The 72089-nt window shown below is 41.5% G+C and overlaps 2 long non-coding RNA genes across 2 annotated transcripts; one reads left to right on the forward strand and one right to left on the reverse strand.

The window, feature by feature from the left end:
- Positions 1-4128: 4128 nt before the first annotated feature.
- On the forward strand, positions 4129-14935 carry LOC116981609. Its single transcript, XR_004414250.1, has 3 exons — positions 4129-4139; positions 13626-13630; positions 14902-14935. It is a non-coding gene; the product is annotated as an uncharacterized LOC116981609 (long non-coding RNA).
- On the reverse strand, positions 12378-34319 carry LOC116981608. The gene is made up of 4 exons (XR_004414249.1): positions 34309-34319; positions 29375-29377; positions 21804-21809; positions 12378-12518 (listed from the first exon to the last, which is right to left on the reverse strand). It is a non-coding gene; the product is annotated as an uncharacterized LOC116981608 (long non-coding RNA).
- Positions 34320-72089: the final 37770 nt, after the last annotated feature.

Genomic DNA, 72089 nt, shown 5'->3' on the forward strand with positions numbered 1-72089 from the left:
CCCAAACAACCATTTGCAGGCAGTGCCTTTTTACTTCAACCCAAACCCCCCCAACAACCATTTGCAGGCAATGCCTTTTCACTTCAAACCAACCCTATTTTCATTTTCAAACAACATTAAGGGCACTCACAGTTGAGTAAACATGTGTTCAGTGTTATTCAGAACTCAGAGAGATGGCTTCCTCCATCTTTCAGAGACTGAATAAGGCACAGCACTTCTTGCTTTTATAGTCCCTCCCCCTCCTTCCAGCAGGGGCAGCAGAAAGAATGGCAAATTTTGTAAAAACATTAATATCTCTCTGATTTTTCATCGATGGGAAAAATCCTCTGGTCCCGGAAGGCGGAGGGGGGCTCTGAGCAAGGTGGCCAAAAATGACGGCCATAGGTGGCGGCGTTCTCTCGGAAATCGCAGCACAGTGGGCCAAAAGCGGTCAAGATCAGACTTTTAGTAATATAGATAGATAGGAAAGGCCCTTAGACCCTTTAAACCTGCCCCCATTGAATATGATCATGGTTGATCTATGCTGGCCTTAACTCCACTTCTGTATCATTTCTCAATCTCCTTCTATTCCTGGATCCATCAAGTATTTATCGCCGCCACTTTAAATACTTATAATGATTAAGTTACCTCCACCCACCAGGGGTAAAAAATTCTTGAGATTCACCACTCTCTGTGACAAGCAATTTTTACATTGAGTCATAGAGTCATAGCGTCTTATCGTACAGTGTGGAAACAGGCCCTTTGTCCTAACTTGCCCACACTGGCCAACATGATCAATCTACACTAGTCCCACCTGCCTATGTTTGGCTTAAATCCCTCTAAACCTCTCCTATCCATGTACCTGTCTAAATGTTTCTTAAATGTTGCGACAGTACCTGCCTCAGCTACCTCCTCTAGTAGCTCATCCCATACACCTACTACCCATTTGTGAAAAAGTTACTTCTCAGATTCCTATTAAATCTTTCCTCCTAACCTTAAACCTATGTCCTCTGGTTCTCGATTCCCCAAACTGGGCTAGAGACTCTGTGCATCTACCCGATCTCGTCCTCTCAAGATTTTATACACGTCTATAAGATTACCCCTCATCCTCCTGTGTTCCAAGGAATGGAGTCCTAGCCTGCTCAATCACAGCCTATAGTTCAGGCCCTCGAGTCCTGGTAACATCCTAATAAATTTTCTCGCTCAGTTTCAAATACCTCAGTTATCACATACCTCAGTTTTAAATGACAAGTCTCTTAACTTTGAGTTATATCCCCTCGTCCAAGATTCTCCCACTAGTTTTGCCTTGTCAAGCTCCCTCAGGCCCTTGTGTATTTGAATAAGGTCACCTTTAATCTTCTAAACTCCTGGCATTACAGGCCCTTACTGCTTAGTCTCTCTTGGGTAGTACAATACTCTCATCCCAGGAATTGATCTGGTGAATCTGCTTTGGGCAGCCTCCAATGTTACCATATCTTTTTCACATACACTACACAGTATTCCAGGTGAAGCCTCACCAACACCATGTACAATTGTAATCAAACCTCCCAATTTTTGAACTCCGACTTGGTTTCAATGAAGGCTAAAGTGCCATTTGCCTTCATAACTATTTTTTGGATCTCCCTACTGGCTTTTCATGATACTCTCCATGTAGAGAATAATGTCTTTTGATTTTTCTTACTGAAGTGCATAACCAAACCACTTTCCCACATTAAACTCCATTTGACAGTCTTTTGTTTGCTGACTCAATCTATTATATCCCGTTGCAGAATTACAGATTCTTGTCACAACATGAATCACAGCTTTCTTACTGCAACCTATCCTTCCACAATTTATGCTGCATCATTGGCAAATTTGGAAACTTTACACGCTGTTCCTTTCTATAGGTCATTAATGCAATTAGTGACCAATTGCGGGCTAACATATGATCCCTGCATTATTCCACAAATTATATTTTTCCAATCGGAAAAGGACAAATTTATACCAACTCTTTGTTTTCTGGTGGTTAGATAGTTTTTAGTCAATCCTAACACATTTCTGATACCAGGGGCTTTTAATTTATGCATCAGCCTCCATTGCGGTTCTGTCAAATGTCATTTGGAAATCTAAATACACCACATCTATGGGTTCCCTTCTATTGACTTTCACTGTTACATCCTCAAAGAATCCAAGCAAATTTGTCAAACATGAGTTACCTTTGTTGAAACCAAGTTGACTTGGTTTAATTATATTCAGCTTTTGTAAATAATTAGCAATTTCCTCTTTGATTGAATCACAGCCTGGAGACCAGGTTCAATCCTGACCTCAGGTACAGTCGGTGTAAATCTCCTATTATGGAGTCTTGATAAATCTCCTATTTCAAGTCCTGATAATAATAGTTGTGAACCGAACTGGCCTGAAGTTCCCTGTCTTCTGCCTTTTTTGAATAAGGGAGTTGCAATGTTAGTCCATAGAATCAAAAAACCTGTAGAACACAAAAACGGAACTTAAGTTGTCCATGACACCCATGATGCCAACCTATAGGATTACCTGTTGCCTGCATCGGGTCCACATCGGTCAATCTATTTTCTATCTTTGTGTATGTCCAAATGCCTTTCGCATGCTGCAATGCACCTGCCTCTATTGCCCTCTCTGGCAGCACAATCCACATAATCAAAAAACATACCCCTCAGATCTCCTTGAAATTTCTCCCTTCTCAAATTAAATAGTGCCCTCTTTTTCTGGACTCCCATGCCCTGGTAAAAAAATTACTGTGACTAACTATCCTATCTATGCCCCTCATAATTTTACAAATCTCCATAAGATCACCCTCACCTCAATTAGTACAGAAAGTGATAAGCTCTTACCATAAATCAAATGGGAAGTTATTAGAAGTTAACGGTTTGCATATATGCTTATGTAACTCCAGTGCTAGTAAAGATTAAGTTGTACTAAACCTTGGTTTAGTGTCTTTTGCTACACACATCAGTGGACACCCCATAAAGTAAAAGGGTCAAACAGGGGCAATATATGGACAGAGCAAATATTCATTAAAATGATGCAACAATAATTAACATTTAACTATTGGAAAGACATTCTGAGTGGCAGTTAGATGTTAATCTAGATGTTAAGCATTCTAGGAGACAAAATGAAATTTGAGAAAGTGCTATTCAGTGAAAGCGACTTGCAATGGTGTCTGTTTCTCACCGTGTTACCAGCATTTACTGTTTTCTTTCAGATTATTCATTATTTATTTCAGATTTTGAGCATTCACAATCATCTGTTTTGTTTTATTGATTACTTATTAAAAGATGGTTTATCTATTAAGCAACTAATTTGGTTTATAATATCAGAAAGATCGCACTCTACTTGCATTAATCAGATGATTAATCAGATGATGAAGCGTATAAATTAGCCAGAAAAAGCAGCCTACCAGAGGACTGGGAGAAATTCAGAGACCAGCAGAGGAGGACAAAGGGCTTAATTAGGAAAGGGAAAATAGATTATGAAAGAAAACTGGCAGGGAACATAAAAACTGACTGCAAAAGGTTTTATAGATATGTGAAGAGAAAAAGATTAGTTAAAACAAATGTAGGTCCCTTGCAGTCAGAAACGGGTGAATTGATCATGGGGAACAAGGACATGGCAGACCAATTGATAACTACTTTGGTTCTGTCTTCACTAAGGAAGACATAAATAATCTGCCGGAAATAGCAGGGGACCGGGGGTCAAATGAGATGGAGGAACTGAGTGAAATCCAGAAGGTACACAAAATTGCTGGGGAAACTCAGCGGGTGCAGCAGCATCTATGGAGCGAAGGAAATAGGCGACGTTTTGGGCCGAAACCCTTCTTCAGAGTGAAATCCAGGTTAGCCGGGAAGTGGTGTTAGGTAAATTGAATGGATTAAAGGCCGATAAATCCCCAGGGCCAGATAGGCTGCATCCTAGAGTACTTAAGGAAGTAGGCCCAGAAATCGTGGATGCATTAGTGATAATTTTTCAAAACTCTTTAGATTCTGGAGTAGTTCCTGAGGATTGGAGGGTAGCTAATGTAACACCACTTTTTAAAAAGGGAGGGAGAGAGAAAACGGGGAATTGCAGACCAGTTAGTCTAACGTCGGTAGTGGGGAAACTGCTAGAATCAGTTATTAAAGATGGGATAGCAGCACATTTGGAAAGTGGTGAAATCATTGGACAAAGTCAGCATGGATTTATGAAGGGTAAATCATGTCTGACGAATCTTATAGAATTTTTCGAGGATGTAACTAGTAGAGTGGATAAGGGAGAACCAGTGGATGCGTTATATCTGGACTTTCAGAAGGCTTTCGACAAGGTCCCACATAAGAGATTAGTATACAAACTTAAAGCATACGGTATTGGGGGTTCAGTATTGATGTGGATAGAGAACTGGCTGGCAGACAGGAAGCAAAGAGTAGGAGTAAACGGGTCCTTTTCACAATGGCAGGCAGTGACTAGTGGGGTACCACAAGGCTCAGTTCTGGGACCCCAGCTATTTACGATATATATTAATGATTTGGACGAGGGAATTGAATGCAACATCTCCAAGTTTGCGGATGACACAAAGCTGGGGGGCAGTGTTAGCTGTGAGGAGGATGCTAGGAGGCTGCAAGGTGACTTGGATAGGCTGGGTGAGTGGGCAAATGCATGGCAGATGCAGTATAATGTGGATAAATGTGAGGTTATCCACTTTGGTGGCAAAAACAGGAAAGTAGACTATTATCTAAATGGTGGCCGATTAGGAATGGGGGAGATGCAACGAGACCTGGGTGTCATGGTACACCAGTCATTAAAAGTAGGCATGCAGGTGCAGCAGGCAGTGAAGAAGGCGAATGGTATGTTAGCATTCATAGCAAAAGGATTTGAGTATAGGAGCAGGGAGGTTCTACTGCAGTTGTACAGGGTCTTGGTGAGACCACACCTGGAGTATTGCGTACAGTTTTGGTCTCCTAATCTGAGGAAAGACATTCTTGCCATAGAGGGAGTACAGAGAAGGTTCACCAGACTGATTCCTGGGATGTCAGGACTTTCATATGAAGAAAGACTGGATAGACTCGGTTTGTACTCGCTAGAATTTAGAAGATTGAGGGGGGATCTTATAGAAACGTACAAAATTCTTAAGGGGTTGGACAGGCTAGATGCAGGAAGATTGTTCCCGATGTTGGGGAAGTCCAGAACAAGGGGTCACAGTTTAAGGATAAAGGGGAAATCTTTTAGGACCGAGATGAGGAAAACCTTTTTTCACACAGAGAGTGGTGAATCTGTGGAATTCTCTCCCGCAGAAGGTAGTTGAGGCCAGTTCATTGGCTATATTTAAGAGGGAGTTAGATGTGGCCCTTGTGGGTAAAGGGATCAGGGGGTATGGAGAGAAGGCAGGTACAGGATACTGAGTTGGATGATCAGCCATGATCATATTGAATGGCGGTGCAGGCTCGAAGGGCCGAATGGCCTACTCCTGCACCTATTTTCTATGTTTCTATGATTGATTTCCTTGTTATTGATCGGACTCTGGCTTTGAACCAGTGTATCTTTGCATTCACTATCAAAAATGATTTAGCCAGTTGCACAAAATCTCCTCAGACCCCAGTCAAGGCGTAAGATCTATTTTAATGGTATGTCAACTAGCAAGGAATGGGCAGTTACTGGTGCCTGCTGAGATATATCCTGTAATAATAAAATCAATAAATTGCTCTTTCACCATGGAATAAATCCTGTTCTTTTATACCTTTGACACCTTGCACCATCTTTCCCAATAATGAGATTTGCAGCTGAAGCCTTTACCAGTGTAGGCTCAGGCTTTCTCCCTTCATGACCTTATTACTCTCGCTTCAATTTCCCTTCCAACAGTTAGCCAAAACAGAGTCATAATAATTTATCAAATAGCCACTGTACTAATAAAGAGAAGTGAATGGTAATATTACACAAGAAGAAAAAGCATAAAACCTACTGGTTACCAAAACAAAATGCACCAACATCAGGGGAATGACAGATAGCCCAGTAAATCAAATTGGTCTCTTATTTAATTTACAATACCCATCATAAAACTTACTTTGAATGGTTCCTAAAATAACCACAGCAGGAAGAAGGCTGTATCTTGATTCAAAAAACTTAATTTACAAAGTAGGAAAGCATGATTTCTCATTGTATTGCAATATCCAGTTTATCAAACAGTGAGGGTAAGTACCTCAATTAGAAACCGGTCAAAGATGATGAATGGCAGACCTTAAATTGATTAACCTCATTATTCTTATTTTCAAAACACTTAAAACTTCTTTTAAAGGACACATAGGCACAAACATGCACAGAGCCAGATGGATGAATTACCCTGCGATAACATTTTACTGTTGTAATTTTGCTATGAAGGCAGGAGATCTATGATGCATAGAGGAAAATACCTTGTCATTTGGATTTACCTACATGTTAGGTATGGAGTTTTGTAAAAGCCAAATTCTGCCAACAATTTCCATGTTGTTAATTCTAAAACAAATATACTAATTTGAAGTGGTTAATTTTTTTTCAGCAAATCTGCTTTTTGCAGCTCATAGAAAAGGTTCTGGTTTTAATTCCACCAGATCATCTTACAACATTGCACAGAAGGAAAGCTTCCAACGGGGGTCACTGCACAGCAGTAAGAAAACAAATGGCAGCAACTTTTGACCCTGTTTCGTGTCACCATTCAGTTGTGAAGTGTGCGTTTCCTACTTCTGTAATAAATTTTATTTCAGAACCCTCATGACAGGCCATTTCCTTTACTTGCATTCTTAGACAAGTTTTTTTTTAAATCAAATTCTCAGCAGAGAAAGAAAAGCTATCATATTGTAATGTTTCAAGCTCAGTCATTAGTCCTAGAAATGAAATTTTGTGTTATTTTGCATTCAGTATCAAATATTGGCAAGGTGAATGGCATTGCAGAATAACCAAAGTACATAATAAGGGTGACCTCCCAGTATGTCAGTAGAGTTGTATGGAGATCAGAACCTCTTCACTCTGATGACAGATCAGATTATAACTGAGAGATCAGGCTATATTTACACCACAAATGCAGTCAGAGAAAAAAAACCCAGCAAATACGCTAACTTTTTTATTAGAACTAGACGAAGTGAGACCCGTTGGGCCCCATGTTCACAATATTCCAATATTGGTGGTCAGTGGGAGAGCTTTCTGGAGTGCTGGTATGGGTGTTGTGGGCTGAAGGGACTGGTCTCCAGAGGACTAGTATGGAAATTGTGGGCCAAATGGATTCTTGGGGTGGCAGCTCAGTCCCTCAAGCCTGATGTGCTGGCAGCTCACTCATGGCTGGTGAGCTGGCAGTTGACTCATGGCTATTCCTTGAAATTCCGTTTCAAGCAGGGTGCAAGGCCACCAAATTCAAATCAAATTTCCTACCATTTCAAGCAGGGTGCAAGGCCACCAAATTCAAGCGCAGTTTCTTACCACTTCAAGCAGGGTGCAAGGCCACCAAATTCAAGTGTGGTTTCATACCACTTCAAGCAGGGTGCAAGGCCACCAAATTCAGGTGAAGTTTCCTACCACTTCAAGCAGGGTGCAAGGCCACCAAATTCAAGTGCAGTTTCATACCACTTCAAGCAGGATCCAAGTCCACCAAACTCAAGTGCAGTTTCATACCACTTCCAGCAGGGTGCAAGGCCACCACATTCAAATGCAGTTTCATACCATTTCAAGCAGGGTGAAACCACCATAAAACCACACAAAACACCACACACAGTTCAGTAGATATTCAGTGTGTTCAGTTGATTCACAGCTCAGACAGAATCGTGACCTCTCTCTCCATCATGCAGAGACTGAGCCACACCCACACTTCTGGGTTTTATAATCCCTCCCCCCTCCCACCAGAAAAGGTGTGGCCTTCATGGCGTGATTGACAGGCGAGAGATTCTCAACATATTTTAAACACTAATAACACTTTTATTTTTAATTGATGGGATGAATCCTCTGCATCTGATGAGCGGAGGGGGACTGAGTAAGATGGCCAAAAATCACAGCTGTAAGTGGTAGCGTTTTATCTAAAATCAATATACAGTGCAAACAGGAAGTTGTGAAGTTTAGACCATCAACCATTCGCACTGCTTTTACTTCAACCCAATCCCCCACCCAACCATTTGCAGTGCTTTTACTTCAACCCAACCCTCCACCCAACCATCTGCCATGTTTTTACTTCAACCCAAACCCCCAACCAACCATCTGGCAGCATATTTTCTAAAATCATGAAACAGAAAAATTGGAAGTGGTCAAGATCTTACTTTTGTAATATAGATAAGGTTGCATCCATTCATCCTTCATGCTTAATATCCCTTTATGACAGTCAATCTCCTTATTTAATTTTTGGTAAGGTCATGCATTTGCTTTCCTCAAATAAAGTCTCACCAATACTATTTTATATTGCCTCACAATTATAATAGGCGTTTAAATTGTTTTCTTACATTATAGAACCAGAAGTCAAAGGATTTTCGTACTATGGAAGGCAGTGGAGGCCAATTCACTGGATGAATTAAAAAGAGAGTTTGATAGTGCTCTTGGGGCTGGCGGAATCAAGGGGTATGTGGAGAAGGCAGGCACGGGTTACTTATTGTGGTTGATCACAATCAAAGGTGGTGCTGGCTCGAAGAGCCGAATGGCCTCCTCCTGCACCTATTGTCAATATATCTACATTTTAATATTATATGGATCTTGGTTGGAGTTGGCTCAATAACCTTCATGTGAATGGACAAGAGGGAACAGGCTGGATATATTTGGGTGTTTTCATTCCATTCTCCTGACATGTTAGAACGTCATTGGATGTTGCCTTATTGGTCAAGGCCACCATTTCATTCTGCTATTCATTTTTTTTAAATTGCTAATTCTTTATCTGACATCCTATTGTATTGCACATATCCACACAACATCTTTAGAAACATAGAAAAAAGATGCATCTAACTCTCTCTTGAATACATCCAGTGAATTGGCCTCCACTGCCTTCTGTGGCAGAGAATTCCATAGATTCACATCTCTCTGGCTGAAAACGTTTTTCCTCGTCTATCCTAAATGACCTATCCCTTATTTTTAAACTGTAATCTCTGGTTCTGGACTCCCCCAACATGGAGAACATTTTTCCTGCATCAAGCCTGTTCAATTCATCAAGAATTTTATATGTTTCTATAAGAATCCATCTCATCCTTCTAAATTTCAGTGAATACAAGCCCAGTCGATCCATTCAAGTTCAAGAGTTCAAGAGACATTTATTACCATATGCACCAATTGGTACAGTGAGATTTGAATTACCATACAGCAATATGAATAAAAAGAACACAACACACGATGGAATTTAACATGAACATCCCCACACAGCAGAATCAATGTTTCCCACTTGTGAGAGAAGGCAATAAAGTTCAGTCCTCTTCCTCTTTGTTCACCCATGGTCAGGGCCTTTGAGCCCTCCGCAGTTGTCACTACCGGCGGCCCGATGTTCAGGCCCTCTCGCCGGGATGATCGAAGCACCGGCGTCGGAACGGAGAACACTCTCAATGGCTTGGAGTTTTCAAATCGGCCAATTCCTACCGGAAACTGCGACTCCCAAAGTCCACAGGCCGAGCTGGGCGGAGATTCAATGCTGGTGACCCCCGGCAAGAGGTCCCATGAATTCACGATGTTAAAGTCAGCGCCGCCCGTAGCTGGAAGCTCCGCAAACCACAGCTCCACAGTGTTAAACAGCAGTCCCAATACTCCGGAGCTCCAGCCATCCCCGGTAAGGCATCGTCCCGCCCCGCGATGGAATCCAGTGCTGCGCCGCTGCCGAAACTCTGGCCGGTCTCTCGCAGGAAAGGCCGCACCAATCCAGATGGTAGGCTGCGAGGGGGGGCGAAGATGTGACTTGGAAAAAAGACGCATCCTCGACCAGGAAGTGACTGAGAAAACGGGTTCCCCCTCCCCCCCCCACCCCGACATAAAAAAGACTATAAGACCTCTAAAAACATACTTTTGACACAACTAAAAATAACAAAAAGGGTGTAATGACTGACAAACTGCTGGTGAGGTTGCCGCCCACGGCACCACCCGATGACTTTCATCATATGTCAGTCCCGCCATCCTGTGAATTAACCTGGTGAACCTACACTGCACTCCTTCAACAGCAAGAGTGTCCTTCCTCAAATTAGGAGACCAAAACTGCACACAATACTCCAGGTGTGGTCTCACCAGGGCCCTGTACAACTGCAGCGGGACCTCCTTGCTCCCATACTCAAATCCTCTCGCTATGAAGGCCAACATTCCATTAGCATTCTTCACAGTCTGCTGTACCTGTTTTAGTTTTGCAGAATTAAAAACGATTCTGCTTGTAAATTCATCAAATTGAATAACATAGAAGGTAGAAGAAAGTTATTACCAATCAAAACAAATATACACTGTATAAAATTCAAAGGTGCAATACTAAGCCATGGCTTTTAATAGTTTATGGCTCTTTAAACCCTCGACCTCGACCATTTTTATCAGGTGTGAGTGCCACAACGCTCTCATTCTTTTGAGTAAAGCAGCCAACGTAACAGATATTTTATATTTCTTTAAAACTACAAAACATATTGGGGTTCCTTTCTTTATATATCTTTTTGAAGTATGGATTGGTTAATCTGGTCCTATTTCAACTACAAATTTGATGGTCCAATTGATAGCTTGTTGTGGCCGAACAATGAGGCACGATAGTCCCCAAACCTGGGTTTCATCTGCACGTTTGGGCTTAATGTCCACCTCATCCCTTTGAGAAATTATCTTCTGTGCTAAAGCCATAGAGTGGTAACAATATCGAGAACCAGATGACAGAGAACTAGAGGACATAGGTTTAACGTGCGGGGTGAAAAAATTAATGGGAACTTGAGGAGAAACCTTTTTACATAAAGGATGGTTGGTCTATGGAACAACTGCCAGAGAAGGTAGTTGAGGCAGGTATCATCACAACATTTTAGAAACATTTAGACATTAACAAGGATACAGTAGGTATAGAGGGATATGGGTCAAATGCAGGCAGGTGGGACTAGTGTACATGGGAGATGTTGGTCGGTGTGGGCAAGTTGGCTGAGGAGCCTGTTTCCATGCTGTATGACTCCATGACTATGACTCTAAAAGACGACTTCAACCATTCAGGTGTAGATGGGAATAGCAACAATAAAGGGCAAAGAATAGCTGGAGGCTTCTAAACTGTTCAGTAGAGTTACTGTCTGTTTTAGTGGAAATAGTTCAGGGAAACGAGAGAGATCTCATTGCACTAGCATCAGTGGTGGAAGATCTAGGATATAATTCACTGGGTACAAGTTGCTATGTTGTTGGGTTAGTAAAATTGACACAGATGTCATTTTCAAAACCTTTATCTTTTTGACCTATAACATCATCGTTCCCCAATAGGGAGGACTGTGGTGCAAACATTGCTCAGTCTCTGTCCAGCAAATTCCATTGTCAATCAGAAAGATGTAACAAGGCACTGCATGAGGCACTGCATTAGAAAAAATTGTAAGAAAATAAATAGTTTTGAAATAATTAGCAGGCTGCAAAAAATCGTATTGGGCCTTCAAGCAGACAAATTCAGACACTGTGCATTTTTAACATGATCCAATGGTTACTACGTATATACTGCATCAGCCTATTTTTTGTAATTATAAAAGTTGGAATACAGAGCTGAGAAAGTGTATCAGACCATTCCTAAAATAATCCTGTATAAACTTTAATGCCAGTAACATATCTCTGGGTCCATGCCAAAAACAATTTTCTAAGTCTGGGACAAGAACAGATGGTAATGGTTAACTAGGAATATGTTTAAATAGCCCTTGCATTCAATAAAACATGTATATTTTATTATAGACTGAAATATTTGCATGCCTGGAGCTTGGGTGGTGCAGTGGTGGAGCTACTGTCTCACAGCGCCAGTGATCCGGGTTAGATCCTAACCGTGGGTGTGTTCTGTGCGAGGTTTGTACATTCTCCTTGTGAGCGCTTTTCTCTGGGTGCTCTGTTTACTCCCACATACCAAAGACATGCAGGTTAATTAGCTTCTACAAATTGCCCCTTAGTGTTTAGGATGTGAAAGTGGGATAACATAGAACTAGTTTATGGGTGATCAATGGTCAGTGCGTACTCAGTAGGCCAAAGGACCCGTTTCCACGCTGTATCTCCAAATAAAACTAAACTAAACCTACCGTATTGTTGAAAGCAACCATTAGGATTAGCCTGAGCACAATTTTTTTTTTTTTTAAACTTTTAATTTTTATTAGAAGCATATGCATATCATAATCCAAACCAATACAAACTTTGTTCAACAATTACATATTATTAGCTCAGATCCCAGGGTCCCAGCTACCAAAATAGCTGGGGTCCTCATTTGTCAATTACATATTAACATTGCCTCTAATTGTTTATTTAAATTTATAGAAAGAAAGAGAAAAGAGAAAAAAAAAGAAAATTTAAAAAATAGAATAAACTGTCAATAATACAACTTAGTAGATAGGTCCGTAGGTTAGAAAACGTAACTATTCATCTAATCCTGGATTCAAGTTTCAGCCAGGCTCCCGCGCTGAACCAATCTACCATTCAAATAATCTATAAATGGAGACCATATTCTAGTAAATAATTCTGGTTTGTCAATTAAGACAAATCTATTTTTTTCCAAATGCAAGGTCTCTGACATCTCCATAATCCACATTTTAATTGTGGGGGTTGCTGGGTTTTTCCAAAATTTTAATATTAATTTTTTCCCAATTATTATACTATAAAAATCAAGGAAATTTATTTGGTTGGTTGTAAATTTTAGGTATTGTTCTGATATTCCCAATATTATTAATTTAGGGTCGGGATCCAATTGGATATTAACAACTTCGGAAATTAGCCTGAGCACAATTAAAGGCTTGGTCCCTGCTACTGAAAAGCAATGAAAGTGGGAATAGAGACCATCAAGACCAAATTCCGTATTATTGACTTCCTTAGAATTAATATTTATACTCCAGAATAAATCAAATTAAAAATAGAAGTATAAAGAAGAAAGTGTGTTACTAAGATATAAGGTAAGAGTGGTCTTCTGTGTAGTGACCCAAATACTGTTTTTATTGCACTGTCAGATTGTCAGAGTGTTTATTAGTTTCTGCTCTCAATTAGAAAAGCCTGTGACAACTCTTGCAGATATTGTGACAAATTAGTTCAGGCAGTATAATTGCATACATTGTGCATTTTAAAGAAATTGTATATATAATGATTTTTCACTTCTGTGATTTTATTTTGGGAGGATATAATTTATATGGATTATGTATAATTTTATCTTGTGATAGATTTGCTTTCGACCGCACAGTGTCGTTAGCAGGTAATCCTGCCAATGTGCCAAGTCAGTAATACGTTTGGCCACGGCTGAATGATCAACCACACAGTGAATTATTTTACTTAGTTAGGCTGCTCTTACATCTAAAATATTTATTCACCCCCAAATTATCTCTGAGTTTACTTCTGACTGCAATTCACAATCAACCACATGAAGACAGGCATGTCAGAAACAGGACTTTCCCTGAGCTTGTACCTCAATATACTATTATTGGGAAATAGGAAGAAATGATTAGTAATTATTAGACACCACATGGGGAGGGGGGAAGGGGGTGATGTGGAGGGAGGGGGTTTGTGGAGAGGAGGGAGGGTTGTAGGGAGGGGGGTTGTGGGGGAGAGGGGGGTGGGGGGGGAGGGGGGGTTGTGGGGAGATGGATATCTGGGCGGGGGGGTTGTGGGGGGGGGGGTGTGTGTGGGCGGGAGGGTGTGGCATTGTGGGGGGGCGCGTTGTGGGGGGGTTGTGGGGGGGGTTGTGGGGGGGGGTTGTGGGGGGGTGTTGTGGGGGTGAGGGGGTGTGTGGGCAGGGAGTGGTTGTGGGGGGAGGGCTTGGGGTGGGGAGGGGTTGTGAGGTGTGTGTGGGAGAGAGGAGGGTGTGGGAGGAGGGGTATGTGTGAGTATAGAGGTTGTGGGGGGTGTATGTGTGGGCAGGGGGGTGTGTGGGAGAAGGGTGTGTGTGGGCATGGGGAGGGTTGTGAGGGGTGTGTGGAAGGGAGGGGTGTGTGGGAGGGAGTTGGGGTGTGAGGGTGTGGGGGCGGGGGTGGGATGGGGGGGGGGGTAGGGGGAGGGAGAGCTCGGAGAAAAGATGGGGAAGAGCCATGCGGGAGAGTGCGGTATTATGGGGGAGGGGGGCAGGAGCCAGTGAGGGGGACCAGAGGGGAAGGGGTTGGAGGTGCGATGGAGACTCACAACAGGTGCTGGCCGCTTCGCTAGTCGTTCTCCTCCGCCGGGAGTCTCCGCTTTCCATTTGGCGACATCGGAAGCCATCTCCAATTCTGCGCTGGCGGGGCTGGGTCGGGTCGGGTCGGGCCATCCAGAGCCTCCTGCAGCTGCAGTAAAGACACGGGGGGGGGAGAGCTCGGTGTGTGTAAATATTTTCTGCATCCTTGCCAGTAAAGTCATACCTTTCCTTTGATGTGGTGACCAGAACTGTACACAGTAGTCAAGATAAGGCCTAACAAGCATTACATATAGATTGAACATGAACACTCGGTACATTCATTGCTTCATGTAATAAAAGAGGGCTCCCTATGTACCTTTTTTTAACTACCTTTTCAACCTGCCCTGCTACCTTTAAAGAGCTATATATACACAGTCCACAATCTCTTTATTCCTCTCCACCTCTCAGTATCCTCCCAATTTACTGTGAATTTCTTTCATTTTATATTTCACCAGACATAAAAGTTTAATTAGCCCATCTAGTCCAAGTTGGATCTAACAGCATACCTTTACGAATATTTCCATGAGCATTCTTGCTCGCATGCCCATGAAATTCCCCTGGTCCTCCTAACCCCCATTTACATCAGAGGTAGCTAACAGTTGCCAATTAATCAATCAACCGTCATATCTGTGAGACGTAGAGAGAAACTAGAGCACCGGACAGAAACCCATGGAGTCATGGGAAAACGGGCTAACGCCGTACATGCACACTGGAGATCATGATCGAACATGGTTTGTTGGAGCTGAGCAGCAGCACCACTAACTACTGCACCACTCATTGCCACCCTTGCTGCATTTCCCCAAATGAATTACCTGCTCAGTTGCTTATTTACAATTGCAGTTTCCCTGTCTAAATGACCAGATCGCTAATGCCTTCCTGCTGCTCTCCTACTCACTGTCAACAACATGCCCATTAGACCATGCACAACCTTTTATAGAATCAAATGGCCCAATTTGTCCATGCCGACCATGATGCCCCAGCAATGGGCTTGGGAGTCCATATCCCTCAAATCATTTTCTATCCATACACCTGTCCAAATGTCTTGGAAATATTGTTACTCTAATTTCCTCAACCACCTTCCCTGGCAGCTCCTTCCATATACACATCACCCTCTGTGTGGAAAAAGAGGCCTCTAAAGGTTCCTGTTAAATCATTCACTTACCACCTTAAACCCATGCCATTTAGTTTTTGAATTCCCTTCCCTGGGAAACAAACTGTGCGCATTAGCATTCTACTTTCTGCACCTCGATAAGATCACCGTTCTGTTTCCTTTCCTTCAAGGACAAAATATTTAGTCTACCCAACATCTCCCTGTAACTCAGGCCCTCGGATCCTGGCAACAATCCCTTAAAGCTTCTTTACACTCCAATTTTAAGATATATTTCCTACTAGACTAAGTGGGACCCGTTGGGTCCCAGCATCACACAGGAGGGCTGGTCATCCAACGCAATATTCCACCTCTCCACCAATTCTAATATTGGTGGCCAGTTGGGGGGGGTGGCTTTCTGGAGCGCTAGTATGGGTGTTGTGGGCTGAAGGGACTGGTTTCCAGAGGGCTAGTATGCAAATTGTGCGCCAAATGGATTCATGGGCTGGCGTCTCAGTCAATCAAGCCTGTTGTGCTGGCAACTCACTCACTCACGGCTGGTGGGCTGGTAGTTGACTCACGGCTAATCCTTGAAATTCTATTTCAAGCAGGGTATAAGGCCACCAAATTCAAGTGCAGTTTCATACCATTTGAAGTAGGGTGCAAAGCCACTAAAGACAGCGAGTCGTGACCTCTCCCTCCTCCATCTTGCAGAGACTGAGCCACACCCATATTTCCGGGTTTTATAACCCCCCCCCCCCCCCCCCCCCCCACCGGAAAAGGTGTGGCTTTCATGGAGTGATTGACAGGAGAGAGATTCTCAACATTTAAAAAAAAACTAATAACACTTTTATTTTTCATTGATGGGAAGAATTCTCTGCATCTGCTCAGCGGAGGGGGACTGAGTAAGATGGCCAAAAAATCACAGCCGTACGTGGTAGCGTTTTATCTAAAATCAATATACAGTGCCAACAGGAAGTAAGTGTATTTACAGTAGTGCCTTTTAACTTCAAGCCAAAGCACCCAAGCCACCATTTGCAGTAAGTAGTGCATTTCAACTTCAAGCCAATGCACCCAAGCCACCATTTGCAGTAAGTAATGCCTTTTAACTTCAAGCCATTGCATCCAAGCCACCATTTGCAGTAAGTAGTGCCTTTCAACTTCAAACCACACCCAAGCCACCATTAGCAGTAAGAGGTGCCTTTCAACTTCAAGTCAAAGCTCACGCCACCATTTGCAGTAAGCAGTGCCTTTCAACTTCAATCCAAAGCAACCAAGCCACCATTTGCAGTAAGTAGTGCCTTTCAACTTCATGCCACCATTTGCAGTAAGTGGTGTCTTTCAACTTCAAGGCACACCCAAGCCATCATTTGCAGTAAGTGGTGTCTTTCAACTTCAAGCCACACCCAAGCCATGATTTGCAGTAAGTAGTGCCTTTCAACTTCATGCCACCATTTGCAGTAAGTAATGCCTTTCAACTTCAAGCCATTGCACCCAAGCCACCATTTGCAGTAAGTACTGCCTTTCAACTGCACGCCAAAGCACCCAAGCCACCATTTGCAGTAAGTAGTGCCTTTCAACTTCATGCCACCATTTGCAGTAAGTAGTGCCTTTCAACTTCAAGCCAATGCACCCACACCCCCCATTTGCAGTAAGTAGTGCCTTTCAACTTCAAGCCACACCCAAGCCATCATTTGCAGGAAGTAGTGCCTTTCAACTTCAAGTCAAAGCTCCCAAGCCACCATTTGCAGTAAGTAGTGCCTTTCAACTTCAATCCAAAGCAACCAAGCCACCATTTGCAGTAAGTAGTGCCTTTCAACTTCATGCCACCATTTGCAGTAAGTGGTGTCTTTCAACTTCAAGCCACACCCAAGCCATCATTTGCAGTAAGTGGTGTCTTTCAACTTCAAGCCACACCCAAGCTACCATTTGCAGTAAGTAGTGCCTTTCAACTTCAAGCCAAAGCAAACAAGCCACCATTAGCAGTAAGTAGTGCCTTTCAACTTCAAGCCAAAGCAACCAAGCCACCATTTGCAGTAATAGTGCCTTTCAACTTCAAGCCAAAGCTCCCAAGCCACCATTTGCAGTAAGTAGTGCCTTTCAACTTCAAGCCAAAGCAACCAATCCACCATTTGCAGTAAGTGGTGTCTTTCAACTTCAAGCCACACCCAAGCCACCATTTGCAGTAAGCAGTGCCTTTCAACTTCATGCCACCATTTGCAGTAAGTAGTGCCTTTCAATTTCAAGACACACCCAAGCAAACCGGGGGAGGGCTTTCTGGAGCGCTAGTATGAACCATTTTAGAACCAATAGACATTTTTTTTTGCAAGCTTTAGAACCAATAGACGTATTTATGCAAGCTTTAGAACCAATAGGCATTTTTTGCAAGCTTTAGAACCAATAGACTTTTTTTGCAAGCTTTAGAACCAATATTCATTTTTTTGCAAGCTTAGAACCAATAGAGACATTTTTTGCAAGCTTTAGAACCAATAGAGACATTTTGTGCAAGCTTTAGAACCAATAGAGACATTTTGTGCAAGCTTTAGAACCAATAGAGACATTTTGTGCAAGCTTTAGAACCAATAGAGACACTTTTTGCTAGCTTTAGAACCAATAGACATTTTTTGCAAGCTTTAGAATCAATAGACTTTTTTTTGCAAGCTTTGGAACCAATACACACATTTTGCAAGCTTTAGAAACAATAGACATTTTTTGCAAGCTTTAGAACCAATAGACATTTTTTTGCAAGCTTTAGAACCAATAGACATTTTTTTGCAAGCTTTAGAACCAATAGACATTTTTTTGCTAGCTTTAGAACCAATAGACTTTTTTTTGCAAGCTTTAGAACCAATAGACTTTTTTTTGCAAGCTTTAGAACCAATAGACTTTTTTTTGCAAGCTTTAGAACCAATAGACTTTTTTTTGCAAGCTTTAGAACCAATAGACTTTTTTTTGCAAGCATTGGAACCAATACACACATTTTGCAAGCTTTAGAAACAATAGACATTTTTTGCAAGCTTTAGAAACAATAGACATTTTTTTGCAAGCTTTAGAACCAATAGACACATTCTGCAAGCATTTTAGAACCACTAAGGGCACTTACATTTGAGTAGACATGTGTTCAGTGTTATTCACAGCTCAGAGAAACGTGACCCTCTGCCTTACTCCATCTTGAAGAGACTGTGTGGCACAGTCCCTGTATGTCCACTTTATAGTCCCCCCCCCCCCTGCCGCCAGCGGGGGCAGCAGAGAGAATGAGGAATATTGTAAAAACATTAATATCTCTGTCATTTTTAATCGACGGGAAAAATCCTCGGCACACATGCGGCGGAAGGGGGCTCTGAGCAAGATGGCCAAAAATGATGGCCGTAGGTGGCAGCGTTCTCTCGGAAATCGCAGCATAGATGGCCAAAACCGGTCAAGAACAGACTTTTAGTAATATAGATAACAGGGTGAGCAAAGTGACTACATAATATTCCAAGTGCAGCCCCATCAACACCTTGTACAACTGCAGCATAAAATTCAAACTCCTGAACTGAATACTCTGATTGATGAGAGTCAGCATTCCAGAATCTTTATCACCCTGACTACTTGCGATGCTACATATTTTCAGGGAAGTGAACAACGCATTTGCAGTCAGAGGTCCCTCGTCTTCAACATTTGCCAGGACCCTACTGATCACAGCAAAAGTCGTATCCAAGTATGGCTTCCCAAAATGCATAGCGATCTAACCTTCTGGACTAGTTTAACATGCAGACCCTTGTCAAATGCCTTGCTAAAATCCAAGCAGCCAATGTCCATCGCCCTGCCCTCGTTAAATTTTAATCTCAATCCCATATTTGCACCTATCCAATATCTTTCACACAGACCAAACTCCCCACCATTGACTCTATCAACACTTCACTCTGCCCTGGAAAAGTAAACCAGCATAATTAATGACCTGTCCCACCCCGTTCATTCCTTCTTCCTCCTGTTTCCATCCGGAAGAGGGTACAGAACCGTGAAAGCATGCAGCACCAGACTCAGGAACAGCTTCTTCCCCTTAGTTATCAGGCTTCTGAATAGCCCTTCCATAAACTAGGGTACTGTCCAATTCACCTCTTCTCCATTGTGGACATTGGACTTTGTCTATGGCACTGATGCGCTACAATGTTTATGTATGGTACATCTGATCTGTTTGGATTGCATGCAAATTAAAGCTTTTCACTGTCCTTGGATCACATCACAATAATAAGCCTACACCTTAACCACTGCATTTTGATTAGACTTTTGAATAGACAAAACTAAAGAAACATGACCAATAAATGTCTTCGGTGAGGCTGAACAAAATGTAGAATCATGAGGTGACCACTTAACCTAATGATCTAGATCTTAGGACAGCAACCCTCATTCTGCTGGAAACTCTGTAGGTGAGCAATGTATGGTTGAACATCTATCAGTTTTCGAAGAAATATCAGGTTTCATGATAAAATCTCCATGGTGAAAATGTATAATTATGACAATTTTAACTTTTTGCTGTATGATTGGGTAGAAAGGATTTGTATTCAATTGCCTGGTAGACCCGCAAGATTATTCAAGGGCAGTACCAGCAATAGGCGTGATACAATTAGAATAGAAAGCTTTAAAATATATATTATTATATTAAGTTGAATGCTTCCTGCGTCATATTGGTTCCCTATAATGTGTTCCTTGAGGAACTTCCTGGACTACATCCTTACTTTGAATTATTGCAAGTAATGTAATCAAGCAGCAATTTAGAGACAAAAATGAAACAGTCTAAGAACAACTTAATCTGATATAATCTGCAGCTAATAGAATAATCATTCATTGGTGTAAGACTTTCCCAGTGCTGAACGTGGCTCATGAAAATCCTTTTTGCTCAGAGCTACTAGGAGCCACTAACAAGGAAACCTTAACCCTACACACTTTGATTCCAATCCCACCACTTTTTACATACTTGATTTTATTCTCTGTCCAGAAGAGCAACTACATTTTATCTGTGATCAAATGTTCTTTTGGGGTCAAGGGCAAAGATTCCCGGAAATGTACAAGATTCCTCACCATAAATTCTCCTAAAAGTTCTAAATCCAAGAAACTAACTTATTTTGAATTGGGCAGATGTAATGGGGAATATCGAGATTCTTACCATCTTTCCATGATCTTTCTCACTCGTTCTTGCCTAGTAATGACCCATGTGCAGTTTCCACAGTCACTAGATAATAATGGTTGGCAGTGTTCCTATCCAGGGATCATGGAGATAACTGGTGCACTCTATGAAAATAACTAATATCATAACACAATGCCAGATCAGGTGATTTAAATGAGGTTTTCTTTTACGATGTTTATCATGTGGAGAAGTATGACAAGGAAAATGCCCACTTCTTAGTAGAACACAAGGAACTAACTTAACACCAGATTTTACAGGGCTTGACCACTTCAACTTCATGATGTGCATCAGAAGAGAACTGAACAAAAATCAGGTTGACCTGCGAGTGGCAAATGAGCTGATAGCGCAGTACCAGCTGGGATTGAGGTTGACAATGAGGGGAGTGCTGTCTCCATGATGTAACTTGGCTGCATGTAGCTTGGTGCAGATGGCATATCTCGGCAACTGGCACCTTGCAGGCCTGCAGGAAGTTAAGGCAGTTGTCCTTATTGGCAGGATGGAGTGTACATACTGTATGGTCCTATGCCTACTGATCTCCCTGGCATCAACTTTTTGTTTTGTACCACCTATGCATAAAAATGCTTCATTTAAAGCATTTTGCAAACAAGTTTGCTTTAAAACCAAAGTGCCTCTCAAAACCAATTATGGATAAAAATACATTATTAATAAACAATGATTTATGATGAACTTTGTAATGTTTAAACATGTTTGAAATGGGCTGAATGGTATCGTTCTGTGCTGTAAAACTCTATGATAGTGCTATAAGCAAAGAAAGCTGTACAAACCATTTGCCATTTTACGAACTTCTGTGCCCATATTTCCATTCTGAACTTGCAGGGCAAAATGATAGGAATTGTAAAAGGCAGGAAATGTATCCAATTTTACATATTGCCCCTGCACTAATTATGGTAGCAGCATGTACACATGCAAATATTTTCTCCACACTTATGCAGCCACAACTGGCTTTGTCAAGCATTATTTACTTATTTTCACCATTTTAAGTCATTCTGGTAAAGCTAATAATAATCTTTTGCTTGGCTTCACTTGATAATACGTAACTTGATAATACTCAACTGTATAACAATCATTGCCAGTTGAAAAAATCCTTCTGTGTAGGAAGGAACTGCAGATGCTGGTTTAAACCAAAGATAGACACAAAATGCTGGAGTAACTCAGCGGGACAGGTAGCATCTCTGGAGAGAAGGAATATATAACGTTTTAAGTCAAAACCCTTTTTCAAACTTCAAAAATCATTCTAGTGTGTTCTCATTATGTTTAAAATCCATTATAACTATCATCTTACATATAAAAATTCTGGGTACCCATTGAGATGAATCAATTAATTTACAATGTGTATTTCAGAACTTCCAACTAATTGAGAATGGGATGTCTCAAGAAGTATCAAGCATTTCTAATTAAATTTGCAGTCAATATGTGCAAATCACCAGCATGTAATATTGAGTTGAATCATGTAAGACCAAGTTATTTTATTATAGAAAATCATATCTTCAATATTTAGTAGCTTCTGTATCCCCACCGCCTCTTCACTACATTGCTCTACAAAACTGGAATACGATACGATAAACTTATTCATCCCCGGAGGGAAATTGGTCTACCGACAGTCACAATACACAAGGTACACAAAACCTGAAATTAAAAGTTAAAACACAAAGAAAAAGACAAGCGACTGTTGTCTGGCTGCTGTGTGCACAGAGACTTCACCGGAACAAATGAACAAACAAAGGCAGGTTTAACCCCTGGGCAAAGGATTCTAAACTTGTGTGGCCCCCCCCCCCCCCCACCAACACCGGGTCCCCCTTTGTTCTGCCACCATCCCTCACGGCGATCCCCCCACGTCGGGTCCCCATTGTCTTCCCCTCCCCCCATCATGCTCATAGACTGCGAGGCCCACGTTGCCGCCGAGTCTTCCACTGCCGCCGCCGAATCTCCTGCTGCTGACGCTAAGGCTCCCACTGCTGCCGCCGAGTCTCCCGCTGCCACCGCCGAGGCTCCTTCGGCCCAGACAGGCCTCGCCATCCAGCTTCACCGCAGTTCTCTGGGAGGCCTGTGGGGCGTTGGGCCTACCGGGGCACATTCTGGTCTTCAGTCATCGTTCTGGTCGGCGGCGGCGCGGTTGTACAGCAGGTGGATCGGGCCCGCGCGGCTCCCTGGGATATTCCAGCCACACACACTACTCCCTGGATCAAGAATTTCTGTACAAGATCCTATTCTATACATCTGCAGTTGTTGAGTAGCTCATAGCCTTTGTGTAGGAAAGAATTGCAGATGCTGGTTTAAATTGAAAGTAGACACAAAATGCTGGAGTAACTCAATGGGACAGGCAGCATCTCTGGAGAGAAGGAATGGGTGACGTTTTGGGGCGACAATAGACAATAGGTGCAGGAGTAGGCCATTTGGCCCTTCGAACCAGCACCGCCATTCAATGTGATCATGGCTGATCATCCCCAATCAGTACCCCGTTCCTGCCTTCTCCCCATATCTACAGACTACAGACTGATGATAGGTCTCGACCCACAAACGTCACCCATTCCTTTTCTCCAGAGATGCTGCCTGACTCGCTGAGTTACTCCAGTATTTTGACCAGCTCAGAGCCTTTAATCACTGTGGTATCTGAGGCACCGGTGATGTCCTCAGTTTGTCTTTTGTGCCTTCCATACAATCTTTAAGACACTTATATAGTCTTATACAAAATTCACTAGATTTCCTTGTTTTTATTGGTGAAATGCCAGTACAACTTAAGATCCCATCTGACCTCATGGCAGATATGCCATTGTTTACTGCTATCTACCTCACACAAGGAACTCATTTTGCAACAACAGGTAATTTGTTGATTGCATTAAAAAGGTTTCAGATTCAGATTCAGATTCAATATTAATTGTCATTGTCAGTGTACAGTACAGAGACAACGAAATGCATTTAGCATCTCCCTGGAAGAGCGACATAGCAAATGATTTGAATAAATAATAATAAGTGTCCGGGGGGGGGGGGGGGGGGGGGGTGATTGGCAGTCACCGAGGTACGTTGTTGAGTAGAGTGACAGCCGCCGGGAAGAAGCTGTTCCTGGACCTGCTGGTTCAGCAACAGAGAGACCTGTAGCGCCTCCCGGATGGTAGGAGGGTAAACAGTCCATGGTTGGGGTGAGAGCAGTCCTTGGCGATGCTGAGCGCCCTCCGCAGACAACGCTTGCTTTGGACAGACTCAATGGAGGGGAGCGAGGAACCGGTGATGCGTTGGGCAATTTTCACCACCCTCTGCAATGCCTTCCGGTCGGAGACAGAGCAGTTGCCATACCATACTGTGATGCAGTTGGTAAGGATGCTCTCGATGGTGCAGCGGTAGAAGTTCACCAGGATCTGAGGAGACAGATGGACCTTCTTCAGTCTCCTCAGGAAGAAGAGACGCTGGTGAGCCTTCTTGATCAGAGTTGAGGTATTGTGGGTCCAAGAGAGGTCATCGGAGATGTTAACTCCCAGGAACCTGAAGCTAGAAACACGTTCCACCCCCGTCCCGTTAATGTGGATGGGTGTGTGCGTGCCGCCCCTGGACTTCCTGAAGTCTACAATGAGCTCCTTGGTCTTCTTGGAGTTAAAGGCCAGGTTGTTGTCAGCGCACCATGCTGCTAAGTGCTGGACCTCCTCCCTGTAGGCCGACTCATCGTTGTTGCTGATGAGGCCAATCACCGTTGTATCATCTGCATACTTGATGATGGTGTTAGTACCATGTACAGGTGTGCAGTCATAGGTGAAGAGGGAGTAGAGGAGGGGGCTCAGCACACAGCCCTGTGGAACGCCGGTGTTCAGGGTGAGGGTTGAAGAGGTGTGCTTGTCTAACCTAACAGACTGGGGTCTGTTGGTTAGAAAGTCCAGTATCCAGTTGCAGAGGGAGGGGTCGATGCCCAGGTTACCGAGTTTGGTGATCAGTTTAGATGGTATAATGGTGTTGAATGCTGAGCTGTAATCGATGAACAGCATTCTTACGTAAGTGTCTCTGTTGTCGAGGTGGGAGAGGGCGGAGTGAAGTGCCGTTGAGATGGCATCCTCCGTACTCCTGTTCTTGCGGTAGGCAAACTAATAGGGATCCAGTGTGGGGGGTAGGCAGCTTTTGAGGTGTGCCAGGACCAGCCTCTCGAAGCACTTGGTGATGATGGGGGTAAGTGCAACTGGGCGGAAGTCATTGAGGCTTGCCGCAGTGGAGTGTTTTGGCACTGGCACGATGGAGGTGGTTTTAAGGCACGTGGGGACAACTGCTTGGGCAAGTGACAGGTTGAAGATGTCAGTCCAGACGTCTGTCAGCTGCGCAGCACAGGCCCTGAGCACGCGCCCGGGGAAGCCGTCAGGGCCAGCAGCTTTACGTGCATTAGTCCTACTCAGTGCCACGTATACGTCGTAGGGGGTGAGTGTGAGGGGTTGGTGATCGGCAGGTAGCATAGCCTTGATGGCTGTCTCTAGATTGTCCCTGTCGAAGCGGGCCATAGAAGTGATTAAGCTCCTCAAGTTTGCCACTGACATGGTTGATTATTTGAAAAAGTTACTATGCAGGAAAGTTATAATCCCATTTTCTGTTCAATTGTTTCCATTTATCAATGTTACTTCCATGCTTGGTCCTAACTTGTTCTTCTTGAATGTCTCCAATTGAACAATTGCTCATATCACTGTCAATTTAACAACCACAGAGTTTGGTGCGGCCAGATCTTGCAAAATAACAAATCAACAATTAACTGTACCTGTACTAATAATTATTGCTCAGAAAATTTACATGAATAAGGAGATCATCTCAATTCTGCAGCATTTTCTTGTAATTATAAAATCAAAAATTCATAATATAGCTGCACAAATAGTAACACATGTTTGATTTACATATTAGTTACACAATTATTTTATCTTTAATTTATTTCGACAGTCTTTCCATTGTACTTTGTGATTATAAATTTGCAATTATTCACAAATAAACAATCAAGTATGGTTTATGTGATACTATGGTCTACCAACATAGATATGTGTCACATCTAAGTTAAATTATTTGTATTTCGAACAAGATCCATTTACACTTCAAGAAACATAGAAACATAGAAAATAGTTGCTGGAGTAGGACATTCAGCCCTTCGAGCCATTCAATATGATCATGGCTGATCATACAAAATCAGTACCCCGGTTATGCTCTCTCCCCATAACCCTTGATTCCGTTAGCTCTAAGAGCTAAATCTAATTCTCTCTTGAAAACATCCAGTGAATCATCCAGTAGTATCACAAAGCACCTTAGGGATATTTTACTCCATTAACATGGAGTGTACATCAGCACAGCAACACAACAACATTGCACATTTTGCAGTTCAAATTGGCATTGGACACTGATGGTCATCACTTATACATATCTTTCAGATTAATCCTTCTACACAACAGGAAGGAATTAGCAGACTAATCAAGAGCAAGACCCTTATGGCTACTAACCAATGGGGGTTAATCCTGATCCACGGATGTTGACCTATTTGCCTCATCTGTTCCTTGTTCTTTCTGTCCTAATATGAGTTCCTTCCTGATCACAAAATTATGGCCATTACATTATATAAGATAATTAGTAGTTAATATTTCCCCTCCATCTTACCAAGTATGCTTGCACCAAATTATTCTAACACAACTTTTAATAATGATTTTGTTCCCAATATTGTAAATATTTCCAACTTGAAGCCAGATTATTTCTTATTGATTTCTTGCAATTAATCTTTACCATGCCCAGGTCACATGCTTGTTTCCCAGTTTCCCAATTCACTTCAAAAGATAGCATATGCAGACAAATAAAATAATTGCAAAGGTAAACAAATGATTTGTCACTTCTCCATTTTAAATACATACTGTAAATTATTTGAGCTAAGATAGACACAAAATTCTGGAGTAATATCCCAATTTGTATACTCAATACCCTGACTGATGAAGGCCAATATGCCAAATGTCTTCTTGACCACCCTATCTACCTGTAGTTGTTCAATTATTTTTAATTCCTGAAATGTTCCAGAAATATAGTAGTATATCGTATAGGAGTCCATATTTTTGACTTGAAAATAGTCTAAATATTTTTGCTGGCAGATTTTGAAGAACAAAACATTTTTGTTTTGCTTCCTAATTAAAAATGCATTCCTTTAAGCAAATTCCTTTAAATCTCCAGAATGTACTTTTTAAAATCAAGGTTTAATCATTTCTTTGCACTTAGCGATATTTTTCCCTTGCATTTTGTTTTGTAATAATATTGAATGTGTCAATCCCGAGTCTTTTCAAAAGCAAAGACATTTGTCTCCATGTGGCATCATTTGAAATTTGCCAATAAATACAGATTTTGAAAAATTAATCTTTTCTTTGTCTCTTGTTGTCTCAAAGCATCAATGCCATCTGTTTCATTGAAGCAGAGCCTCTCGTGACTGAGTGATTCAATTTAGAGCGCAGTGGAACTGCTTAAGTGTACAAGGGTTTAATGTGTCACTGTTGGAGAGTATTTTTTATTTTCTTCCTGATAAAAATATCATGACCATAACTTTTAATTGTATAATGTATGAGTAACTATTTCCCCTCAACATAGTTTGTGTCATCTAAACTTTTCCCAGAAATGAAATATAGTCAGATCTATGAAATCACCCAAAGATCTTTGGTTATCATCAACACAAACTCTGCCCCTCAGTCACTAACTCCATCACTGAAGGCATCAGAAACAATCTGAAATTGAAGAATGCTATTTGCAACCTGGTGTTATATCTGATCTGAAGACAAGCTATCTCCAATCGTTGACAATGCTTACAGTATGTCTTCTTAACATTATACGTCTTTACCTCTGCTTCAGCAACCCTGCTGCTGAAATTCTAATGATACAAGAGTTGTCACTAAACGTGACTTTCCAGAACAGGAGTGCAGCGTAGGTTCACGAGGTTGATTCCCTGGATTGCGGAACTGTCATATGTTGAGAGAATGGAGCGGCTGGGCTTATATACTCTGGAAGTTAGAAGGATGAGAGGTGATCTTATTGAAATATATAAGATTACTAGACTAAGTGGGACCCGTTGGGTCCCAGCATCACACAGGAGGGCTGGTCATCCAACGCAATATTCCACCTCTCCACCAATTCTAATATTGGTGGCCAGTTGGGGGGGTGGCTTTCTGGAGCGCTAGTATGGGTGTTGTAGGCTGAAGGGACTGGTTTCCAGAGGGCTAGTATGCAAATTGTGCGCCAAATGGATTCTTGGGCTGGCGTCTCAGTCAATCAAGCCTGTTGTGCTGGCAACTCACTCACTCACGGCTGGTGGGCTGGTAGTTGACTCACGGCTAATCCTTGAAATTCTATTTCAAGCAGGGTATAAGGCCACCAAATTCAAGTGCAGTTTCATACCATTTGAAGTAGGGTGCAAAGCCACTAAAGACAGCGAGTCATGACCTCTCCCTCCCTCTCCCTTGCAGAGACTGAGCCACACCCACATTTCCGGGTTTTATAACCCACACCACCCCCCCCCCACCGGAAAAGGTGTGGCTTTCATGGAGTGATTGACAGGAGAGAGATTCTCAACATTTAAAAAAAAACTAATAACACTTTTATTTTTCATTGATGGGAAGAATTCTCTGCATCTGCTCAGCGGAGGGGGACTGAGTAAGATGGCCAAAAATCACAGCCGTAAGTGGTAGCGTTTTATCTAAAATCAATATACAGTGCAAACAGGAAGTAAGTGCATTTACAGTAGTGCCTTTTAACTTCAAGCCAAAGCACCCAAGCCACCATTTGCAGTAAGTAGTGCATTTCAACTTCATGTCACCATTTGCAGTAAGTGGTGCCTTTCAACTTCAAGCCAATGCACCCAAGCCACCATTTGCAGTAAGTAATGCCTTTTAACTTCAAGCCATTGCATCCAAGCCACCATTTGCAGTAAGTAGTGCCTTTCAACTTCAAACCACGCCCGCCACCATTAGCAGTAAGAGATGCCTTTCAACTTCAAGTCAAAGCTCCCAAGCTCCCATTTGCAGTAAGTAGTGCCTTTCAACTTCAATCCAAAGCAACCAAGCCACCATTTGCAGTAAGTAGTGCCTTTCAACTTCATGCCACCATTTGCAGTAAGTGGTGTCTTTCAACTTCAAGCCACACCCAAGCCATCATTTGCAGTAAATGGTGTCTTTCAACTTCAAGCCACACCCAAGCCATCATTTGCAGTAAGTAGTGCCTTTCAACTTCAAACCACGCCCGCCACCATTAGCAGTAAGAGATGCCTTTCAACTTCAAGTCAAAGCTCCCAAGCTCCCATTTGCAGTAAGTAGTGCCTTTCAACTTCAATCCAAAGCCACCATTTGCAGTAAGTCGTGCCTTTCAACTTCATGTCACCATTTGCAGTAAGTGGTGCCTTTCAACTTCAAGCCAATGCATCCAAGCCACCATTTGCAGTAAGTAGTGCCTTTCAACTTCAAACCATTGCATCCAAGCCACCATTTGCAGTAAGTAGTGCCTTTCAACTTCAAACCACACCCAAGCCACACCCAAGCCACCATTAGCAGTAAGGGGTGCATTTCAACTTCAAGTCAAAGCTCCCAAGCCACCATTTGCAGTAAGTAGTGCCTTTCAACTTCTAGCCAAAGCAACAAATCCACCATTTGCAGTAAGTAGTGCCTTTCAACTTCATGCCACCATTTGCAGTAAGTGGTGTCTTTCAACTTCAAGCCACACCCAAGCCATCATTTGCAGTAAGTGGTGTCTTTCAACTTCAAGCCACACCCAAGCCATAATTTGCAGTAAGTAGTGCCTTTCAACTGCATGCCACCATTTGCAGTAAGTAATGCCTTTCAACTTCAAGCCATTGCACCCAAGCCACTATTTGCAGTACTGCCTTTCAACTGCAAGCCAAAGCACCCAATCCACCATTTGCAGTAAGTAGTGCCTTTCAACTTCATGCCACCATTTGCAGTAAGTAGTGCCTTTCAACTTCAAGCCAATGCACCCACACACCCCATTTGCAGTAAGTAGTGCCTTTCAACTTCAAGACACACCCAAGCCATCATTTGCAGGAAGTAGTGCCTTTTAACTTCAAGTCAAAGCTCCCAAGCCACCATTTGCAGTAAGTAGTGCCTTTCAACTTCAAGCCAAAGCAACCAAGCCACCATTTGCAGTAAGTAGTGCCTTTCAACTTCATGCCACCATTTGCAGTAAGTGGTGTCTTTCAACTTCAAGCAACACCCAAGCCACACCCAAGCCACCATTTGCAGTAAGTGGTGTCTTTCAACTTCAAGCCACCATTTGCAGTAAGTAGTGCCTTTCAACTTCAAGCCAAAGCAACCAAGCCACCATTTTCAGTAATAGTGCCTTTCAACTTCAAGCCAAAGCTCCCAAGCCACCATTTGCAGTAAGTAGTGCCTTTCAACTTCAAGCCAAAGCAACCAATCCACCATTTGCAGTAAATGGTGTCTTTCAACTTCAAGCCACACCCAAGCCACCATTTGCAGTAAGTAGTGCCTTTCAACTTCATGCCACCATTTGCAGTAAGTAGTGCCTTTCAATTTCAAGACACACCCAAGCCAACCGAGGGGGCTTTCTGGAGCGCTAGTATGAACCATTTTAGAACCAATAGACATTTTTTTTGCAAGCTTTAGAACCAATAGACGTATTTTTGCAAGCTTTAGAACCAATAGACATTTTTTGCAAGCTTTAGAACCAATAGACATTTTTTTGCAAGCTTTAGAACCAATAGTTATTTTTTTGCAAGCTTAGAACCAATAGAGACATTTTTTGCAAGCTTTAGAACCAAGAGACACTTTTTGCAAGCTTTAGAACCACTAAGGGCACTTACATTTGAGTAGACATATGTTCAGTGTTATTCACAGCTCAGAGAAACGTGACCCTCTGCCTTCCTCCATCTTGAAGAGACTGTGTGGCACAGTCCCTGTATGTCCACTTTATAGTCCCTCCCGCCTGCCGCCAGCGGGGGCAGCAGAGAGAATGGGGAATTTTGTAAAAACATTAATATCTCTGTCATTTTTAATCGACGGGAAAAATCCTCAGCACACATGCGGCGGAGGGGGGCTCTGAGCAAGATGGCCAAAAATGACGGCCGTAGGTGGCAGCGTTCTCTCGGAAATCGCAGCACAGATGGCCAAAACCGGTCAAGAACAGACTTTTAGTAATATAGATTAAAGGTTTGGACATGCTGGAGCCAGGAAACAGGTTCCCGATGTTGGGGGAGTCCAGAACTAGGGGGCACAGTTTAAGAATAAGGGGTAAGCCATTTAGAATGAAGATGAGGAAAAACATTTTCACACAGATAGTTGTGAATCTGTGGAATTCTCTGCCTCAGGTGGAGGCCAATTCTCTGGATGCTTTCAAGAGAGAGTTAGATAGAGATCTTATAGATAGCAGAGTCAGGGGATATGGGGAGAAGGCAGGAACGGGGAGAAGGCAGGATTGTGGATGATCAGCCATGATCACAGTGAATGGCGGTGCTGGCTCGAAGGGCCGAATGTCCTACTCCTGCACCTATTGTATATTGTCTATAACATTCTTGGTCAGTATCATTGCAATGTGTAGGTCATATGAAACTCTTCTGTTTGGGCCCCATCATTCAGTAAGTTCACTCACCCATTGCCCTTGTACATGATGACCTATACAAGTTCCCGGTAAAGCAGCATCCTAATTTTAAAATTGGCATCTTGGATTCAAGGTTTTCAAAGCCTTTCCCTCATTTTCTATGTAATTGTTTACTATCTTATAACCCTTCATCTCTGGCTGCCTGAATAACTCCAAATCCAATCACTTGGTCATTAGAGGCTGTCCTTTCAGCTGCCGAAATTAAACTCCAGAATTTCTTCTGCAATTTCTGTTACTATTCTCCTTTAAGATGCTCCTTAAAATCTGTCCCTATGTTCAAGCTTCATGATATTTGTCCTAAAGTTCCCTGAACTGTCTCAATGCCAAATTTTGGATGATATCCTGTGATGTGATGACATCCACACTGTTCCAAAACAAAAGACTGGTGTTGATTTGAGCTTTGAATATGTAATGAGCAGGATGAGCTAATTATTTTAGGTTCAGGGCTAATTAACCTGTTCACGTTTAGATTGCATTGGTTTTGACACAATAGAGCACCATTTACTTTATCCTTAACATTCAGGCACATTTCCAAATTGTAATCTCAACGATAGCTCACATTTGGCCTAGATCCACTTTACTTGCACTGAATGCAAGTCAGTAATCTGGAGTGACACTAACAGAATGCTCAGGCTACACTGATGTTTAGTTTAATAAAATACTTTTAACTGTACAATTAAGGCACTTTTGGTTCAGTAGCCAGTGGCTTGAGGGTATATGTAGTTGCCACCGGGTGGCGCCGCGATGGCAGCCCCACCAACAGTCTGTCTATCTTTTCGTCTTTTCTTTGTTATTTTTAGTGTGTTTTAAATGTGTTAATGTTCTCTGGTTTGTTTTATGTGGGGGTGGAGGAGGGGGTTGGGGAAAACTTTTTTTCACACTCTTACCTTGCCAAAGATGCAATTGTCTTCCGGATCATTTCTCCAGTCGCTCTGCGGCCTAACATCATGGAGCTGGCGGCCTTGCTCGGGACTGACTTTGAGCCCCACAGCAGGGACGTGGACTTATCATCAGAGCAGATCCCTTGCCTGGGATCGACGCTCCTGTGGATTTCACCATCGAGGAGCTCGCAGTCTCGGGTAGAGGCCGATGTCAGGAGCTCCAAACGTCGCAAAAGGTTTCGACCAGCCCCGACCTGGGATCAGATCGCCCCGCACGGGGGAGCTGAGATTCCCCTCCTGGTGCAGGAGCTTGATCGCCCAGACGCGTGGGCCCAAACGACACCGGCTACAGGAGCCAAGATCGTCCCGTCAACGGAAAGCTCGAGGCCCCCAACTGGGGGAGAACAAAGAAGGGAAGAGATTGAACTTTTTTTCGCCTTCACAGTGAGGAATGTGGAGGAGTCACTTGTGGTGGATGTTCATGTTAAAATGTACTTTGTGTGTTTTGTTGCTTTTTATTGGTATGACTGTGGCAAATCAAATTCCTCGTATGTTGCAAAACATACTTGGCTAATAAATGATGATTATGATTATTATGATTAGGATGTTTCCAAATGCTGCTTCATTCAAATTTTATATAACACATGCGTATACTAAATTAACTAAGTTTCACTGTTTTCCTAAAATGCATAAAAACTTAATAGGCATTGAATAATCCCAATAATAGCTTTAGATGTAATTAAAATTTAATGGAAGTGTGCTGTACAGTCATGCTTTCACATAAATTTGTAAATTTGTTTTTATGTTAAGAAATCAAAATGTATCTTCATTGTTGTCAGAAAGGATCTGCCCTTCAAATAACCCAGTCAATACTGATGCCAAATGCATTTCACATAGCTTCATAAATTCAAATGTCCCCAAGCGCAGGTAAAAATAATAAAATATTGTCAAATCAATGATGTGTAGTAGCGATGAAGTCTCTTAAAACATTTGATTTTTTTCCCAATGTATGCATTCAGCTTATATCAGTTCATATACATGACATTTGCATCCATCTAATCCCTGCTCTATAACTCTCATTTATCTATTTAGCTTCTCATTGTAATGCTCTTTCAGCCAGCCATGTAGAGTTATGTGACTGTAAACTTCTCCTGGGCATCTGTTCTTGCCAGTTTCAATTTTGCTGATGAGATGGGAACATGAAGTGTGGCAAGGCAACACATGCCAGTTTTTCTCTTTCCAAACAGATGAGCATCACATCCCATCGTGCTGATCCACTCATCAGGTCAGTCAATAACATATCTTGTCATCTTTAAGCCTATTGCAGACAGGATAAATCTCAAATCAATACCAATTTAGACATTGCAAATGCTAATTTCTGCAACGCACTGGCCCATAATAACAACTTAGGCAATGTTCAGCTTCCTGTTTTCAGGAGTTCACAAATACAGATTCTGCAGTCATTGTACTCGTTATTATTCTCAAAATGTCATTGAATAAATAGAATCTCCCAATGGCCCCGGGCTAAATTGCAACAACTGAAGTATTAATTAGGTCACAAATTCCAGACTGTCACAGTTTCGGTTCTTGATCCATGTTATGCTGATGGATCTTGGCCAAAGGTTCAATTGGTCTCGGTGTCCCTGCGCAGGAAAACATTAGGTAGGGTCCTTTGTCTCTGATGAATGGAGATCTTCTACTGGAATGTTTGTATAATTTGCAATGAGATTATTAATTACTTTAGCTACAAACTACTCCATGTACAATGGCCTGCCTATACATGGTATTAAAGAGCTAATTGCTTCATGGAATTATATCTTGAATTAGAGGAAGGGGAGGCTGGGATTTATTTTTGCCAAGTAAGGCAAAACTTCTGCAATATTGTTTTGAGAAATCTCCATTACTTCCCAGCCATTTACCTGTGGATCAGTAATTAAATAGTAAGTGGAATTAAATATTTTATCACGTCTATTCATTTCTAAGTGAAATTGATATAATGAAGTCCTTAACTATTGGCTGGGAAACATATAGTTAAGATAAATAGTGACAACCATATTGGAGAAAGATTGGCACTGGTGTATTCCGGGGGGGGGGGGGGGGGGGGGGTTATTGCTTGGTCTCGGTAATGTAGATTGTCTCTTCATGGGCAAACAGGAAAACGGCTAAATATCTCACGACATAACGGGCTAGTAAAAAGAACGAAGATATAAAGAACTGCAGACGTTGGAACATTGAGAGACACAAAGTGATGGAGTAACTCAGCAGGTCTGGCTGGAAAAGGGTACCGACAAAATGTCACCTGTCCATTCTCTCCACAGGGGCTGCCTGACCTGCTGAGTTACTCCAGCACTTTGTGTTTTGCCGTAATAAAAAGAGCAAGCAGGATGATAATCATGATAATAGAGTTGGGAAGAAAAATCAATGTGTTTATATATTTAGCGGAAATGCACTGAAGGTGTGAGTAAACAGAGGTGTTGTTTAAAAGTTCCATGTTAATGCTGGTAGATAAATATATAAAGAAACAATAATGTTCTTGGGTTTTTTTTAAACAATGGTAGGAAGTACAAGGATAAATATGTGGGCAATAAAATAAACAAGTATTACAATACTGCCTATGGCACTGAATTCCAGGTGGAGGAAGTAGATAACATTTAGCTCTCTCTGGAGTAAGTGGAAGAAATAGGCATGGGGAATGGGAATCAAGTACTGGGCTCTGAAAGATTAAAACTGAAAATGCTGGAGAGAGAAACAAAGTTAACATTTCAGGTTGCTGACCTCTCTCTCTCTGTCTGTCTGACTGTCTCTCTCCTTACTTGCTGCTTTGAGCTACTGAATATTTCTGGCATTTTCAATTTTATCTTTCAGATTTACATCTATTGTTCATTGATTTTTACTACTAGTCGACTAGTAGATTTAAGTGGGTCGAGTGATAGAGGAGGTCTGGCACAGATGAAAATTGGTCAAATGTTCTCCTTAATTCTATCATCTATTTAAAAATGAAAATGCAAGTTGCTAGAAATAGTTGTCTGTTGTGGCAGTTGCTGCTCTACAAGTATGCTTGTTTTGCAGCGTACCTGGCCTTTAGTGAATCACAACTACATGTATCCTTTGCGTGCTTTATAATAATGAAGAAAATTACGGAGATCAAAAGCAAGTTTGGATCCTGGGTGTTTGGAGGATGTGGGATGGTGGCTGAGAGTGGCCACTCAGAGGGACCTGGGGACGATGCAACCAAATGGAGGCCTGGGTGAGTATGGGTGTTGCAGGCATTGAAAACAATAATCGGGACTTGAAGTGTGAGTCTTGCAGTTGGGCTAGTTAAAAAACAAAGAATTTGGCAATTAGGGTTGTCAGTGAGTTCAAGGAGTTAAACTTTTAAGGATTGGATAATGGAATTAGCAAGTGTACAAATGATAAGGATTGGAATTTCCTTGTGGGGTCCTAATATGAAGTTTGTTGCTCTTGCTTAACCTTCAGACCGAGTGAAAGTTCAATAGTCAGTGTCACAATTGTTGTTCCTTGTGAGCGGAGCACCAAGGCAAATTCCTAGTATGTGTAAATACTTGGCCAATAAATGTACTAATTAATTAATTAATTCATTCATTCATGTGGAGAAGCTCGAGGAGCAGACGCAGAAGCTTTTAAAGAAGGGGCCTATTGTTGATTAAGAAAGTGACAGAGCTACTTCAGGTGCTACGGAACAAGAAAAAATGCACACCTAAACATCAAGGATGCCAAAACTACACACCTGTGCAACTGTGAGGGGAACCAGCAAGTCTGCAATAATCACAGAGGAATATCTATACTCTCAACTGCTGACCAGAGTCCCGTTAAACAAACTGATCATTCACCTTAACGGAGGCCTGCTTCCAAAACAGCCATTGTGAAGGGGGTGCAACAGTAGACATGGCTTCCAGCAAAATAAGTCTAAGAGAAGTGCCAAGAATGAAACTACACTTGTTCACCACCTTTATCACTCTCATTAAATCTTCTGACAATGTTCACCGTGAGTGCCTTTGGAAGATCCTGGCAAGAATGGCTGCCCAAAAAACATTGTTGACAATTCTCTGATAACTGCACAGTGGCGCAGTGGTAAAGTTGCTGTTTTACAGCAACAGATCCATGCTCAATCCTGACAATGGGTGCTGTCTGTATGGAGTATGCACATTCTCCCTGTGACCTCATGGGTTTTCTCTGGGTACTCCAGTTTCCTCCCACTTTCCAACGACGTGCAGGTTTGTAGGTTAATTGGCTTGTGTAAATTGTCCCTGGAGTGCACGATAGAACTAGTGTACAGGTGATCGATGGTTGGTGCGGACTCTGTGGGCCAAATGGCCTGTCTCCACGCTGTATCTCTTAAAATAAAATACACGACAGAATAATAGCTAGAATAATGGATAATGGAGAATCCTCAGACACATTTCTTGTCACCAATGGTGTGTAACAAAGCTATTTGCTTGCTCCTGCACTGGTCAGTAAAATATTCTCTATAATGCTGTTTGATGTCTACTGATTTTTTTTAAAAAGGTGGGATCAATATTTAGATACCAAAACCAAGGTATGAGAAACCAGCTTAAGGGATTTCCTCTTCTCTGAAGACTCTGTACTCAATGTAAGCTCAGAAGCTGATATGTAAGAAAGCTTGCAAAAAATGCCAGTGTCTGTGGCTATTTGGCCTTACAATTAGCACCAAAAACCCAGAAATTATAAACCAACCAAAAACCCCATGCACAGAACCAAACATCCATGAGAATAGTCAAAGGTTTTCACTTTCGGACAAGTTGGCACACCTTGGCATCATTCTCTCAAGACTGATGACAGAGCCCACAGCCAGCTCTAGCAAAACTAACAAGGAACGTGTGGGAATGAAGAGGAATAAGCCTAAAGAAGAAGCTGAAGTTATATTGTGCGATTGTCATACCCAACTTACTGTATGCTTGTGAGACATGGATGACAGACATGCCAGGCAGCTTCACCACTTCCACATGACCTGCCTGCACGGCAAATGGAAAGACAACATTCTGTTTCAAACAAACCTCTGCAGCATTTGCATAATGTAAAAAGAAGCAGACATCAGGTGGGCAGTACATAGCAGAAGAATATCTGAGGACAGGAAACTAAATATATTCTACCATCAGGATATATTTGGTATCCTGGGGCAATTCTAAATCAGACTCACAGATGGACACTCAACAGCTGTGACACGGCTTGCACGCTATCAGTTCCTCCAAGACAAAACCAGGTAGCGTGACCGGCAATAACGCAACACTTCTGGATGAATTCAATACCTTTTGTACATGCTTTGAAAGGGAGGAAAATAGCACCCCTTCACAGCCCCTGATGATCCACTGAGGCTGATACCAGAGCCACACAGCGTACCTGGACGGGTGTTAAAGATATGTGTGGACCAACTGGCTAGAGTATTCAAGGACATTTTACACCTCTCAATTCTGCAGTACAAGCTACCCATGTGTCTCAAAGGGGCATCTATCATACTGGTGCCCAACAAAAGCATGGTGAACTGGCTCAATGATCACTGACTTGGAGCACTTACATTCATTGTAACAAACTGATTTGTGATGTTGGTGATGGCATGAATCAATTTGTATCTCAGAAATCATCTGTGTCTTCTTCAATTTCCCTATCACTACAACAGGTCAACGCCAGATACTGGCTCTCTGCTTGGTTCTGGACCTGGATTGCATGATCACATAGATCAAGCTATTGAGCATTAACTATAGCTCAGCATTCAGCACAATCATCTGCACCAAATTTATCACCAAGGTGCAAGTCCTGGGCCTTCTACCTCCCTTTGCAACTTGATCCTTGACTTCCTCATTCAGCAGTTCTCAATTAGTGCAGATCAGTAACAACATCTCCTTCTCATTGACCAACACAGATCTACCTCAAGGCTGCATTTTCCCCTGGCTCTATTCTCTTTGAACTCATGACAGTGTGGCTAAGCGTAACTCCAATACCATTATAAATTCACTGATGACACCCATATTTTTGGTTGAATTACTGGTGATGATGTGTACGGAACACCTTGCTGAACAATGTCACACCAACAACCTCTTGCTCAATGTCAACAAAACCAAGGAATTAGTTGTTGGCTTCACAAATGAATAATGAGGAGACAACGTGCCAGATTTCAATGATGAGTCAGTGGTGGAGAGAGTTAGCAGTTCCAAATTTCTGGGCTTTAACATATGAGGCCTATCATAGAGGTGTAATCTTGTAGACGTGCACCAGTGCCCCAACTTTCTTAGAAGGTTAAATAGATTTGATATGTCACCAAATACTCTACACACACACACATTCACAGGTGGATTGTGGAAAGGATGAGCACATTCAGGGACAGATACTTGCCTCCACCCATCAGATTCCTGAAAAGGTCTGCACAATCCTAATCCCACTTTGGTAACGGACCACCAATGACCACCTCATGCACTATCATGGACATATCTTCTATTTGGTTTTTTTAAATTTCTAAATGTTCTGTTTTGCCACAGTCTTTTGCTTTTCATTGTCTTGTATAATTTATGTTTTGTGTATTGGCCGTGGTGAATCTGTGGAATTCATTGCCACAGGAGGCTGTGGAGTCCAAGACAATCGATATTTCGAAGGCAGAGATAGATAGATTCTTGATTAGTACGGGTGTCAGGGGTTATAGGGAGAAGGCAGGAGATTGGGGTTGAGGGGGAGATAGATCAGCCACGATTGAATGGTGGGCCGAATGGCCTAATTCCACTCCTATCACTTATGAACATAAATTCATGTGCCTGTGATGGTGCTGCAAGCAAGAATTCCATTGTACCTGTACCTCACCATTCTCATGCATATGACAATAGACTCAACACGACAAAGCAGCTACATTACAGAGACCTGGTTGAGGACAAGCAATCACATGATGAACTGAGGAAGAGATTCAAGGATTGTCTTAGTACAACCCTGAAGAGTTTCAGCATTGACACATACAACTCGGAACAGCAAGTATTGAATAATCCTGTTGACAACCCCGAGTGAAAAATGGTTATTGCACAAATGAGGAAGCTCAAATGGAGGGGGGAAAGAGGAAAAGGGAATCTCAAAAATGAAGAATCACTGATGTTACAGCATCCCTATTCCTCTGTCGCCCCATGTGAAACAAACTTTGAAGCCCAGAATAGTCTAATTAGCCACTTCCATTAACATCGCAATACTGTAAACATGATGTCATAGGCTTACTTGAGCACAAGTCATGAACAACAACACTCGGATGTAGTAGTAAAAAAGGTTAAATGGTCACTCCTTGAAACAACGTGAATTAATCTCCCTAGAAACACGTAAATAATACTTTGTTGTGCAGTTGATGTTGATGCAGCCAAGACGTGTGCTGTCAAATATCCAGAACAATGCAAAATGGCCCAGAAATGTTCATATCATACTTCACTCTGGGAAAAGTCCATTTTCAATAGCTTTGAAGTAAACAATGCTGCAAGACCACTGACAACAAATCTATTGAAATTCCTTGCTAACGTAATTTAAAGATTTCTGTTCTTTCTAATCATCTCACTAGCCTAGTATCTGCTGTCTAACAATATGATGAGGTTGAATTCTATCGTCTATGCACGTTAATGGATAAATTTAAAAGGAAACAATTACGAAGGCAATGAAATGTACAACTTTTCACGAGGAGCTGGACTACTAACATGTTTGATGATACAGTTATATAATGTTCCAATCAGAGTCGACTTCAGGCATTGCATCACAGGAAAGATCAACAGTCTTTGACAGGCTGCAACATTGTTCCAGAGAACGACATTAGGACTAAAAGGTGCCAGAATCTAAAAGTATCTGCACATGTGAGACTATGAGAGACATGGGCGAAAATACTGTCAGGAGTTTCAACAAAATTGTATTCTTCAGAAGTACATTTAGCAAAGATCTCTTAGTAGGACAATTGGCAGTGTTACATCAAAGCTGAGCTTAACCTGAGCTTCTTCCATAAATTTACATTGCAGCACAGGTCACTCAATAATGATCATGAACTGTAACTGTGGCCAGTTTTGTTTTCCATTCGGTAGCTCATTGAGGTAAATTGTGGAAGCTTGTTGTCACAGCCCAGGGATCGATTCCTGAACCTGATGAGATTGTTCACCAGCTAGAACATCAGGGTTGAAAAGCAGAGGAAGCAGAATGGAGCAAGGACCCCAACTCAGTTTATTAACATAAGTCTAGACTGGAAACAGTGTACCGAGGTGGCATGGAAGGCGACCAACTTATGGTAGTAGTAAAGGAAGTAAATATAAGAAACAGGAAGAACAGTGCAGCGTAGCGAGCAAAGACTGGCTCACACGAACAGAGGGAAAGACACTGGCTATTCAGAGGGTTCAGGTGAGCTCATCAATATAATTAGAATTTTTTTTTAATCGATTGCATGAACTGAGTGATAAATATTCTATTAAAAAAAACAACACAAAAGGAGGCTGTTTGGACCCATTGGGCTGATACTAATTGTTGATTAGTACAGGTGTCAGGGCTTATGGGGAGAAGACGGAGGAATGGGATTGAGAGGCAAAGATTGATTAGCCATGATTGAGTGACGAGCAGACTTGATGGGCCGAATGACCTAATTTTTCTCCTATAACTTATGAATTTATGATACTAATTGAAAAAAAATCCAGCTTAATTTCACCTTCCAACATCTAAGCGTTTAAAAAGATGAGGTTTCTGCCTTCACCTGCCTTCCAGCTGAGAGTTTCAGATCTCTACGACATTCTGTGTGAGAAAGCTTTTCATCATCTCCCCTCAAATTCTAAAGTGGATCTCCCCCAAAAGCTATGCATCCTCATATTCAACCCCTCTGTTACAGGGAAAGGACTTTTTCTTTTCTAGGCCCTTCATAATTTTATATGGCCCAATTAAGTCTCCCCTCAGCCTCCCCTTTGTCCCTCAGCAAACAATCTCACCCTATTCAATACAATAATAATAAATCTCCTCTGCATGCTCTTCAGTGTGTGACCTGAACTGTATGCAATGTGCAAGCTGTGGCCTGACTAGTGCCGTGTACTGTTTTACTGTTACTTTCCTATTTTTATATTCTATGCCGCACCTAATAAAGCATAGCATCCCATATGCCAATTTAGCCTTTTTATGGCTTTTTCCTGCTGCCTTTAACAATCTGTGCATACACAATCTGTGCAAACGTCTCTTTGTTCCTCAGCTGCATTCACTACCCTCCCATTTACAGTATATTCCCATGTCCAGTTGCATCTTGCTAAATGCAATAGTTCTGAATTAAATTCCATCTGCTCAATTTACCAGATAATCTATACCTTCTTGCACTATTATGCTTTCCTTCATTGTCAGCTACATGGATTGGCCTGCATGGACAATTCGGGCCAAAAGGCCTGTTACCTTGTGTACGAAGGAACTGCAGATGCTGGTTTAAACCGAATATAAACACAAAATGCTGGAGTAACTCAACAGGACAGGCAGCATCTCTGGAGAAAAGGAATGGGTGACGTTTCGGGTCGAGAAGAAGGGCCTCAACCCGAAACGTCACCCGTTCCTTCTCTCCAGAAATGCTGCCTGTACCGCTGGGTTCAACATTTTGTGTTTCTCTTAGGCCTGTTACCACGTTGCATTGCTCTATATATTTTATTTAAATCATTTGTAAATCCTTTCATCATGCCCCCAGCACTTTAGTGTAAATCATTAATATATATTACAATGGAAGGGACCAGATAGAGAGCTATAGCAGCTATGTAAGCATTTGTAAACTCTAAAATGTTGCCTCCTATCAATTTTGGTCCAATTTGCTTGCCTCCTTTGGATCCCACAGGCCTTTTTTTTTTAAACAGCTAAGTGGGACTTTGCCTTGCGTCCATGTCCATGTCCACTGCATTAAACTGCTTCCCTCATCTGCTCTCCTGATTATCTCTTCAACCATTCAATTGAATTAGTGAGAAACAACCATCCATAAATGAATCAATATTGCCCAATTAATCTGTGCTACTTTCCCTTCGAATGGATTCCACCAAAGTTTAACCTAACTAGTTTGCAATTACATAGTTTATTCCTACTTCTTTCGTTAAACATGGTTAGCTGGGATCAGTCCCACTAATTCCACTTTTATCGGTAAAGAGAATTGAAAACGTAAAATCAAACAAGCTACTACTTCCTCTTTTGTTTCTTTTGATAATGTGGGATATATTTCATCCAAACCCTGCACTTTACCCATTTTCAAAGATAATAAGGCCTTTAATAAAACATTTTTTACTGAGTTTATCCCATCCAATGTATCATTATCTTCTGCCTTTAACTATAGCCTTGATATCACCTTCCCCCCTTGTGAAGGCTGTCATAAACATTAAGAATATAGTCCACAACTTTCCCCTCCACATGTGGATTGGTTGTTTGATTATTAATAGCACCACTCACTCCTCTTGCTCCAAATGTATACTTTTAGAATTTCATTGATTTTACTTCCCAAGTACTTTTCGTGCCTTCAGTATGTTTTCCTAGTGTGCTTTTAACCCTAATTTCTCAACTACCTCTTTCAAGATTCCGTTTGAAGGCTGATAAAGGAGAATAGTAAAAGCTGCTTTAGGTATGTGAAGGGGAACAAATTAGTTAACACCAAAGTTGGACCCTTGAAGATTATGAGGCCCACTGTCAGGCCCCTAGCCCCAGATCCCTGGCTCTGTGGCTTCAGCACCCGTGGTCACATTCCAAGCCAATGAGTGAGCCAGATGCTGCACCTTCAGCATTTCTGAACAATTAGATGCCAGGACATCGGTGTCTTCAGCTAGAATCAGTGTACGCGGGGGTTACAGTACGTGCTTGAAAAGCAACGCGGAATTCAAATACGTGTAAATGTAGACACAGAAACATATACATTTTATTTTGTGTAGGAAGGAACTGCAGATGCTGGTTTAAACCAAAGGTAGACACAGAAAGCTGGAGGAACTCTGCGGGTCTGACAGCATCTCTGGAGAAAAGAAATAGGCATTTTGGGTCGAGACCCTTCTTTTTTCTTTGAGCATCTCAAACTATATCAGTACGCAACCAATAACAGTAGCACATATCCAAAATGTGAAATAAATCACTTTACCTAACTGGCACGTTGACATATCATGGAAGTACTCAAAGAGATTGTTAGGTGATAATAAGCAAAGCGGAATTTATTGTCAAAGTATGAGAAAGGAAAAGAGAAAGGAATGCAAACCATTTTTTGTGTAGAGGAGCCAAGTGGCAGATGGAAGGAAATGTACACAGTGTCAATTTGTAACTCTGCATGTGCTGACAAGCTCCACTTTACATCATGACAGTTGATGCAACTGACCCTTGCCTTTTGAACTCCAGGGCACTTAAAAGGCTTTAGAAAAATCCTTGCACACATACAGTCCAAGTAACAGACAGCTGCTTCAGAGATGTAATTGACATGCATATTTACAGACATTTCTTCAGGGAAGGTGCCTGCATTTCAAGAAAGGATGCATCTTCAGGTCAAGCCACTGTAATCTTATTCCACTGTTCGTGGCACAAAGGAATGGATCATAAAATGGATAATGCCAACACAAATACTTTACTAAATGCAAGTAAAACAAAAGAACGTGCTAAACCTGAGAAAGCAATTCATGAACATTACAAAATTCAGCAAGCAAGGAGGAACTAAAGCTAATTAGCAGAAGAGAACAAAGGGTATAATAATAAAGGGGGAGCATTTAATTGTAAGATAAATGAAAGAGATACAGGCATGCTGATGTATTGTTCTATATATGTTTATCAGCTTAATTAAATCATCTCAATGAATATATGACACAGCTCCATGGAATGGAAATGTTAATTCATCATTTGAAATAGTTAATATTTGGCATTTAATACTCAAATTAAATCAATTCTTCATATGTTTAATTAAAAACATTTTATTTGAAGTACATTATTGATGGACACACACAGTGAGCTTAAACAATTCATATGTATTCAAACAAAGCAGTCTCATTCACAGAAATGAGGGCACAAATAATTAATAAATGTTACGTTGAATATCTATCACAGTGCATCATTTGGGATGAATTTCCTCTGAAACCAACAGGTCAAAATCTTTCTCACATTGTCAATAGAAAGCAAGTCATCGGTAATAATACTCAAGCTCGTCCTTAAAACAGTGCCAGTGAAAATTTCATAGAATTGAACAACTAACTATATTATATAGGGTACACAAAAAAGCTGGAGAAACTCAGCGGGTGCAGTGCATCTATGGAGCGAAGGAAAAAGGCAACGTTTTGGGCCGAAACCCTTCTTCAGACTGATCGGGGTTGGGGGGGCGGGGAGAAGAAAGGAAAAAGGAGGAGGAGCCCGAAGGCTGGGGGATGGGAGGAGACAGCAGGGGGACTGAGGAAGGGGAGGAGACAGCAAGGACTAACAAAATTGGGAGAATTCAATGTTCATGCACCCAGGATGCAGACTGCCCAAGCGGAATATGAGGTGCTGTTCCTCCAATTTACGATGTTGTTCGCTCTGGCCATGGAGGAGACCCAGGACAGAGAGGTCGGATACGGAGTGTCCTATATTATATAGAGTATTTTCTGGATGGAGACCCTTTGAGTAAGTATGTCATTAAGACTACAAAACAAAATATTTTGAGACAGAATTAACTGGAAACTTAGCTACTGTAGAGAATTGTGAAGCCACCGTGATAGTAATATTCTGTATTGCTTGGGGTTTAGAGGAATCACAGATGATCTCACTGAACTCACACAATTCCAAATAGCAAGGTCCTCAGACTGGTGAATGTAGAACGAGTAGATTGGTAAGATAAAGGATATTTAGAACCGAGATGCAGAAAATAAATTTCCATTTCTGGACATATTCCATAAAGTAATTGGAAGCTTGGGAGGCATGCTACACATTCAGTGCCTTACTATGGATTTAGTTGGTCCAACAGCCACAGAGCTCATATTCATTGAGCACACTTCCTCATAGTGATGAGGCTTTCAAGTTTATGACAGATTAATTGTTTAAAAAAATATTTTTTCATGTGCATTGTATAACTTTCTTATAGAGCCTTCGTTGTATCAAGGGCAGCTGGAAATTTTCAACGCTGTGCAATTAAGTCCCAACCAAAATTGGAATTATCTTAATATTGAGGTAAATATTTTGCTTTGCCTTTGTTGAGGAAATATGAATACAAATTAACTATAACAGAAAACGGTCAACTGCTTTCTTTCCCAACTGTGTCACTCATTGGCAGTGCAGTGAATATTTGGACAAAGCAGTCAATGTGCTCTTCATTGAAAAATTAGATTAACCCAGAAGTGAACAAGTTTGGTTTGATTACATTTCTATATGTATTAGTGTTCCGCCAGGAAATTCAATTTCTGACATTTCAGCAGGATTTTATATTCTCCTGAGCAACATTTTCTCTCACAGTTTAATTTCCCCCAAATGATATGCGGAGAGAAGAATGTCAGTCTCATTGATCTGATAAACCACAGTTTCCATTTACCCACCAAACAGTTGAGTTTTGAGAACCCTGTATCCTCTGAAACCTTCTTACCCAACAGTCAATATTCAACTGCTTTCTTCATCCTCTCTGAGATTTGTGACCTTCACACAGCTGATGTTTTGGGTTTATCACTTTACCTAACTGGCCATGGTGGTCATGGCCTCAGTTACACTCAAATTCCTTTTCTCAGGGTTATTCTTGGTTGCTGCTGATCTCTGCCAAATGTCATAGCTTGCTGCTGGATATCCATAAAGGAAGTGAGCCAAACTTCAAGATCGAGGAGAGGAAACTTCTTCAATTTTACCTGCATACCACGGGAACCAGCATAGGGGTTTGCTTGCATTACTGCCATCTATAAAATGCATGCGTTCAACATTTACAGATATCTCATTGGCAACCTCCTGCCAGCAACATTAGCCTTTTGGGGGGTCTTTGTGACTTGCCTTACACAAAGAATATGCCATGTCTTGGCACTCTTAGCATAGATTAGCTTAGAAAAACAGCATGGAACCAGGCCCTTCGGCCCACCTAGTCCGCGCTGACCCACGATCCCCAGCCAATTAATCGACTGAAGACAATTAACCTACAAACATGTAGGTCTTTGGAGTGTGGGAGGAAGCAGGAGCACCCGGAGAAAACACACGCAGGTCTTTCAGCCCTTCTGTTTGTCATCTGACTACAGCCTGTGATTTTAGCCAACAAATTATGACAATACAAAATGTAGTTTGACGATAAGCTGGGCAGGTTGCCTGTCAGGTACACGATTACCATTGACCCTGAGGCAATTCCAGTTGTTCGTCCAGCTCATAAGATTCCCCATGCTATGCGGAACCACGTTCAAAGTGAACTTAACAGAATGGTGTCTCTAGGTGTAATTGCTCCCGTCGCTGACCCCTCGGATTGGGTCTCCACCATGGTCATGGCTACCAAGAAGAATAAGGATGAGATACGAATTTGCATCAACCCCAAGGACTTAAACACAGCAATTAAACGGCCCCACTATCCAATGCGCACTGTGGACGAAATCGCAGCGCAGATGACTGAGGCAACTGTATTCACAGTGCTAGATGCCAAGAGTTCATTCTGGCAGATTTTGCTGGAACACAACTCCTCCAAGTGTCCAACTAACCACTTACAGCACTCCTCTCGGGCGTTACAGATTTATTTGCATGCCGTTTGGAATAAGTTCTGCTAGTGAAGTATTTCAACAAGCTATGGAGCAGTTGTTTGCAGGCTACCCGTGCTACATCGTAATGGATGACATCCTCGTTGCGGGACGAACTGTCGAAGTACACGATGCTAATCTGATGAAGGTCTTGGATCGCGCCAAGGCCATCAACCTCCAGCTGAACCCTCAAAAATGCAAATTCAGGGTAAATAAGGTAAAATACATAGGCCATGTGTTTACTAAAGACGGCCTAAAACTGATCCGGCGAAAACCAGTGCTATCAACGAGCTTCCCGCACCCACAGATGTGTTAAGTTTGCAGAGATTCCTTGGTTAACTATTTGAGCAAATTAATTCTGAGTTTCAGCGAAATATCAGCCTCATTGCGCCAGCTTACACACAAAGACACTGCTTGGACCTGGCACGAGCAACAGTAGAAGGCGTTCAACATTCTTAAACAGCAGATGACTTGTGCTCCTACTCTTGCTTACTTTGATCCTAAAACGACCGGTCACACTGACGTGATGCCTCACAACATGGACTAGGCACAGCATGGCTTCAAAATGATGGTAACAGATATAAGCCTGTTGCCTATGCCACCGCACTATGACTGACACAGAATAACGTAATGCCCAAATTGAGAAAGAGCTGTTGGCGGTTGTTTTCGCCTGCAAGAAATTTAATGATTTTATCTTTGGACACATGGTCACGATTGAAACTGACCACCAACCTCTGATCAGCATTTTTAACAAACCGATCCATGCCTCTCCAGCGCGCCTGCAGCGGATGTTGCTGCAACTTCACAAATATGACATTGTTCTGATCCACAAACGCGGTAAGGATATGCACCTGGCTGACACTCTCTCGTGTGCACCCCGGAAGACCTGCGAGGATCCGCCCTCGCCGGATGATGACTTTATTGTAATGGCTGTGTCTTTTATCCCCTCATCTTATATGGAGGATTTGGTTGCTCACACTGCTGTTGTCAGTACTCTACGGTCGCTTGCCTCCGTCATTAAGTGCGGCTGGCCAGACAAACACTACAACGTTCCCCTGTCAGTCTGGACTTTCTTTGCCGTCCGTGATGCGCTAGTGCTGCAGGATGGCATTGTTTTAAAAGGACACAAGGCTGTGGTTCCTGCTTCGTTGCACAACAAGTATTTTAACACTGTCCATGCAGGGCACCCAGGCGCTGAAGCTACTGTCCTACGGGCAAGAAGCATGTTTTTCTGGCCTGGCATGGCCGACTACATCACAGAGAATGTGGCGTCCTATGCAGTGTGCAACAGCTTGGCACCTCACCAACAAAAGCAACCACTTCTTTCACATCCGGTTCCTGAACTCCCGTGGTCTACAGTGGCAACTGACATATTTGAGTGGCATGGAAAGCATTACCTGGTACTCGTCGATTCGTATTCAGGATGGTTTGACATTGATTTTCTTAGCAGCCCCACTTCTCGCGGGGTGGTTTCGAAGCTATCTCGCCATTTTTCAGTTCATGGATCTCCGAGTAGACTGTTATCTGACAACGGCAGTCAATTTACCAGCCAACACTTCAGGGAGTTTGCTACACGTTGGAATTTCCGCCACATTTACCAGCATCCCTGAATATCCAGAGTTGAATGGACTGGCTGAGCGGGCTGTCAAGAGTGTCAAACAGCTCATGGAACATTCGCACAGAGCTAATTCCGACATGTTCCTGGATCTACTCAACTTATGCTACATCTCCCGTGACCCCATTTTGGGTTCAGCTGCTCAACGTTTATTGTCGAGGTAGACCCGTGCTACGGTGCCTGTGGCAGATCAGATATTGATCCCTCAGGTGGTTCCACCCGAGGAGGTTCAGTCCAGGTTACAACAAAAACATAACATTCAAAAACAATGGTACGACAAAACAAGTAGGCCACTGCCACCATTAACCAAGGGGCAGGTGGTTCGTTCGCAGACTGACAAAGGCCATGACCGTATTGGTGTAATTTCTGGAACTGCTTCTGAGCCACGCTCGTATCTGGTCAGTGCCGTTGGTGGCACCTACAGGCGTAACAGACAACATATCCTGCCTGTGAACAAGCTAGTCCCACCTCCGTATTATTCAGACCGTACAAGTGTACTTCCGTCTGTGTCCAGCGGCACTCCTCCGCCTACACCAGCACAACAACCCACGTCTGCAACGGCTGCTTTGCCAGTGGCGACCACCTGTGCCACAGTCTCCTGTTTCATCTCCGGGAATGCTGGTTCAGTCTCCCTCACCTGTGAAGCCACCTGCTCTGTCCCCGGGGGGAAAGAACGGAGATGGTCTTTATCGTACACATGCTGGTCATGTTTGCAAGCCCACCGTGAAGTACCCGGGCTATGTTTGACTTTCCTCCAGTTTATTATAAATTACTATGCATGCCCTACTTAGTTAATGATTTTGTACTGATGTTTAATTCTTTAAGCGAGAGGATGTAGAACAGTGTCACTCATGTTATAAGTCATATTTTGTAGCTACGCCCACTAGCTTAACAGTAAACTTCCCTGCCTTGTTCCCACTCTTTTAGAGAAACGTGCTAGTATGAAGTAATGGAGTATGGAGATGCTGTAACATTGATAAAACCTTTGGACCTTTATCACAGTGTAAGTCTTCAGTTATTTAAACAGCAGAATCACAACAGGCACCTGTATTACTAATCGTATTTTAAAACTGGTGAAAAGCTCAGAGCTCAGTAATGCGGTTGAAAATGTCATCAAAAACTGCTCTACACAGCTTCTGAGAACACGACTAGATACACCATCATGTCCAGATGTTCTCCTAAGGATCTTAGGACTTCCCTGAAGGATCTTCTACCATTGGCCTCAGTGTCTGAGATTACATAGCATTGGGGGCTATGGGGACCTGAGAAGGCACATCAATGTTTTACCTAGCAAATCATGTGTAGAATGCATCAAACCTTTCTGAGAGTGAAACCTTGCTGTTGGCAGCACTGCAACTTGATATTATCAATGTCATAGAGTCTTGCAGTGGGGAAGCAAGCTCTTGAGCCCAACTCATCCATATCAACCAACATGTCCTATCTCAGCTAGTCCCATTTGCCCTTCTTTGGCTCATATCTCTCTAAACCTTTATTTATGTATCTGTCCAAGAGGTTTTTAAATGCTGTTATAGTCCCTGCCTCAACAACCTCACCTGGCTGCTTGTTCCCTTTGCCCACCCCACTGAGTGGAAAAAGTTGTCCCTGACGTTCCTATTAATTTTCTGTAGGAATTCTTCACATTTACCAACATGCTCATCATGAGTGGACTGACCATTCAATTGTAAGTTACATGATAAACAAGTTCAATTCTGGGCCTGCGTTCACCTGCTTGATTACATATTGCATACTGGATGAACCTGCTTGATTTGGCACACACATACAGACAGAGCTGGGAAACTGAATTGTCTGCATGTGATTGCATAGCCAGCAGCAGTGTGTTGAATGGTGCTCATGACTGAGGGTCAGTTCATTGACAAAGAATCACCAAAAATGAACAATACCTCCCTGGTCTGTAGAACGGAGTGCAGGTTTGGGTTTTAACCCCAGAACACTCGTTGAAATGGAGCACAAAACACTTGACAGACCAGTCACTTTTTAAATAATTTTTTTTATCATGAAGAAACATTAATCCAAATGAAAAAAAGCTTTAAAATGGTCAGGATTCCGGCATCACAAGCAATGGTCAAAGTCAGAACGTGAGATTTTAGCACATTAATGGAGAAATATTTGACCACATCTCTCCTTTGATTATTAAGTCACATATCGTTGATAAAGTAATGGTATCATCAATAGTCTCACTAGAGCTGCCCCTGAATAACTGAAGACAAGTGTGATGGCGTCATTGTCATTGATACGTATTGTTGCTCGAGTGCAAATGGGACTATCTTAGATGGGATATCTTGGTTGGCATGGATGAGATGGGCTCAAGGGCTAGAAATTATGGGAACTATCACTCAGCATTGAAGAGATTAACTAAAAGGAAAGCATATAAATGGCTCATTGGAAATTTGATGAGGTTCCATGAGCACACAACAATTTTAACAGTCACAAAACATTGCATTCAGAAAAGGAGAGCCAGAGGCTTCAGTACAGAAGTGCTGTATTTGAAAAGATGTAACTTCAGGGTGAGGTTACAACAGACTTACGGAAGGATAAAATTTAAATGTTTAACAAGTGGTACATGTTAATCTTGTGCAAGTTCTCACAAATACATGATCATTAAATACAATCTGAAAGTAGTTCCCCCCCATCATTTTATCGCAATGTAAATTACACTGATGTTGCAGCAATAAACAGATTGCCAGATGTAAACACAAATTTCTAGTCAGCCAAGCTGTGATTTATGTGATCTATGAGTGTTTGTAGTCAACAGTTAACTATGGTTAAATCAATGGTAGACAGAAATGCTGGAGAAACTCAGTGGGTGAGGCAGCATCTATGGAGCAAAGGAAATAGGCAACGTTTTGGGCCAAAACCCTTCTTCAGACTGCCTCACCCGCTGGGTTTCTCCAGCATTTTTGTCTACCTTCGATTTTCCACCATCTGCAGTTCCTTCTTAAGGCAATAATTGATTTAACCATTGTTTATCAACTCCCAATGTTTTCATTTTCCCCTTCCAGCACTTGAGCATTCCAAGAATTGGGTTGGGATACACCATCAGTAATAGTGTCTATTCACACAAATGATCCTAATTTCATAGCACTTAAACTTGAAAGCAACCGTGAAGATGAACAAATTGTGAAAGACAGCCCTTTCAGAAGGTCAGACAGGCCTACACAACACAATGGCATTAGCATTCTAACCTGATAATCCATGGAATGTTTCTGAATGAAAACCATCTGTAACAAGCATCATCAGCTAGGTAAAGCCGTCAGATTTTAGGGCAGGAACCATCTGAGCTGCTTACTACAGCCTGTGTCTGACATGACACAGACTGACAGTTGCAGTCCTGTGTGGTGTACATCACTTTGAGCAAATAGTTCCCCAGGGCACAAATGAAAGCTTAATTTACCTCAAATCCCCTGAATCTCTGAAGCCATAACATCTGTTCAAATTCTTTATGTAAAACAAAAGATGCTGTTTACAAACTTTTGTTTAATCAGAAATCCTGAGAGAAATCAAACACCTTGCTTCATTACCTTTTTAAAAAATAATTATCCTTTATAATTAACACATTTTCTTCCCCACCTCCTTTCTACTCTATTAACGACTACTCAGCTCAATTTCTTCTCCTCCGGTTAACAGGGTAGCCAAATAGGTTAAGGGCTTCTGTATAGTCAAAAACATTCACTTCATTCACTGTATGATAATCACTTGTGTGTTTGTGCAGCCATGTGTGTGTGTGTGTGTGTGTGTGTGTGTGTGTGTGTGTGTGTGCGCGCGCGCGCGCGCATGTGTGCATGCATGTGTGTGCGTGTGCCTGTGTGAAAGTGGCACAGCTGATCCACTATTGTCACTTGAAATATCCCTGCACATAGAAACATAGAAAATAAGTGCAGGAGGAGGCCATTCGGCCCTTTGAGCCATTCATTGTGATCATGGCTGATCGTCCCCAAATCAATAACCCATGCCTGCCTTCTCCCTATATCCCTCCTTTTCCACTAGCCCCTAGAGCTCTAACTCTCTCTTAATTCCATCCAGTGATTTGGCCTCCACTGCCCTCTGTGGCAGGGAATTCCACAAATTCACAACTCTCTGGGTGAAAAGGTTTTTTCTCACATCAGTCATAAATGGCCTCCCTTTTATGCTAAGACTGTGACATGAAGCAAGAGGTAAGAATATTACCTTACAATAACGTGGTCATCACTTCCAAAGTTTACATGAGAAACTAGAAAATAAGTGATCTGCTAATATCATACATTTGTACATATAATGTACAATTGGCACATCACATCAAATGGGTGTTTATTATCCCTTAGATAATATTTTGTTGCAGCCAGAAAGATGGAATGCTCTGAATGCAATCTTCCTGAATTTCAACAAAACAATCAATTTTCCCACAACGAGTGCATGTATATATCAGAACAATCTGAAATTAATTCTGCTGCCCATTCTGCTCGTCTGATTCCTTATTTTTCAACGTTCAATCATTTGTGAACTTTATTGTTAAATTCAGTGATTCTGTGTCATCCACTGCCAGTGGCAAAGCAATCAATAGTCCAACAGTTCTTTCTAATAAGTTATTTTTCTCATCTCTCTTATTATCCATTTCATATTAATAAATCTACAAAAACTAATTCTCAACCACAGAATAATTCTGAATATATTTTTCAAATTATTAAATATTAAATTATTTTCCTTACCACTTCACCGGAAAAGCAATTCCAGTAGAAACATGGACCTGCAAAACACATGGGCCTTGCTCACACAAAAAGCCACAAAGTACTGTAGTAACTAAGTGGGTCAGGTGGCATCTCTGGAGATCATGGATACGTAATGCTTCAGGCCAAGATCCTTATTCAGACAATTCTAGTATTTGAAATGCCCCATCACAATTACAGATTCTATATTACATTCTGTTTTAAAAGATTTTATGTTTAGTTTAGTTTTAGTTTGGAGATATAGGCCCTTCGGCCCATCAAGTCCGCACCAACCAGCGATCCCTGGACATTAACACTATCCTACAAGGGACAAGGTCCCACAAGGGACAATTTACACTTATACCAAGCCAATTAACCAAACCTGTACGTCTTGAGTGTGGGAGGAAAACGAAGATCTCGGAGAAAACCCACGCGGTCACGTGGAGAACGTACAAACTCTGGTGCTGCAAGCGCTGTAAGGCAGCAACTCTACCAGTGCACCACCATGCCGCCCAAGTTCAGAGGTGAATTTGAGAACTGTATTTGTGAACTAGCATTGCAGAGAATAATTTTCATTGCCAGTCCGAGTGTGCCAGAGTGCAATCACATGAATGTGGAAGTAGCAACTTCATAAGTTGACATTTGAGTCAGTAGAACATAACCTTTTCCATGTAAGCAACTACAGATCCATTGTAATCTCGTGATAAAAAGGGACAGATTTGCTTGTGGACACTGGATTACTTTGAATTAGTGACCTGATCTCGTGACACCTTTTACAAATCTAGATATGACAAGTAGTAGAAACATGGAACTGCAGAGGCTGTTTCACAAAAAAAGACACAAAATGCTGGAGTAGCTCAGCAAGTCAGGCTGCATTCCTGGAGAACCTGGATATTTGACATTTTGGGTCGGGTCCCTTCTTCAGACTGATAAGTCTGGTCAAAAGGCTCTGAAGAATCAAGGAGGATCCCGGCCCGATACATCACCTATCCGTATTCACCAGGGATGCTGCCTGACCTGCTGAGTTACTCCAACACAGTATTATTCTATCAGAGTTCCTGTTTGATGGGATATAAAATGTTGATGCTCCTACGAATCAAAACAATCTTCATTCAGATGGGATCATACATAGTTTATCTTCAAACTGAAATTGTCTTCTTTCATTTACTTTTATGCAACTTTGGGATAATATGCTTTGTAATTGCCATAATTAAATCAGTAATTTCATCAATGAACATTAGTAAAAGTACAGAATGAAATTCTCGGCTTAATGCTCATTTTAAAAAATTCCACTAACATTGGAAGACATTTCATATCATGGGCATCTTTGTTCATTGGCTTGAAATACTTTAATGTCTAGCCTCTAGTCCATTGCATACCCATGATCCATAAACTGTGCTTCATCATACAACTAATGTCTCTTTCTTTAATTACACAAAATTAAAGATTTGTCAAATGTCATCATCTCAGGTAGTTTGTGGACAAGTCCAAAATCTAAAACAAGCACTAGGCATCTGTGACTCAAGATGTTGCATAAAATCACATAGTTATAGAAACTTGTGGTACAGAAGGAGACCATTTGGACCATTCTGTCTACCACAGTTAAAAGAAAAACTATTTCAGTCACCCCTCATCCTTCCTGGTTCTCTGCCCGAGGCTCTTCTGTGAGGCAAGATACAAGATGGAAGAGAAGAAGATATGGATTTCATTTCTTCTGGAAAGGGAAGGCAGCTGTAGACTGAAAAGCCTGTGGCTGGACTCAAGCTCATCAACCAATTGACTTTGTGGCATTCTTTTGCCAGAACCTTTGCCTCAAAACTATCTGACAATCAGCAGGCTGCAGTCATCAGCCAAACACCACATTACTCAATGCCGACGAGGATCTCAGGAACCATCATTCCACAAACTGTATCCCTAAAGTGGTATAGATCATTCTTCTTGGTGAAATCAACACCATATGCGAGTGCGTGTTAGATCGTTGTAAGCGCAGTATAAGGAAGAAAGGGATAAGAAAGTGCATCTCCATTGGGCTTTTGCTTTCACTTTGAGTCATTTTCATTCGGACTCCATTCTTCTCTAGCTTGTCTAGTTCTTTTCACTTGATATTTTTGAGAAAATAGCAATAGGTGAAGTTTACACTATATTAGAGTGGCATCAGACAATATGTGCCTTGTAGCCGGTGTAAGTATACCTGTAACCCAATGGGCATGAACATTGAATTATCCAGTTTTAGATAACTAACCAACAAACACCCCATCCCCCTTTACCCACCCCACCTTCCCCCTGCCCCTCTCTTCCCTGTGTACCACCTGGAGACGAACACATTTCTCCCATAATTCCACCGCCTTTCCCCTTCCTCTATTTTCCCCTTTCCCCTTTATCTATCATCTAATCGCACACATTTTCTCTCCTTACCTCACAGCCCCCTGGCTTTTCATCTCTGGCCTTTGTCCAACCATCTGCCAATTAAGGCCCCTCACCTGTAGCAGCCTATCATTTGCCTGAGTTTGTTCTTCTTTCACCTCTCTTCCAACTTTCTCCTCCCCCACCCCACCCACTACAATCAGCCTGATCCAAAACATTATCCATTCATGTCCTCCAGAGATGCTGGCTAACCCACGGAGTTACTGCAGCACTTTGTGTCTTTTTGTATATCCGCAGTCCTTTTAAAACCTTTCCCCATATTTGTGAACGAGAATTTCCAAGGGAGATTATGCACAAACTGTGTAGATAATATACATATTCTTCTAACTGATTCTTATTTTTCGCAACCAATAGTTGCCTCGTAATGTGTGTATGTTTAGATGTGATGATTGGCCTTTCTTGCTATTGGCCATTAATACACAAGGCATTGTATTTGACCCATGGTTTCAGTACTTCACTGAAGTGGCTATTGAAACTAATTTAATATTTTCTTACACGGAGATGGTCAAATTTCCTGCTATAGTTTCATCCAACCATGACCAAGCCATTGCTGTAGAAATACAGCCGATTATTTATTTGTATTAAGATCTCATTTGCCCAAGAGAGGTGGATGACACCACCTTAGTGGGCCACATATCTAATAGTGATGAGACAGATTGAGAGACTCATGACCTGGTGTCAAGACAACAACATTTCTCTCAATGTCAACAAGACAAAGGAGATAGTGATCGACTTCAGGAAGCGAAGTGGTACCTGATATACATTGTTGGCACCAAAGTAGAGATGGTTGAAAGCTTCAAGTTTCTTGGAGTAAATATCACCAGCAACTTGTCCTGGACTACCATATTGAAGCAATGGCTGAGAAAGCACACCACAACCTCTACTTCTTTAGTAGGCTGAGGAAATTCGGCATCTCCCCAACTAATCTCACCAACTTCTACAGATCTGCTTAGAGACCATTTTATCGGGATGCATCACAGCATGGTTTGGGAACAGCTCCATCCAAGACTGCAAGATATTGCAGAGAATTGTGGATACAGCCCAGACAATCATGCAAATCAACCTGCTTTCCATTGACTCCATCTCCACTTCACGTTGCCTCAGCAAGGCCACCAAGGACATCAAGGACGAGTCTCACCCCGGTCAATCTCTCTTCTCCCCTCTCCCATCAGGCAAGAGGTACCAGGAGAATGAAAATGCATACCTCCAGATTCAGGGACAGTTTCCTTCGAGCTGTTGTCAGGCAACTAAACAATCCTATAACCAACTAGAGAGTTGTCCAGAGCTACCATCTACCTCTGGACACCCTCGGACTATCGCAAATCAGACTTTACTGAACAGATCATGCTGGCACTGCCCTGGTTAGCTGTTTTCTTTTTCACTTTAAATATTATTGTACCGAAGATAGACACAAAATGCTTGAGTAACTCAGCGGGACAGGCAGCATCTCTAGATAGAAGGAATAGGTGACAATTCGGGCTGAGACCCTTCTTCAGACTCTACTTCAGAGGTTATTGTTCCTCCTTGACCCATACCACCTTAATCATGCTCTCATTTTGCTCCTGCCATTGGGAAGGGTGTAGGAGTCTGAAAACTGTGACCTCCAGGATCAAGTACAGCTTCTTCCCAATAACTATCTGGCTCTTCAACACTACATATGCCAACTAAACTATGAACTACAAACTATCTTGGATGCACTAAGGATTTTGGGCACTTTTGCATTGATTTTTTTAAATTTGTCGAACCTTCTCTTTTTGTTTCTTAAGTTGCAGGTCTTACTTAGCTGTCGCAAGTAAGAATTTCATTGTTCTATTAACAGTACATGATAATTAAACAATTGTGACTGGACCTCTCATCTGACATGCTTTACACCTTAGATAGACACAAAATGCTGGAGTACCTCAGCAGGACAGGCAGCATCTTTGGAGAGAAGGAATGGATGACGTTTTAGGTTGACCCTTCTTCAGACTTAGTCCTGCTCCTGTCCTGCTGAGGTACTCCAGCATTTTGCGTCTATCTTCAGTTTAAACCAACCGTTAATTCCTACACATGCATTACACCTTGTTGGCTTGAAGAAAAATGGCAATGTTTGATGCAATTGCATCTTCAATAAACTAACACTTTGTGTACTCATCCAATGTGGGATTTGTTTCAGGAATCAAGTTCTTCATATTGACCTTGGACTGTAACTGACATTCACATTTGTGTTGGATAAAGTTCCATGATATTTTCTCTGCTATTTCCATGGAGGTTGCAATTTTGCAAGCCTAATCAAATTTAAGATTCACAATTTGAACCAATTCCAATGACCTTTTCATCCACCTGCAAGTCTATCCTGCAGCACACAGCCACAAAACGGTCAAAGTTGCAATCTCTGGATAAATCCTTCAAATCAATGTAATATCCATTGACTGTTTTCCTACTTTTTGATTTGATGTGCCCTGTAAGCACCTTTCCACAATGCCCAGTTTTTGCACTGCTTTAGTGAATCAAACATTTTGTCTTTCTCTAGGGCTACTGGAAGAGCAAGCCCTCAAAATCAATCATATTGTTTATTTTTCTCTTTTGATGATATTCTGTGCCTGTATGATATCAGTGATCCTCTCCTTACAAAATATTATTTTCAGTGAAGAAATCGCACATAATTATGTCCTCCTAGGTTGCCTTTCGATTCTATCTGCACTTGCACTGCCATCTTGTCTTGTTTCCTTTCTAGGCAGCGTTTGGTTCTCCTGTATTTTATTTCCCCATGTCTTCCCCAGAATTAGTATCTCTCTAACTCTCACAGAACCATTGACAATCACTGTTTATTTATTAGCTGCTGCCTGACTCACTCTGCGCCAATGGTCTTAAAAAATGTTGATTTCCAACCATTTGTACTGCAGAGTTTATAGTTTCTGTGCCCAGTACATTACAGTCCAATCATTGACTCCCTGCATATTCCTCCCAGTTTCAGCACAGGATGAATTTTATTCCTACATCATAATGTCTTGACATTATTTACTATTCTTCCCACCAAATGTATTGAATTTGTGCACAACTTTTGTTGAGCTGATGATTAATGTATTAGATAAACTCTCGGAGACACTAACAATTTCGGAACATGTGCTAACACTTCCTGAAGATGAAAACTAGTATCTGTCCTCAGATCACACATACGATTACATCATCATAGGTACATATAATTCATTTACATATTCCACACAGACCTAATGCACCCTGATGCCACTATCTTTCAATCTCAATATGGCTTCATGCCTCTAAAGAGAAATGAAGCCATTCACATTCAATTTCTTAGAGAATAAGAGTCAACTATAATACTTTTAAATCTGTCTGTTGAAGCCATAAAACAATCTTTAGCCAACCTCTCTCCCACTAAAGAAAAAGTCTTAGCCTTACAGCAGTTCAAGAGCAAAGATGGGCAACCAATGTCATCCTGTTGTAAGGCTGGAGGTCATGTATTGATTTAAAAAAAATCTCCACAAGCTTATTCAAATAGGGAACAATGATGAAATTCCAAAGAATTTGAGGAATACTTCAAGAATGTGTGAAAATTATTGAGGCATTTCTCTCTACATCGCAGCAGAGAAAACCCTTGGCCATATTAATTTACTTCTTATCAAAGAAGCCCTGCTGCAATCTCACTTTAGATTTGGATATTCTTGTGGGCAACTGGCTTGATCTTGATTGCCAAGCAGATCTCAGAAGTGAGTGAGAACAACAAAAAGTGTACATTATTAAATAGACAAAGAGGACTACAAAAACATTTTGAAATAACTACAATGGTTGAAAGACTAACCCATTCATCAAGCAAGGATGTGTCATTGTTCCATCTGGCTCTAATAGTCATAGACTCAGACAGCATGAAAACAGGCCCTTCAGCCCAACTTTCCCATGCCAACCATCGTGGCCCATCTATACTAGTCCAGCCAGCCTGTGTTTTGCCCATATCCCTCTAAACCTAACCTATCCAATGCATTTTAAATGTAGCGATAGCACTTGCCTCAACTACCTCCCTCGGCAGCTTGTTCCATGTGCCCACAACCCTTTGTGTAAAATGTTACCCCTCGGGTTCCTATTAAATCTTTCCACTCACACCTTACACCTACCGTATGTCCTCTGGTTCTCGATTCCTCTACTCTGATCAAAAGACTGTGCGTTTACCTGAGCTATTCTTCTCATGATTTTGTACACCTCCAGAAGATCATCCTCCTGTGCTCCATGGAATAAAGTCTGAGCCTCTCCCTATAGCTCAGGCCCTCGAGTCCTGGCAACAGCCTCATAAGTCTTCTCTCTACTCATCGGTCTGAAGAAAGGCCTCGACCCGAAACAACACCCATTCCTTCTCTCCAGAGATGCTGCCTGACCCGCTGAGTTACTCCAGCATTTTGTGCCTACCTTCGATTTAAACCAGCATCTGCAGTTCTTTCCTACACATTCTCTCTACCCTTTCCAGCTTGACAACATCTTTTCTCTAACATGGTGAACAAAACTGAACATAATACTCTAAATGTGGTTACCATCGTCTTCTATAACTGCAACATGTCCTCCCAACATCTGTACTCAATACTCTGACAGATGAAAGCCAATGTGCCAAAAGCCTTTTTGATCATCCTATCTACCTTTGATGCCATTTCTTAGCGGTCACAAAAGAGTGCCTTCCTGATGGAATCAACATCAATTGGCAGGGGTGGCCCTCAGTTTTCAAACTCTCACTTTCAATTTTTGACCTATGAAATTTATAATTGTAACAAGTATATGTACGTGCAATTAACAGAACAAGATTTATTTCATATCATCGTAAATATCATTGGCAGCAGCATTAAAAATCTAGTTCTAGCTGGCTGAAAATTTTGCAGTAAAACCTGATGGATCAAGAAACTCTTCGCAATAGTGATGTTATTTCTGTTGTGTACAAAAATAAATATTTGAATGAGAAGATTCTGCTGGATGGGAAATGTAGCCTAACATTTTATTGGAGCAGTGAAATCACAATAACACAATGACATGGATTTGACCTTGTATTTCAAGTTCTCAGCTTCAGCTGGATTACTAGCAGGAAACTCAAAGCCGAGGGTTAAGGGTGGAAGAAGATCATAAGGGTACTATTCCACATGAATCTTGTATGGCAATATTTAGTGAGTTTGGAGATGCATTAGTGGAAAACTAGAAAGCAGATTAACACAACTTCCCAGCCATCGTTGTTGTTCAGAAGACAAATTTGTGATTGGTTTAATCGTGAAATAAAACATTCCTCCTTATTACGCCAGCATACAGCAACAAGGCAATCAAATATGCTTGAAGTAAGTAATGAGCAATGGATTAAGTATGGAGAACCATACAGCTGTAAGCATTCTTGAATTGAATACCTTTATATCAATATCGGCAACCAGGTAAATCCTTTCTGCATTTCCTGTCAATTATTCCAAATCCAGGCCCCTTCTTACAATGTTTTTCTTGCAACTGACAAGCTTAATGGCTTCAAATCTGCTTTATGAACACTGAAATTCTTTCCTGGTGTTTCCACTATGGCAAACATAAGAAAATAATTGAATTGCCTGTCATCAAAAGTCTGCTTCTATTCCGATTGCAGTGACAGTTTCAATCAGATTGTTTGTCATTTAATTTACTATTGTGTATTACAATAAAGTCCGAGTCTCTGAATTGATGCTGGGACAATGTTCTCGGAGCTTCCAAATCACAAATGAGCTACCATCAGCCTATCTTGTTTCAGGATCATTAAGGTGAAATCTTGAATGAAATCCTGTACCAATATTATCATGCTAATTTATTCCTTGAGAATAAGACCTTAAAAACAGCCTCTAAGAGTATGATCTCGCAGCAGACGACAAGTTACTCAACTTCCTTTACATTGTTAGCGGATGAATAGTCAAGTTCACCATTAATAACTGAGAAACTGACAGCAATTTGAGAATGTTCAATTATGTGTAGGTCAATGCAGAAATCTCAAAAATGTGTTTTTTGTATTTCTGCAAACTTCTGCAGCCTGTGTGAACTGCTTTCATAACAAGTGCTTTTTCCCCTAAGGTCAGAGGCAAGTCACCGTGCTCTGCTGCTGACTGCAAGTGCTGGAATAGTCCCTAATACAAGTATCTGTGAACCATTTTCTCCACAAATGGTTTATTATTTTTTAAAAATCCAACCTGCATATTGCCATTGTTTTGCTTAACATAAAATTGTCGCTCCCTCCGCATATACTTCAGGTTATTGTGTGTACAATTCAGAAAAAGAGAAGATGTTTTAAATGTAATTATTTTACACTTTCAACAAGTGGGAGAAAGCAAACGAGCTATTAGTGTCAGCAGACTTTACAGGTTCTGGTTAGATATTTGACAGTGAACAGGATTAGAGGGAGAAAAACTGAGCTAGATTCATGGCATTTACAATTATTTAGAAACTTTGAGAGCACTCAGATTGGCCAAAATCATATTCAAATTCCTCCTACCAACTAATGGCACAGTAGCTTTTATACTGCTTGATGCAACAATGTTAATCCAGAGCTTCTCTAATCTATTCAAAGTCTTGGATATTTGAAACACCTTTCAGCTAAGTATTGCCAACAGTTTCAATTAATTTGGATAGAAGGAATGGGTGACGTTTCAGGTCGAGACCCTTGTCTGAAAAATGTTCCCAATGTTGGGTGAGTCCAGAATCAGGGGCCACAGTCTTAGAATAAAGGGGAGGCCATTTAAGACTGAGGTGAGAAAAAACCTTTTCACCCAGAGAGTTGTGAATTTGTGGAATTCCCTGCCACAGAGGGCAGTGGAGGCTAAATCACTGGATGGATTTAAGAGAGAGTTAGATAGAGCACTAGGGGCTAGTGGAATCAAGGGATATGGGGAGAAGGCAGGCACGGGTTATTGATTGGGGACGATCAGCTATGATCACAATGAATGGCGGTGCTAGCTCAAAGGGCCAAATGGCCACCTCCTGCACCTATTTTCTATGTTTCTATGTTTCAATGTAAATCAGCATCTGCAGTTCCTTTATACACACTTTCAGTTAATTGTTCTGCAGATCCTTTGCTCTTAGTTTGCTGAGGGGGATCATGACAGAATCCTCCTCGTGGCGTTCCCTGGAAACGACGACATGATGCACTATGTGACATTGTGACATGTCGGGCGACCAATTCTGTCAACATGTTAGACGACGACAGAAACCAACAGTGAGCAAACGTCATCTGACACATGAGCAAAGTTTAACAAGTGCTTGCGTTGTTCAATCTTGCAATCTCTGAGTTCATATAATAGAAGATATATTATATGTACATTACTCTGTTTTGAAAGCAACACACAGTGCAGTTTCTCCTACTCGTATCCAGCATAGATTGTTATAATGTCAGATGTGCAGGAGCAGTGAGTCATAATTTGTGAGTGGTTCCGAGTAAGTAGTTTTTATTGTGAATTCACTTCCAATAATCTTCCAAGTTCAATGCACATTAGATTATGTCTTTTTTTTTTAACAAATGCTCTTAATTCCATGCCTGCCTTCTGATTATGGATTCATTGACTATGTTTAATAAACAATTGCACTTTTGAACTTATAAATGTTAATTCACTCAGAGAAAAATATATTTTCTGGACTGTGATTTTTCCTCCTTATATTATCAACTTGATTAGAGAGAAATAATGAATGTTGGACACATATTTAGACCTTTGATATTTACCGAAGACATCAGTTAGAAAACGAACGTACAAATCACTTTGAATTTCAGATTGTTATTTTCCTTAAATATTCCTAATTAATGCATTTTGCATTCAAACAAGCTAGAATGCTGACATTTAAGGTCAAAATAAGTCTGTGATTTATGCATAAGTGTGATTATTAAATCCAACATGGAATATTTCCTTCTGCGAATGTTTAATTTTAATGCTATTGATTTTCTGCAATTTTCTCATCAAAAAGCTTGTCACTACAAATGATTGTTCAGTATTTCAGTGACTATTATGGTCTAATCATAATAGTTTGGCTAATTTTATGAATATTAATGAGACCTAAGGGATTTAAATAACAGCAATTTAGCATATGCAATAGTCATGCAATTGAGCCAGCAGCTCTCCAACCCCCAATCAATTGTGATTCCAGACGTATATGAAAAATAACAATAAACGTTGTAATAAAGACCCACAGTTCACTGTTACAAAGGTTTATGTAATTGAAAGATGTATTTAAAAATACTGCAAAAATCCCACTATTTGTCATTGAAAGCTTAAGAAGATAATTTTATTCCCATTTCAGTTGCCAGAATTTTTCAGGTACCCATTTCTCGTTCTTTAGCATTCATATCCCTTGGTGTTTTTTTATTTAAATGAATTTGATAGACATAATGGAGGATGCAGAAATATTTCTTACTTCCAAATTGTGGTCAGGAATGAGAATTGAGCAGTAAATCTTGGCCGAGAGTGAGTTCACAACGTTTTGGATAATGCCTCGTCCAGATGATGAGCCAAGAGCTGATTCACTGTGATTGAAAGACGGCTGACACCTGCTCAGATCTCCATAATCTGTTTCCATGGTGAGCAAGAGAATGAGCACTTGTCCACTTACTTCAGGAACCTCATTAAATTCGGCAGCAGGAGAGCAGCTGTGTTCTCAATGTGTTCCACTCTCAGCATTCAACTCATTTTACAATGCTCAGGTGATCTTCAGCCCTGCCTGCACCAAACTATTCAAAATGTTGAGAGAGGGACAGATGGTGCAATAAATGGAGGAATTGCTGTCATGTCCAAAATAAACACACGCTTCAAAAATGAGAGAAATCCCTTTTCTGGTCAGATTTAGATTGCAAAAACATGTTATCCTTTTTAAAATTGCACAAGTCGTGACCACAACTAGTCTCTGAAAAGCAATCGGAATGAAAACATTATTACTTTAATAACGTCAGATTTGTTTCTAAATGCTAAATAGGTTGTGATCACTTTACAAATCCTGCAGTTCTGCTTGGAGAACAGGAACAGGCAATTATTACCCAACTGATTTATATCCATTCTTAATTTTATTAAGCACAATGACCTTGCAAGACTTATTTAATGTGTACGAAGCCAGTGATATCTGCTATAACTACTAATGTTAGTCAATAAATTGAATATTAACCTTTGGATTTCTTGTATCTTTCCCACCTAAAATATCAAAATTGAAATGCAGTAGATAATATAAGGTTGATAATGCAATTATCTTACTCTATTCCCTGGTTAGAATTACTGAATTAAGCTAATAAATAGCAAATGTTGAAATCTTAATACCAGCATGTTGGATGGATTTCACCAGTAATCTGGTGCAGCCTGTGAGTTGCTATAAAAGAGGCAACTGAAGAACTAAGCATCTCTCCCTACTCACCAATACAATATAAAGATGTTTAATTTCTACAAGAAACTTCTTATTTTGGTTCTATAAGTTTCTCTCTACCATTCTCTATGAGTTTCCCCTGTTACAAGGATGAAAGAGTAATGTGTTATCAGGCTTTAGCAATTCTGCTCAGTTAGGCAGAAAGAGATTCACCAAAGTTATAGAGACAATATATCCCTCGCACCCAAAGGAAACCAAAACCCTCCGCCGCTCTCTGCAATAACTGCTGACTGTTGCAAAAGCTTCATTTCAGTTTACAACCAGCCCACTATTGTGCAGATACTGAACACTGCATGTCTATTTGAAATGATTTAAATGACACTAGATTTTATAATCAAATTTTATGCATTTAGCAGCCGTTTGCTCCAAGTATGAAAACTAAATTTAATACATTGCAGTAAATAATAACCTTGTTATACCCTTCCATTTCCTCACATGACCATTTCATCTGCATCAATTTTTGTTTCCATCAGGTCATAAAATTGCTATTTTCCTTCACAGTTTGATGCACTCCATCTCTACTAGCCTGTGTGATTCAATAAATGTTCAGGGGATGGGAATCAGATGCAAATGATTGTGATGATGTTTCACACTACCCATTCGTGAAATAAATCAGGAAACACTGAAACAGAAAAGGAGACGTTGCAAAGGATGTTTTAAGGACGAAGGTGATCCCAACACATTAGTATTATTCTGTAAAAATTGAGAAAAGGAAATGTGGGATAGATTACCTGCCTCATGTTGACCCAGCCTGCAAGACTTGAGGAGTGATTTGCATCATCAGACCCCAATAGTTTAGTCGATGAATCTTCACTAATTTAATTCTAATTTTGAAAAGGAGATCTTGACAAGTCAATTTAATCAACCCCAAGTGACCCATTCTGATATCTATTCAGGTCTCAAGGGAGGTAGATAAAAAGGCCTACATGGAGATCATGTTCAATTATAGAGGAAGAAAATCAATTTGAAAAGAAATTGTGCGGAAAGACTTGGCTTGTAACATTCACATTTATTTTTAAGGATTTTTTTTTTGGCTCTGCAATTCTAATGCTTCGTTATAGATTATCTCCAAAAAGCTGGATCTTAATGATCGATAATGTATTGAAAGATAAAAACGTAGCCAAACATGAGAACTAGAAGGAGAAGTAAGCTGAAGGAAATGACACAAGTGCTGCAGTAACTCAACTGGTCAGGCAGCATCTCTGGTGGACCATGGATTGGTATGCTTCATGTTGGAACCCATCTTCTGATGGATTGTAGTGAGGGTGGGGAGAAAGCTGGAAGAGAGGAAGGGCAGGACAAAGCCTGGCAAGTAATAGGGAAGGGGGGGGGGGGGAGTGGGGGGTGGGGGAGTGGTTGTTGATAGTCAGATGATTGGACAAAGGCCAGAGATGAAAAGACAAAAGGTATGAAAAGACAAAAGGTATGACACAAAAGGATTGAAGGGTCCTAACCCAAAAAGTCACCTATCCAGATTCTCCAGAGATGCTGCCTGACCCGCTGTGCTACTCCAGCAATTTGTGTCCTTTTTGTAACCCAGCATCTGCAAGTTCCTTGTTTCTACTGTAGAAACAGGCTGTTTGGCCCCCTACGCTTGTTACAAGATTCAGGAAGATAATGCCTGATCTTTGATGTAAGAAATATGGGATAGTGCTGGAAAATGGAGCCGAGGTAAATGATCAGTCATAATCTTGATGTCTAGTGGACCAAAGTCAAATGACAGATAACTAATGTTTGCTTTTAATTCGACTGTTATATTATGTCAACAACATGATCTTTGGATTCTGATTCGATCTGATGGATGGATGATGGATGACGTTCTGATGGATTCTTTGAACAGCTTGTATTGGAGCCTACCAGGGAGAAGGCAATTCTGGATTTAGTGTTATGTAATGAACCGGATTTGATAAAGGACCTCAAGGTTAATTAGCCAATAGTAGTGCAGTGATTGTAACATGGTCAGATTTAATCTACAATTGGAGAGGGAGAAGAGTAGATCGGAGGTGTCAGTGTTGCAGTTGAATAAAGGGGACTATGGGGCCATGAGGGAGGAGCTGGCCAAAGTTGACTGGAAAGATACACTAGCAGGGATGACAGTGGAACAAAAATGGCAGGTGTTTCTAGGAATAATACAGAAGGTGCAGGAGCAGTTCATTCCTAGGAGGAAGAAAGATTCTAAGGGGAGAAAGGGACGACCATGGCTGACAAGGGACGTCAGGGTTAAAGCGAAGAAGTACAACGTAGCAAAGATGAGCGAGAAGCAAGAGGATTGGGTAATGTTTAAAGAACAACAGGAGATAACCAAAAAGACAATACGGGGAGAAATGATGAGGTACAAAGGTAAGCTAGCCAAGAATATAAAGGATGATAGTAAAAGCTTCTTTAGGTATGTGAAGAGGAAAAAATTAGTTAAGACCAAAGTTGGACCCTTGAAGACCAAAAAAGGTGAATTTATTATGGGGAACAAGGAAATGGCAGATGAGTTGAACAGGTACTTTGGATCTGTCTTCACTAAGGAGGACACAAACAATCTTCCTGATATAGTAGTCAGGGCCGGCTTTAAGCCGATTTGACCGATTGCCCCCAATTGGGCCCCGCGCCTAATGGGGGCCCCGTACTACTGTTCCGTATTTCGTACGGAGATACGAATTCTCTTTGTTAAATAAATATATATTTTTTTAATTCGCCATGCGGATTTTTTTTTAAAACGAACACGTATAACAACCGCTGCACGGCAATCAGACACAAACGATTTGTTAACTAGTACTGTTAGCACTTCTTAACATGAAGTAGTTAACAAGTTGTTATACCAATCTGCATCCATCCACATTCCTCAGTAAATGTTATTGTGTTTTGAATGATTATTAATGGCGCCATGTTCATTTGAATAAAATTCACGCGGCGTCAATAATACTTGTTTAAAACACAATTACATTTACTGAGGAATGTAGATCGATGACACATTGAGAATTTCTTTAAACTCACCATCACGAGTGAGGGCCCCGGACCGCGAGAAGGGGCTTCTTCCTGGTGTGCAGGTTAGTCATTCACCTACCGACCCACGTTGTGTCTCTCTGTATTTTGCTCTCCCCCTCCCTCCCTCTCTCTCGCTCTCTCTCCCGCTCCCCATCTCGTCTCTCTCTAGCTCTCCCACTCCCTCGCTATCATCCTGTCTCCTCAGCATTCCCGGAATCATTGACGTTTAGCGGTAGACAAAAATGCTGGAGAAACCCAGCGGGTGAGGCAGCCGCTTTGACCGCTGAGTTCCTCCAGCACTGTGTTTATTGTTTGGCTCTGAAGTTGAAGGTGGCTCAGCGGGACGGGCAGCGGCCCTGGGGAGGGGGTTGCCTTTCTGGTCGAGACCCTTCTTCAGCCAATCACAAGTACTCTCACCGACGAGAGTTCAATTCAGTCTGAAGAAGGGTCTTCTCTCCAGAGTCGCTGCGCTGCCTGTCCTGCTGAGTTACTCCAGCTTTATGTCTATCTTCAATTTCAGAGAAATACAATTTCTTACGGGGGGCTTATAACGTCTCTAAACCCCTCTGGGACCCTCTGAACATCTCTAAACCCCGTCTATTCCCCCCTATTTCCCTCTACAACACTTCTGAACACTTCTAACCCCATCTGAACCCACCTGAAGCCCTCTAAACATCTCTAAACCGTTTAAACCCCTCTAAACTAGGAGGCTACAAGGTGACTTGTATAGGCTGGGTGAGTGGGCAAATGCATGGCAGATGCAGTATAATGTGGATAAATGTGAGGTTACCCACTTTGGTGGCAAAAACAGGAAAGTAGACTATTATCTGAATGGTGACTCATTTTTTATGTGTCGTACTTTAAGTTCCTTGTATATTGTGTAAAGACTGTTTTCTTCAAGTGAGTATCATTGCTCTTTGGATATATTGTGTTTTGTCACGTATTTAAGGATATATTATGCTGTAACAACATAATTTTACAAAACATTAGTGTATAGAAAAAAACGAAACAGAAAGAATGGGCTAATTAGCCATATAAATGACATATGACAGTGTGAATATTGTGCGTCTCCGAAGACGAAATAATGGTTGGTGAGTGATCAGCTGGTTCAGAATATACTGATTATTTATCGTGTTCCATGGATATTTATATATATTTAGTGCATGATAATGATATGACAGTGTTAGAGAGTGTTTGGGATATCATAGAGAAAGACTACATAAGAACAGTACGAAATTAGCCATGGAAATGGAAATATGTCTAGCCTACGATCAGCTGTCATGAATGTAAACAATGCATCAAAAATGGCTTGTGGGTGGAATAGCTGATTCTGAATATAATGATTATTTTTCGTGTTCCATGGATACTTATATAGGGTAGTTTTTACTTTTGGGGAACGCACCGCATTACCGTCGGCAAATCCTTCAGCCCGGCGCCGCCAAATCATTCCGCCCGGGTAAGTAGATCCGCGACATGTGGCCTAAATTAATGTTATATTATGAAAAGTGCAATCACAGGTTAGGTTTGGTTTCGTTAGATGACTCAAAATTTATCTAGCGGTAGGTTTGGCTAGGAATCACCTGTTTGTAATGAATGTTTGTAATGAATGTAAACATAGCCTATTGGCTGAAGAACTTGAAGCTCTGAAAACTTTTCTTCCCTCCAGTATCATTAAGCCTCATGCTCTGTTTGAATACCTGGTAGTAAACAATCGATTTACAGCATTTCCTAATGTTTTTATTGCTTTGAGGATTTACTTAACAATGCCTGTAACAGTCGCATCAGGTGAAAGAAGTTTTTCAAAACTAAAACTGATTAAAACATACTTACGTTCAACAATTTCACAAGAGAGACTAAACAATTTGGCAATGATATCTATAGAAAATGACATTGCTAAAACCATTGACCTTGAAAATATTTTGAGAGACTTTGCAAATAAAAAAGCCAGAAAAGTCTTTTTCTAAAAGACCTGTGTATAAGCAGAATGTCTGTAATTGCCTTTGTATTAAAAAAAATAAAACTTTCATATAGTTTTTCAAAATTTTAGTATATCAAGCATTTAATGTTTTTTTTGGTTAAAGACGAGCATACTACACGAAATATAAACATACATGAATTTTTACTTTTGTAGAGTAGGGGCCCCGCCATCAGTTTTCTAATTGGGCCCCGCAATTCCTAGCACCGGCCCTGATAGTAGTGGCCAGAGGATCTGAGGTGACAGATGACATGGCCACACATTTGGATAGCAGTAACAGGATCGGTCCGAGTCAGCATGGGTTTATGAAGGGGAAATCATGCTTGACTAATCTTCTGGAATTTTTTGAAGATGTAACTAGGAAAATGGACAAGGGAGAGCCAGTGGATGTAATGTACCTGGACTTTCAGAAAGCATTTGATAAGGTCCCATTTTGGAGATTAGTGGGCAAAATTAGGGCACATGGTATTGGGGGTAGAGTGCTGACATGGATAGAGAAGTGGTTGGCAGACAGGAAACAAAGAGTAGGGATTAACAGGTCCCTTTCTGAATGGCAGGCAGTGACTAGTGGGGTTACGCAAGACTCGGTGCTGGGACCGCAGCTATTTACAAAATACATCAATGATTTGGATGAAGTGATTCAAAGTAACTTTAGCAAATTTGCAGATGACACAAAGCTGGGTGGCAGTGTGAACTGTGAGGAGGATGCTATGAGAATGCAGGGTGACTTGAACAGGTTGGGGGAGTGGGAAGATGCATGGCAGATGAATTTTAATGCGGATAAATGTGAGGTTATCCACTTTGGTAGCAAAAACAGGAAGGCAGATTACTAACTAAATGGCGTCAAGTTGAGAAAAGGGGAAGTACAACGGGATCTGGGGGTCCTTGTACATCAGTCTATGAAAGTAAGCATGCAGGTACAGCAGGCAGTGAAGAAAGCGAATGGCATGTTGGCCTTTATAACAAGAGGAATTGAATATAGGAGCAATGAGGTCCTTCTGCAGTTGTACAGAGCCCTAGTGAGACCACATCCTGTAGTATTGTGTGCAGTTTTGGTCCCCTAATTTGAGGAAGGACATTCTTGCTATTGATGGAGTGCAGCGTAGGTTTACAAGGTTAATTCCTGGGATGGCGGGACTGTCATATGCTGAGAGAATGGTGCGGCTGGGCTTGTACACTCTGGAGTTTAGAAGGATGAGAGGGTATCTCATTGAAACATATAAGATTGTTAAGGGCTTGGACACGCTAGAGGCAGGAAACATGTTCCAGATGTTGGGGGAATCCAGAACCAGGGGCCTCCGTTTAAGAATAAGAAGTAAGCCATTTAGATACGAGGAAACACTTTTTCTCACAGAGAGTGGTGAGTCTGTGGAATTCTCTGCCTCAGAGGGCGGTGGAGGCAGGTTCTCTGGATGCTTTCAAGAGAGAGCTAGATAGGGCTCTTAAAAATAGCGGAGTCAGGGGATATGGGGAGAAGGCAGGAACGGGGTACTGATTGCGGATGATCAGCCATGATCACATTGAATGGCGGTGCTGGCTCGAAGGGCCAAAATGGCCTACTCCTGCACCTATTGTCTATTTTCTATTGTTCCTCTAACTTCATATCCCTACAATGAAGGATCTATCTTTGTTTTGTTTTGAATGTACTCAGCAACTGAGATTTCATAACCATCTTGAAAAACAATTCGCAAGGTTTACAATCCTCTGTGAAGGAACGTTTTCTAATCTCCGTCTTCAATGTTCATTATTTTGACTCTGTGACTTGTTTCTGGACACTCCAGCCACGGGAAGCATTATTTGTCCCTCTATCTGTGGGCGCTCACGGTGGCACACTTGCCTTACAGCAATTGCAGCGCCGGAGACCCGGGTTCGCTCCCGACTACGGGACTAAGGGTGCTGTCTGTACGGAGTTTGTACGTTCTCCCCGTGACCGCGTGGGTTTTCACCAAGATCTTCGGTTTCCTCCAAAGGCGTGCAGGTATGTAGGTTAATTGGCTTGATATATGTGTAAATTGTCCCTAGTGTGTGTACTGTTAATGTGCGGGAATTGCTGGTCGGTGCAGCCTCGGTGGGCCGAAGGGCCTGTTTCCGCGCTATATTTCTAAACTAAACATCCAGACATGCTGAAAATAAATTTGTATGTTTCAATGATCTTGCCTCTCATTCTGTATACACTGGAGTATGTTATCCATTCTACCTAATCCCCCCCCCCCCTCATGAAATACCCCCATTCTAGTAATCAATCGGGTGTAGCATTGGTCTAATCCCCATATCACAAACCAATCCATCTTTCGATGGGAGGCCAGAAGTGTATAATGTATTCTGAACACCAACTACTTGCAAGCCCACTCTATTTACAAATAA

The sequence above is a fragment of the Amblyraja radiata genome, chromosome 15 (genome assembly GCF_010909765.2).
Source record: "Amblyraja radiata isolate CabotCenter1 chromosome 15, sAmbRad1.1.pri, whole genome shotgun sequence".
Lineage (NCBI taxonomy): Eukaryota > Metazoa > Chordata > Chondrichthyes > Rajiformes > Rajidae > Amblyraja > Amblyraja radiata.